Source organism: Equus asinus, chromosome 21, assembly GCF_041296235.1.
Source record: "Equus asinus isolate D_3611 breed Donkey chromosome 21, EquAss-T2T_v2, whole genome shotgun sequence".
NCBI lineage: Eukaryota > Metazoa > Chordata > Mammalia > Perissodactyla > Equidae > Equus > Equus asinus.
In genome coordinates, this window is record NC_091810.1 from 47,321,501 (window position 1) to 47,391,601 (window position 70,101).

At 44.3% G+C, this 70,101-nt stretch overlaps 4 protein-coding genes across 9 annotated transcripts; 3 read left to right on the top strand and 1 right to left on the bottom strand.

The window, feature by feature from the left end:
• Positions 1–345: 345 nt before the first annotated feature.
• PARP3 (poly(ADP-ribose) polymerase family member 3) lies at positions 346–9,127 on the bottom strand. Of its 5 annotated transcripts, none has more exons than XM_014840559.3 (11): positions 8,695–9,127; positions 7,860–8,092; positions 7,077–7,202; positions 6,647–6,835; positions 6,383–6,515; positions 6,067–6,293; positions 5,661–5,807; positions 5,404–5,490; positions 4,973–5,150; positions 3,305–3,460; positions 346–2,893 (listed from the first exon to the last, which is right to left on the bottom strand). In XM_014840559.3, the coding sequence occupies exons 2-11, from the start codon at positions 8,037–8,039 to the stop codon at positions 2,724–2,726; spliced, it is 1,593 nt and encodes a 530-aa protein (XP_014696045.1). In that variant the 5' UTR covers positions 8,040–8,092; positions 8,695–9,127; the 3' UTR covers positions 346–2,723. The 5 variants fall into 5 exon arrangements, with proteins under 5 accessions (XP_014696045.1, XP_014696044.1, XP_070349830.1 ...); XM_014840558.3 differs by having other exon boundaries at positions 7,860–8,096; positions 8,695–9,124; XM_070493729.1 differs by lacking the exon at positions 8,695–9,127 and adding an exon at positions 8,299–8,363.
• A 339-nt stretch (positions 9,128–9,466) lies between these two features.
• RRP9 (ribosomal RNA processing 9, U3 small nucleolar RNA binding protein) lies at positions 9,467–17,662 on the top strand. Its single transcript, XM_014840557.3, has 15 exons — positions 9,467–9,625; positions 9,904–9,986; positions 12,516–12,625; positions 13,020–13,087; positions 13,171–13,212; positions 13,478–13,604; positions 14,124–14,248; positions 14,331–14,423; positions 14,839–14,939; positions 15,023–15,157; positions 15,238–15,300; positions 15,533–15,678; positions 15,761–15,840; positions 16,498–16,571; positions 16,712–17,662. The coding sequence occupies exons 1-15, from the start codon at positions 9,533–9,535 to the stop codon at positions 16,803–16,805; spliced, it is 1,434 nt and encodes a 477-aa protein (XP_014696043.1). The 5' UTR covers positions 9,467–9,532; the 3' UTR covers positions 16,806–17,662.
• A 24,086-nt stretch (positions 17,663–41,748) lies between these two features.
• LOC106830751 (IQ domain-containing protein F1-like) lies at positions 41,749–43,577 on the top strand. Of its 2 annotated transcripts, XM_014840555.3 has the most exons (4): positions 41,749–41,886; positions 42,076–42,186; positions 42,322–42,384; positions 43,125–43,577. In XM_014840555.3, the coding sequence occupies exons 2-4, from the start codon at positions 42,181–42,183 to the stop codon at positions 43,569–43,571; spliced, it is 516 nt and encodes a 171-aa protein (XP_014696041.1). In that variant the 5' UTR covers positions 41,749–41,886; positions 42,076–42,180; the 3' UTR covers positions 43,572–43,577. The 2 variants fall into 2 exon arrangements, with proteins under 2 accessions (XP_014696041.1, XP_014696042.1); XM_014840556.3 differs by lacking the exon at positions 42,322–42,384.
• An 18,584-nt stretch (positions 43,578–62,161) lies between these two features.
• Positions 62,162–64,148, top strand: LOC106830764 (IQ domain-containing protein F5-like). Its single transcript, XM_014840574.3, has 2 exons — positions 62,162–62,255; positions 63,676–64,148. Exons 1-2 carry the CDS (start codon positions 62,162–62,164, stop codon positions 64,146–64,148), a joined length of 567 nt encoding a protein of 188 aa, XP_014696060.3.
• Positions 64,149–70,101: the final 5,953 nt, after the last annotated feature.

Genomic DNA, 70,101 nt, shown 5'->3' on the forward strand with positions numbered 1-70,101 from the left:
TGAGTTGTACCTGGAACCGAGGTCACCTGCTTCCTAGGGTCTGTCCACACAGGCACCACTTCCTGTACTTGGCCACACCTTGGACGTGGGCATTTGCCTCTAGGAGGTGAAGCTGGATTTTTGAGGTCTTGGTTCAGAGGAAGGAGTAGGTGTTGGCCTTCTCCCTGTCCAGTTAGGCCTGCAGGCCTGCGCCAGCCCCTGAGCCACCAGGGCCTGGGGAGGGCTCACCAGGGCCAGGTGGGGATAGCAAAGGAGAAAAGTGGACTGGGGGAGGCAACAGGAAGGGATGGGGGCTATGGTGGGTTGGAGAGTGCACGCTCCCGTCAAAATCAACTAAATAAAAAGTTAAAACATTTTGTAGTTTATTTTTTTAATTTTCAAAAAGAAATGCAGGAAGGATAAACCAGAAATTACAGCAAGTGGGTGGGAATGGGGTGAAAGGGCTAGGAGAAGAACATTCTTCTGAGCACACATTTTTGTATAGATTGGACTTTTTGGAACTATGTTAATGGTCTAATTATTGGAAAAAATAAATCAATGGAGATGAGGAAAAGCCCCTAAAAGTGAATATAAACAGAAATAAATAAACCTACCTGTATTTCAAATGAATAACGTAACTGCACTGAAGTGAAATAACCAACTCAAGTAACATTTGAACCTGTGTTCACACCTTTGACCACTGATCCTCAGTCTACAGATAAAAAGATAATCTTGAATAAGATTCAATAAATCTTGAGTTCTGCTTAGAACGTTTGTTTTTTATAATGGTATGGATGTAGCAATTCTGAAATTCCTTTTTGTGTGGGATTGAACGAATAAGTAAATACATTGATGTTGATGAAAACCAAGCTCCCATTAGAGAAGGGAGGTATAAATATGGATCTGAGGTAGAATGGAAGAACCCTGTGGTATTGGACTGGAGTTGGAGAAATGGATATAGATTATTTATTTACATACACGTATTTCCTAGCTCTTTTTGCTACAAAGACTTAAATGCAGTGACACCCCACTACCAAGGAGCATATCTACCGCCCAGATCTTAGATTCTAAATACTATTTCCTGCTCTAGGGAACCAGAGCCCTTGGAGAAATGGCTGATTCCAGGTTTGTGTGAGATGTGCCTGGAACATCTTGTGATGTCAGAAAGTAAGGAAGTGCTCAAAAAATTATGTAGACACAGGGGTCAGCTTGAAGAGCCTTCTGCTGGCCATATCTGGGACAGTTTGAGTATCAAAATAATGGCAGTAATGGATTATAACCCATTGCATAAAATAAGAATCCACAAATCCATACTGATATAGAAGAATAATTAATAAATATAAAAGAAACGAGGGAATTAGATAACTATCATTTGCAACCATCTTAGCAAAAATCGATTCAAGTCAACGATTTCAGGTAAAAATCATCAATGGATGTTAAAGCCAGTGGGTGAAAGTCAATGAGGAATGAGACATTTACACCTCCAAGTATTTTTCCCACAGATTGCTGATTAATTACAAACGGGAGAAAAAGTAACGTTCCAGTGGCAAAACCTGGTGGACACCACCTTAAGCAATCAAAGTTAACATCACCAAGAGTGGGATATGTCCCTCCTGACAATGCACTGAGGACACATCATTTATATATGTTCCTGCCAAAACTGCATACCTGAATCTATTCATGACAAAACATCAGACAAACCCAAATTGAGAGAGATTCTAGGAAACAACTGGCCTGTCCTCTTCAGGAGTGTCAAGAATGTCAAAGTTAGGAATGAAAAAAAATGGCTGAGGAATGGTTTTAGATTAAAGGAGACTAAAGAGACGTGACGAGTACATGCAGCATGTGACCCTGGACTGGGTCCTGGCCCTCTCTCTAGTGCCTGCACCCCTTGTTCGTGGGTGGGGTGACCTGGGGTGATAACTGGCATTCCTTTCCTGATTGCAGAACTGTGGCCCTCAGATACACGCTCAACCTGTCTATAATCCTCAGATATAAGACACATATGGATGTCTGGCGCCAAGACGTAAGCAATACTTGCGTAGCCTGGCCATGTCTGGGCTAAAGGACAGAATCACCAGGTGGATCCCCAAATGACCAACAGTTCTGAGTCGATGGTGAGGGTCCCCTCTGCAGGCCCAGTGTTCAGAGGAGGCCAGTTGTTTTAGTGATGGATGTAGATCGGCCAGGGTGGGTGGGGGGTGTGGGTGACCCACATCAACCTTGCGAGTGCTCGCTCCTTGGAGTGGGGCTGGAGCTGCCGTGTGGTGTGGTGGGTCACCGTTGGGAGAAAGGAGGCCCAGGCCTGGTGCAGCTGCAGCACAGATAAGCAGAGGCTGGGAGGTGAGTGAATATAATGTTTAATAAACTTGTCTGTGCATGCCTGAAGTTCAGCCTACCTTGGTGATCACATCTCTCGGATGGACGGTGTGGACGGCCTGGGTGGATGGGGGATGCCGCCCACCCTCAGCCTGTGTCCCTCTAACTACACAGCCTTGAATAGGCTTTTGTATCTGTATCCCAGTAATAACGCCAGTTGATTGTGCCCATCAGCTTAGGAGGGGAGCGAGACTGGGAGTTAGCCATGCCAGGGCTAACAAGGATTGGAGGGAGGGGGGATCCCTGTCTGGGAAAGAGGGAGATCTGGGAGCAGGAAGGAGTGATATGGGGGCACCAGGGATGGGCAGGAAGATTGAGGATGACGGTCCAGCCCCCAGCAGAGCCCCAGGAGGCGGGCGGACAGCTTAGAGGCGAACTTCCAGCAGGTAGCGCAGGCGGCACTGGCTCTCCTGGTAGATGAGATACTCGCTCTGCAAGAAGCTGGAGCTGCTGAACTCCGGGCAGGGCATGGGCGGGCCCTGGGGTACCACAACTTTCTGGCCATCCAGCTCCAGCTCAGTGTCCTGGGTCGGATCTGCAGGGCACAACAAGGGCCATGGTTATCCAAGGGTCACTGGTCCCTGGCTTTACCAGCTCTCCACTTCTGCTACAGGGAATGCTTGCTCATTCCTACCTTGCCAACCTCTAAACTACTTCACAGGCTGGGCCTTCTGCCTGGAATATCCTCCCCCAGTGCTCTGCCTGGGAAATGCCTACTCATCTTTCAATGCTCAATGAGACCTCTTCTTTGAAGCCCACCCGGATGCCCAGGAATGATCTGTTAAACCAGTGAGTGTTTGTTGAATGACAAAGTGAATGACTGACTGCAGTGATGAACCTGCTTCTTTTCGTCCCTCTCCACAGCCCCTTCTCTGCTCACCTCCTCCCTGAAAGCATCTGGTCCCCCATCTCACTCCCACCTTTTGTCCAGTTTCTTGGAGCTCACCAGGTTCTGTGTGGCCTCGGGCGATGACACTGTCGAAGCCAGGGGGTGGCTGCTTTAAGCTAGGCTCATCAATGGTGATGTGGTGTTCTCTGCCCAGTGCCACCTCACTCAGGAACATGTAGCCGATGTGGTGGGCCCCACAGCACATGCCAGTAACTGGGGGACACAGGGAGGCTCAGGGTGGGCAGTTTGGCCCTCCTGGCTGACTCCCTGGGCCCTTCTCTCTTACATCATTATCTCCTCTGGCTTTGCTGCCCCAGGCCAGAAAAGTGCCCATTCTTCCTCCATCCTTAAAAACACCTCCTTGGGGCTGGCCCTGTGGCTGAGTGGTTAAGTTCATGTGCTCTGCTTCGGTGGCCCAGGGTTTAGTTGGTTTGGATCCTGGGCACGGCCATAACACTGCTCATCAGGCCATGCTGAGGCAGTGTCCCACATGCAACAGCTAGAAGGACCCACAACTAAAATATACAACTATGTGCTGGGGGGACTTGGGGAGAAAAAGCACAAGGAAAAAAAAGAAGATTGGCAACAGTTGTTAGCTCAGGTGCCAATCTTAAAAAAACAAACAGACAACAAAAACACCCCCTTGTTCTGGCCGTGCTCCCTCCTTCCTCTCTCCTCCACTCCTCGGCTCTCTGAAGCCAGGCCTCTACACTCCCTGCCGCCCTCACCAAGGTCAGGAATGGCCTCCCAGTGACCAAATACGGAGCAAGGGGCTTTTCTCCCTGGCCTGTTCTGCTGATTTTGCCACTGGCATCCTTCACCCCTTATCCTGGGACGTCCTTGCACTGGCTCTACTAAGGCTGCCCTCCATGCCTTCTTAGGCTCTTCTGCCCTCCCAGTGGACCCCTCGGCCTTGGGCAGCCTCAGATATCCTAGAACTTCAGCACCATCCGCCCTCGGATGAATCCTTAGAACTTGCTCTCTTAGATGGGTGGGTGGTGGTGGTCTCCAATGATGGGGTCAGCCTGGGCTGAGGAGCCAGTCTGGGGAGGTCACCTCAGTGAGGACACCTCGGGAAACACACTTGGGGGTCATTAGAGAAACTTTCAACCCTTTCCCATACGCTGCCCCTCCTACCTCCCACATGTCCCTCTCATGGACTCTCTCCTCCCCCACCTCTATTGCTCTGGGCTGGGCACCCATCACATCTGGCCTGGATGAGAGCCTCCCTCCCTGCAGCCTCTGGCCTCTGCCACCCTCCCATAGCTGCAGCCACTGAGATCCTGTTACACGCAAATCTAACTGGGCTCCCCATTGCTCCCTGGATGAGGCTCCCTTGACCCTCCAGGGCCCCAGCCCCTGCCCACCCCAGGCACGTGCTCTAAGCTTTAGGATCAGGTTATGCTCAGAGGTCCTGACCTGCTGCAGCCTCCCAGCCTTTGTGCCACCCTGGGCTGCTTTACCTCGAAGTCTCCTCTTTCACCCCCTCCCAGGTCTGGTTGGCACACTCATCCTATCTGCATTGCCTTCTCCAGGAAGCCATCCCTGACCACTGGGTGCCTCCCTTGAGTCCCCCCAAGCCCTAGGATGCCCCATTGAGCACTCTGGGCAGTAACCATTCAAGGGTTCCTCTCCCGGATCCACCACAAGTTGGGCAAGCACTGGGCTGAGTCCTCCTTAGTGTCTCCATACCCGCCCAGGGCTTGGCCCTGAGCAGCATCTCACCATAGCCAGCTGACTTGCTGTTTTCTGAGGCGAAGTAGATGCCCTTGCCAACACGGCCACCAGAATGTGGCATGATGCGGAGCCCGCTGGTGAGGATGGCGGCCACCACAGCCACGTTGGTGCCATGCCACAGTAGCCTCCGATTACCCAGCTTGGAGTGGGCCTGGAACCTATCTCCCTGGAGGAAAGAAGGTGGGAACCGGGAAAGTCATGCAATCCAAGCTCAGGTGCTTCTCCCTGCTGTTCAGAGGGTACAACCAAGGCTGAGGGCCCCTCTGGCCATTCACGCACACTCACGCACACACACACAAGACCTAGGCCTCGCAAAACTGATCAGAGTGGCTAGGCTGAGTACTAAGGGGCAGATAGGCCAAGGTCATCTCCATGAGGGATAAGGTAGTGATGGAATGGGTGAGGGGACTCTCCCTCACCTCTCCTTCTCGGTTCACTTTCCAAACATGTTGAAGAGCAGGGCACCTGTAGTTGTTGCCCGTATGTTTTAAGTAGGTATGAATCACCTGTGGGAAGAGCAGAAGCGGTGTGCCAAGGGTGAGAGACGTGTTCTTAGGCCCTAGAGACACAGGGAGGGAAGGCTGAAGGCAAGGGACTCCTCTGGGCACCTGGAGGGCAGATGCGCAGAGGGACGGTGCCCATTGTTAGCCCAGCTCCTCTGTGGGGCCCTGCCCACCTTGTAATCAGGTGCCTCTGGGTCTAGCAGCTGGAGCTGGCACTTGAGGAGCTGGTAATCTCGGTCCAGTGGGTGTGGCACCTCCTCCACCTTCTTCTCCTCAGGAGCTGCCTGTAGGGTCTGGGCCAGCTCGATGTCTGCCAGCACCTAAGATGATGGGCGCTAGCAGCTTGTCTGTCTACTTGACTCCTGGCCTCCCTTCTCCCTCCCACAGCACTAGGACCATGGCTACCCCACCTGTCTGTCCACTTGTTCATCCCCACCACATCTATCTGTCTGGCCTTCTCCTCCTTCGGCTTGCCTGTGGCAGTCCACCTATCTGGGGCTTCTTGGCCATCTGTCCTCCCTCCCCTGCCCAGTCTATCTGTTTGATACCCCCACTGTCTGCCCACCCGCCAACCCTCACCAGCAGCATGTCCTTCTTGGCCTGCAGAAGCTCAGGGGAGTTGATGGGCGGGGGCCGGCTGCGGCCAAAGTTGTGGGGAATGACAGTGTAGAAGCGGGAAGACAGCTCCTCCAGGTTGAGGCCACCATCTGTGGGGGTTTTCAGGGCCACCTCCAGTGCCTCTAAAGCCTCGAAGCCCCGTGCAATCTGCTGCTTGCTCAATTTTCCCAGGGGCATCTTCTTCACATCTAAGGGGATGGGGAGAGTGGGGAGACTCAGCCCCAGAGCCCTGCTACCCCTGGGCCCCTGCAACCCTACCTGGCTCCTCTCCCCTCACCCAGGTTCATGAGGGCCATAGCATTATTGAACATGTCCTTGCTGAAGATATTGGTGATGAGCTTCTGTGTGGCTGTATCCAGGGAGCAGGGCTGCACCTGCTGGACCACGGTCCTCAGTGGGCCTCCGTCCACCTAGGGATAGAGGGTGCACGTGGGTAGGCGCAGCTGGGCAGGGCACCTGCGCCTGGAGCAGGGCCCAGCATAATGCAGAGTTTGGCCAGACTGAGGCCCATGCACCCTCCCTGGCCACTCCGCCTCTCCACCTTCACCATGGCTTCCTGGGTTTCCTCCTCTCCTTGTACTTCGATAAGTGTGTACTTGCCGGGATGGGCCACAAAGCGGTCCCTCTCCGCCCAGCTGTTCTTGGTCTTGTCTCGAAATTTCTTCTCAAAGTCCTTCTTTGCATCCTCCAGTAACACGAAGTAGTTGAGCTTTGACTGGCCCACCTCTCCCTGCAACCAACAGCCTTCAGGGGCATGCCCTCCACTGTGCCCACCGCAAACATCTGCTAGCTTCTGCTGTGCCAGGCCCTGTGCTGAGTGCCCCTGGACAGTTGGAGGTGGGGAGGTGACACAGTCAGCAGCCGTGGGCTTTCGGCCTGAGAAACCTGTGGGGACCCTGGGGAGCAGGGGGCATGTGTTGAGCAGGGAGAGGTGGGGAGGAGGCAGGCACAGGTGGGCAGGTGGTACTCACCACACGGCCCCAGCGGTTCCAGCAGACAAAGCGGTCACCCGCTTCCAGCAGCTGGATGATGTAGAACTTGTTGTTGTTGTTCCCGACGTTGGTCTGGTTCAGGGTGCAGTTGTAGTCTTCATGCACCTGGGGCCAGAGGGGGCACGGGGAGGGCAGGCTGGCTTGGGCTGCCCTTGGGTGGGACGGGGCAGCCAGCCACACACTGATAGAGATCTGACAGGGACAGGAGTCAGACTGCATTGGGGTGTCAGAGGAGGCCCCGCTTGTGAAGGCTAGAGGGGGTCATGGTTCTGGCCTGTGGGACACAGTCTGAGGGGACATGGCTAAACTTGGGCAATGGAGAGAGGTTCTGGGGGGACATGACTGTGCCCTGGGTCTGGGGATCTGAGGGACACATGGTTCTGCCTTGGGGGTTCTGACAGGGACACAACCCTGCCCTGTGGGTGATCTTAGGTGTCAAGGCCCTACCCTGTGTGGCTGGTTTGAGGGGACATAGGTGAGTCCTGAGGAGACTGAGGGGGTCAGAACCCTGCCTTAAGTGTGGTGGTGGGAGGCCTGAGAAGCTCAGGGGCCTGTGCTGGGGTCTGAAGAGCAGACATGACCTGCCCAGATTTGATAGGATATAGCCCTGCCAGACCTTTGGGGTCTTGGGAGAACATAGCTTACTTGGGAGCCTTGAGCTATGTGGCCAGAGCCTAGCCCCAGTGGAGAGGGGAGTGGGTCTTGAATGTATTTGTATCTAGGAGACTCTGGGCCTCTGGAGACCCAGGGACTACAGCTTACCTGGGTCCCCGGGCTGCCACTGAGTGGGCATGCAGGGTCCACTCGGACTATGCACTTCTCTGTGGGTGCAGCCCTGAGGGCCTCTGCAGTGGAGCGGAAGTTGTCATCCTCTGTCCCCTGGCGCCCCTTCTTCTTCTCAGGGCCCTCATGCTGTGCAGGGGGTTTGCGCTTTGGAGTCATGGCTGTTCTGGGCCACCGAGGAGGACCTCAGGCCTCATAACTTCCGCACCCACCTGGCTGGCAAAGCACAAATTGCTGTACCCTGGGTTTGCCCTTTGGTGACCTCCCACTGCCTCCACCTGCCTCCACTTCCCCATTCCCAGGCCCAGACCAAAACTGGCTCTCTGCACCCCAGATACACCCCTTTCCCCACTCACAGGGGCCAGGCCATGACCCTGTCCAGTCTGCCCACGTCGGTCAAGGAAGAGTGGTTCCCTACCTTCTCTAGCTCTCCAGTGTGTTTCTGACATGATAGGGAAAGTGAAAGGAAACTCTCCCCCATCACTTCTGGGCTCCTCCTCCCTCCAGAACACTCGCTGGGTACTGCCTGCTCCTGCCCCCTCTCAGCTAACTTGGACCTGGCATAGTTGCTAGGCTGAGTCACCCCAGCTATGGAGGAGAGTGGGCAGCTGTCCTGGGGGCAGCACTCCTGGACCAGACCTGTCCCTCCAGAGCTTGGGACTCAGTAGCGTAAAAACCCTTCCCAAAGGGCTCAAGAGTTCCGGGGTGCCAGCCAGGGTTGTAGACCACTGGCCCTGTACAGCCAGAGGGCAAGGGCCAGTCCCACCCCGCCCTGCCCTGTGGAAGGCTGTGGGCAGGTCCATAGGACACTCACCTAAGAGAAGTAGAGACCTGGGAGAGGGCACGGCTACTATCAGCAATTCCTGGCAGTCCTAGTTCCAGGGCCCTCTCTAGCAACCCTCTGTAAGCCTTAGGCTTCCCGGCAATCGCCAGAGGGGTGGAGCTGAGGTTGGAGCGTAGGATTTCAGTTATGTGGCCACCAGTTGGGTGAGTCAGAGGCTGGGCAGGCCGAGGGCGGGGAGCCTCTCCCACGGATGGGTGGACCCTTGATCAGGACATAGCCAAAGCCCAGGGGATTGACGCCGCCCTTAGCGCTGCTCATCTCGCCTGAGGCATGCAATACGTGTCCACCGGTTGCCCAACGACCTCGGGCCCGGGTACTGGCATTGCCTCCCTCTCCCCGGGGCTGCCTGGATCCCCCCCGTTATCTAGTGTCAGGCTGGTTCACCCTTGTCCCCGCCCCCGACGGGGAGGAGGCACGCTCCAGCACAGGGAACCCTGTATCTCTGGCGCCCCCAAGCGTACAAGACGCGCAATCACACAGAAGGCCCTCCTGGTCGGACTCCTCCTTTAGACGTCAGCTAAGTAGTAGAGCGCACGCGCCGCAGCCTTGGGCCGGAAGCGCAGAGAAGAGGCTTGCTTCCTATTGGAGATTGGCGAGGGAGCCGGAGCTCAAGGAGGCGTGGCCACAGGCGTTTATCCTATGGGCGCTTGGGGGCGTGACAGAGCCTACTGAAGGACCCAATGGAGCTTGAGAGGCGGGGCGTGCCGGGCTGTGGGAGCCTATCAGGGCGCGGAGTCTTGCCAGACCGCGCGGGTTTAGTCGCCACGTGAGCTCACCAGCGGCTGCGGCAACACACACGTCCGGCAGCATGTCAGCGACAGCGGCGGCTCGAAAGCGGGGAAAGCCGGCCTCGGGGGCGGGGGCCGGGGCCGGTGCGGGGGCCGGCAAGCGGCGGCGGAAGGTGAGCGTGGCGCTTCTGTTGGTCGGGGTCAGTACTACTAGGACCACTATCCCATCCGCGGGCCCCGGGCCCTGGTCACCTCCCCGGCCCTTCTCACGGGACCCCAGCTGGAGTCAGCTTCGTTCCTCTCTCCGCGAGCTGAATTCTGGAAGGCTTTGCACTTGAGCCGGGGCCACCGCCTTTCCCAGTCCCGGGGTTCGCGAGAGACCGGAAGGGGCCCTTGATCAGTGCCGGGGTGGTGGGGACCCTTGATCAAAGATCATATAATTAATTCCCAGGCCGACTCTGCTGGGGACAGGGGCAAGTCCAAGGGTGGCGGCAAGATGAATGAGGAGATCTCTAGCGACTCAGAGAGTGAGAGGTGAGCTCTTTTTTCCTACCTAGTGGAAGGGAACACTGAGGCCCATGGAGTGTGGAGGACTCTGAGTCGGGGCAAAGCTGGGCCTAGAACCCAGAGCTCTGGTCCTTGGCTCTCAGATCTTGGCCCTTTCCTCCAGTTTCTAACCCTGAGAAGTCTCATGTCCTTCCCTGCAGGGTCTCTCTGTTGGGGGGACTGCCAGCCCCAGTGGGAGACCACTGAGACCTCCCTGGCTTATGGCAGGGAGCTGAACACAGGCTGGACTGACTGGCAATGGGAGAGGGATGCAAGCGTTGCTCGCTAGTTCATCATTATGTTTTCCCACGGTTTCATAATTGCTTTCCCCCTTGACTCTCAACATATGCCAGGCACTGGCTTCACTGTTGAAAGTACAGAGATGAGCAGGCAGGTGAAAGCCAAATGTGTTGTAATGGGATGCATATCTTACAGCTTGTGTTCTGGGAACAGAGGAGGCTACATTTAAATAGAGAGATGAGGAGGATTCCTTCATGGAGAGGGAGGGAAGGCATTCAGGGATCAGAGAAAAGTCTGGGGTGTAAGTGTACCAGAAGGGGAGATGGAGAGGTGGTGGATGCATCCAGATTGTGGAGGGCTTTGAATACCTGTCTCATTCTGCAGGTGATGGGGATGGGGTATGTTGCAGGGTTTCAAAGGGGGCTAGCTGGGTGTCAGGCCTGACCCTGTGGAATGGCAACCCTCATACCAGGGAATCCTGGTGCCTTCTTTAAGAGTTGGCTTTGGAAATTCTGCTTCTGAAATACGTGTTGGCCTTAATCTGCTCACAGGAAGACTTCTATACTTTTCTTAGTCCTAAGGTTGCTGTGAGTGGGCGTGTGCCAGGCCCTGGGCTAAACACTTTCAAGTGTGTTTAAAATGTGTTGTGAAATGTATTAGAAATGGAAGAGTTCATGAAATGTATTTGCACTAGAAAGAGTAATGATGAATGATGAACCTCTGGGCGCCCAACACTGAGGTTAAGAGGTAGACCATTTGCAGAAACTTAGAAGCCCCAACTGCCATTCCTTTCTTTGGGTTCTTTCCTTCCTTCCTTTTTCTTCTTTTTTAAAATTTTCTCATTCAACTATAATTTACATACAGTAACGTTCACCTTTTTTAGTATACAGTTCGATGAGTTTTGACAGACGCATATTTCTGTAGCTACCACCACTATGAGGCTACAGAAGGGTTTCATCACCCTCCAGAATTCCCCCCTGGTCTTTTGTGGTCAGTTCCTCTCCCTTCCCCCAGTCCCTGGTAACTTCTGTCCCTATAGTTTTGCTTTTTCTGGAATGTCATATGAGGGGACTCATACAATGACCACTTCTCCTGGTTGTCTATAGAGTTCTGTCTCCTATGTGTGAAGCCCTAAACAAGAGATTGATTAGTTTGGGTAAACTGAGTAGAAGTTCTGACTTTGGCTCTGTAAGGGAAGGGCAGCACCAACCCTGTTGGCTGAAGCCTTGCTGGGCACTGGGTACTAAATGGTCCCTGGGGCATGGTCTGGCCTTGGCTTCCTTGAATTTCCAAGGTCCCTTCTGGGGAAGTTGTGGGCAAGGTCATGTATGAGTCCTAGGAACCAGTTGGAGCACCTGTCAGGGACTAGAGATCTGCAGGCACATGATTGAGGGAACAGGCTGCCCTGGGTTTTCTGCTTCTTAGTTCCCATGATCTACTTCCAGTGACCAGGAGTAAGTCAAAGTAGGACTTTAGTGAATTGAGTGCTCTCAGCTGGTCCAGGGCCTGGGGCACGGAAGGGAAGGCGGGGACTTCACCAGCACGAGGTCAAGCCAAGACTAGTTAAACTTCATCTGGAATCTTGTCCTCAGGGTAGAGGATGGTGCTGTGGCAGTGAGGATGAAGCAATGACACTCTCAACCTGTCTCGGGTCCTTGGGTAGGATCTGGGCTGGCAGCTCTCCCATGTCTGGGGGCGGGGGTTCTGGGATCTACCTTTTTGCTCTTCATGTTGTATCTCCTGTTTCCTGTCTTGTATGCTTATCTCATTCTTAGTTCACCCTCTTGTTCAGGAGCACATCCTCCATCCTTAGAAGAAGGAGCAAGGACCAACTCTGTGACACCTTATATATCTGACACTCTCTTCACTTGTTGGTTTAACTGGCACGGCATTCCAGGGGTTAGCATTTTCTTTGGGAATTTCATGTGCGCAGCTCCTTTGTCTTGCTGCTCTCAGTGTTGCTGTTGAGACGTCTGAAGTCATTTTGATTGCTGACCTTTGTACACAACCTGATTTTTCTTGGGAGGCTATAGAACCTTCTCTTTCCTTCCAGAGTTGAGAGATTTCGCAGCGATCCCTTTGGGTTTGGGGTCTATTTTCACCCTTATGACAGGCACTGGGTGGGCCCTTTCAGTTTTCTGCATGTGTAATCATTGGCCATGACGGCTGGTAGGGATGGAGGCAGTTGAGTGGCACGGGGAGCAGCCAGGAGGTATGGTCCTAGTGGCCAGAGCAGCAGGGTTAGTCCTCCTCAAACCCGGCCCCTCCTGCCCATAGCCTAGCTCCCAGGAGGACTGAGGAGGAGGAGGAGGAGGAGCTGGAGGAGACCGCCCAGGAAAAGAAGCTGCGTTTGGCCAAGCTCTACCTTGAGCAGCTCAAGCAGCAAGGTAAGCCCATGGGCTGGGCAGGTGAGGGGTGGGACCTGTGCCTAAGCCTGCGTGATGCAGTCCCAGCCACGTGATGGGTGATTGATGCATGTACATGCTGGGGTGCCAGGGCGCCCAGTACTGGCCACCCTGTGGGAGGGTGGCCAGGAGCTCTAATGGACCTCCTGGGGCAAGCCAGACCTTCAGGTGTCTTTAGACTGGTCTGATAAGTAAAGACAGGGAGTGGGCAGGAGGAGACCATCCAGCCTTCCCTCCCCTTTGCCTGAAGCAGGCTGACTTCCCTTGGGACACAGCCTAAGTGTTCAGGGCCCAGAACTGAGGTGGTGGGGTGGGGTTGGGAAGGAAAAAGTGGGGTTTTGGCCTGGGTTTACTTGGTCTGCTCTGTCCTACACAGAGGAGGAGAAGGCTGAGGCCCGCGAATTTGAGGAGGACCAGGTGGCGGGACGCCTGAAGGAGGATGTGGTGAGTGTGGAGGGAGGGTGATGGGAGGGAAGTGATGGGGCTGGTCCTGCTCCTGGGATCTCACCTCTTTCCTCTCCATGCAGCTCGAGCAGAGGGGCAGGCTGCAGAAGTCGGTGGCAAAGGAGGTGAGCGGGCAGGGCACTTTGATGTGCCTTGGAGGGAATTCGGGGTCCCACCTGGGTTGGTGGGCAGATGGCCCAACTGAGGACTCAGGCTGTGGGGTCTTTGGTCTGGAACATGTGGGCATTTTCGCAGAGTCAGGTAAGGATCTGGTCCTTGTGGCCCTGGGTCCGGCTTTCCTTCTGGGCGGGGTGGTGGGAAAGGATGGTGTGTGCGTGGAGGGGTGCCTTCCTGCCCCCAGTTGCAGTGACCCAGCCCCTACCTGACCAGATCCAGGCACCAGCGCCAACCGACATTCGAATGTTACGGGGCCACCAGCTCTCCATCACGTGTTTGGTTATCACCCCAGATGACTCGGCCATCTTTTCCGCTGCCAAAGACTGCACCATTATCAAATGTGAGTGAATGCCTGGGTCAGGGTATGGCTCCCGGGGGTCATCCAGGAGGGCTGGTCTGGGGAGGAGGCCGTAATTAAGGCAAACTGAAGCCTGATGAGGGAAGCTTCTAGAAGCAGGTTTGCTCCCAAAGAGGTGTTTTCTGTGTGACAGCAGAAGCTTCTGCTCAGGAGTGGGGCTTGTGAGCTCCCTGACACTGTCATTGGATTGAGTTCCTGGTCCTCCTGGGTTCCCAACCTTCGACAACTGAGTTCTGTCCTCATCCATCCTGTTCATCAGCAGGAAGAACTTGCACCATCTGTGTCAAAGCACTTTGCTGTCCCTTCTCTTCTGGGCTTCATGGCTGCCCTTTGGGATTATTGTCACCACTTAACAGATGAGGAAACTGAGGTGACTTGTCCAGGGGCTGAGCCAGATCTGACGTGAGGCTAGGACTTCATTACCACATGCTGCCCTTGAGGGGGGGTTGCCAGCCAGTCCTGTCTGCCATCCTAGTAGCCTCTTTCTTCCTTCGGTGTCAGGGAGCGTGGAGAGTGGACGGAAGCTTCATGTGATCCCACGAGCCAAGAAGGGTGCTGAGGGGCAGCCCCCTGGCCACAGCAGCCACATCCTTTGCATGGCCATCTCCTCTGACGGCAAGTACCTTGTAAGGCACGGTTGGCCCTGGGGGTGAGTGAGAGGTCTGGGCACACAGTGGGTACCTGTGGCCATCGTCCTCATCCCCACAGGCCTCAGGCGACCGCAGCAAACTCATTCTCATTTGGGAGGCCCAGAGCTGCCGGCACCTGTACACCTTCACGGGACACCGGGATGCTGTGTCGGTGAGCTGGGCCTCCTTTTGTGGACACTTAGCCTAAATGGGCCAGACTTGGTGCTGGGCCCTGTGGAATGGGGAGAATGGGGCAGAGGGTCCCCATCCTCGGAACCTGCTCTTGGTGTAGTGAGTGGCTCTGTAAAGGACATAAACAGAGTGAAGGGCCAGGAAGGGGTTGGGGAGACTGACTTGAACTTGCCTAGGGAGCAGGGAGGCCTCTGAGAAGTCTCCAGCTGCTCGAGGGCAGGCGAGCGTGCCCCTGGCTCCAGATAGAGCTGTACAGAAGTGCCCACAGAGCTGTTACGGGGAGCTGGCTCCTTGTGCCCTGTAACTTGTTTTTCAGGAAGTCCTCCCTGGGCCTGACCTATGTCTCACCTGCCATAGTCCAGGTCCCCTTTTGCCTTCTCTCCTTGCACCCATAGGGACTGGCGTTCCGCAGAGGCACGTACCAGCTCTATAGCACGTCCCATGACCGCTCTGTGAAGGTGTGGAACGTGGCGGAGAACTCCTACGTGGAGACACTGTGAGTTTATGTGGGGAGAGGGTGTGTGGATGTGTGTGTGCGAGTTCACATGTGACCCCATTCTCCCTCTGTCCCCACTTCAGTTTCGGACACCAGGATGCCGTGGCTGCATTGGATGCCTTGAGCAGAGAGTGCTGTGTGACAGCTGGGGGCCGGGATGGGACTGTGCGTGTATGGAAGATCCCTGAGGAGTCCCAGCTTGTCTTCTATGGCCATCAGTAAGGCAGCCTGCTGCACTAGGTGGGGGCCGGGGGCTAGGGGTGGGGGTGGGCACGCCCCTCACTGCTCCTTTCTCCAGGGGCTCCATCGACAGCATCCAGCTCATCAATGAGGAGCACATGGTGTCGGGCGCAGATGATGGGTAAGAGCTGCCTTTTGGATGTCTCCCACCAGTGCCATTGCTCCTGGACCTGCCTCATAGGATCCCCCTGCTTTGTAGCTGTGATAACCGCTTTTCATAGATGAGTATCCTGAGGCAGAGAGCTGAGGTGACCTTGTCTGCCTCCCATGGTGGTATGCACTTGGTCCCTTCGCTCCTGTGGCCTTTCTGCCCTGTCTCTGGCCTCCTCACTGACTCTCCTACCTGTTCACAGCTCCGTGGCTTTGTGGGGACTCTCCAAGAAGCGGCCACTTGCCCTGCAACGTGAGGCCCATGGGCTGCGGGGGGAGCCGGGCTTGGAGCAGCCCTTCTGGGTGTCATCGGTGGCAGCCCTGCTCAACACAGACCTCGTGGCCACAGGTGGGTACCCTCCACGGCAGAGAGGAGGGGGTCACAGGGTGGGCTGGTGCAGGAGGTGCTCACTGTCTCCTTGTCCCCCCAGGCTCCCACAGCTCCTCCGTGCGGCTCTGGCAGTGTGGGGAGGGCTTCCGGCGGCTTGACCTTCTCTGCGACATCCCCCTGGTGAGTGGGGCTTGAATGCCCAGCCTTCTATGCCACACTCCCGGGCTCCTTAGCCTCCCCAGAGCAGGCCAGCTATGACTTCTCTTCATAGTCCCAGCTCCTTGCACAGGGCCTGGCAGGAAGCCTCCCTTCTTCCTCTCCCCAGTCCCCTACCTGTCCTAGACCATCCTGGGTACTGGGGTACAAGGCCGGGAACAGGGTGGCCAAAGGTCTGGAGGGCCTGGCACTGTGATCGCATGGCTGGTGCCAGATTAATGCCAGGCTAAGGCGTGGGGACCTGGGGTAACCTAGGAGAGAATGGCAGACTCTGTCAGTGACGTCTGGTGACAGTGCAGGGCTTGGGTCAATGGTGACGGTCATGGGTTCTCCAGGGCCCCACAGCCGGAAGCCAAGCGCTGGGCCCTGGCTAGGCTGACATACTTGGTGTACGCTGTTTCTTTAATCCTCGCAAACTCACTGTGAGGCTGGTGCTCCACTTCCCCCCTCTCACAGATGGGGAGGCTGAGGCCCTGAGGGGAAAGGGCTGGCCCAAGTGGCAGGAGGCAGCGCAGGGATTTAACCCAGGCCTGGTACGGCCAAGCCCTTGACTGTGATGCTGGGGCTATGGTGGGGGGATCTGTACTCATCTTCTACTGCATTGTCCCTCCCTCTTCTCAGGTGGGCTTTATCAATAGCCTCAAGTTCTCCAGCACTGGGGACTTCCTGGTGGCTGGGGTGGGGCAGGAGCACAGGTATGAGGCACCCCTTCAAGGGTGAGGGTGGGCTCAGGTGGCGCTGGCTGGGTGGCTGGGCAGTTGGGCAGCCGTGGGAATGGGGTGGAGACTGGGTGAGAGCTGAGCCTGTCCTCAGCTGCTCCTCTTGTCCCCTGTAGGCTTGGCCGATGGTGGCGGATCAAAGAGGCTCGAAACTCTGTCTGCATCGTCCCACTTCGCAGGGCCCCCAGACCCCCAGCTGCTGGCTCCTGACAATCTCATCCCCTTTATTTAAGTCCTTCCTAGACTATACCCACCCTCTTTGTATTAAAAGCCTCCTCTTTTGGGCCTTGTCTCCTGCTGCTTCTTGGGTAGGGAGGACCGGGGGATGGCGGGGATTGTGGGTTGGAAAAGGCCTGGGGAGGGCAGGTTTCCAGTGGTCTCAGTTCTGTTCCTCTGCTGCCCTGAGGGCTTTTTATCCTTTTCCAGGGAACCTGGGATGGAGCCCTCAGCTGGCTTCTGGCTCCTGGTTCCTGAATATCCTCTATGATCTCATTGGGCCAACTCCCCAACCACTGCTTTGGGCAGGTGAGGGTGAGAAGCTGCTGACCCCTCAGCTACGAAGCCATGCTGTTCAGTTATGTGTAAGGGCTGGCTGTGGAGTCTGAGAACTGAAATGAAGACAGCTAGGTCTACAAGTCAGGCTGACCCGCCCCACCCAGGCCAGATCAGGAAGCCGAAGGGGACAGAATGCCCCTGGGATTTGGGGTCTGCCTGTGGTTCTCAAGGGGCAGCATGGTCCCCTTGGGAGGAAGCCACGGGGCTTACCTCCTGCTCCCATGCTCATGAGGCCTCCTCAGACAGACCTGCTCTTACTTTCATTCTCCTGGGGCCAGAAGGGTCAGGTTCAGATCGAACCCCTGAAAATCCTGTTATGGATCAGAAGATGTTGATAGAATTCACTCTCTATGTCCTGCCTCAAACTGAGCTTAACAGCAGCATAAACATACCTCCTGAATAACATTGCAAGCAACACTGAAATGCCCCTTAATAGATGAATGCGTTTCCTGTTAGCACATTCCCAGGGAGAAATTAAGGTTTGAAAATAAATGCCCTTGGAACTGAAACTGAAAATAATTTCTCTTATGGCTTCTATTCTCAGTCTTGGTCAACTGAGACTTCCTTGCTGTAGCTGGTCTCTTACTTATTTATTTTAGCTACAGTTCAAAAACACAAAATATACCATCTTGACCATTTTTTTGTTTTATTTTATTTTATTTTTTTCCTTTTTCTACCCAAAGCCCCCCGGTACATAGTTGTCTATTTTTTTTTAGTTGTGGGTCCTTCTAGTGGCGTGTGGGATGCCGCCTCAGCATGGCTTGAACGGTGCCATGTCTGTGCCCAGGATTTGAAGCGGTGAAAGCTGGGGCTGCCACAGCAGAGCGTGCAAAGTTAACCACTCAGCCACGGAGCCGGCCCCCAGATCTTGACCATTTTTAAGTGTACAGTACAGTAGTGTTAAGTATACTCACACTGTTGTGTAACAAATCTCCAGAACTTTTTCATCTTGTGAAACTGAAACTCGACAACCATTAAAACAACTCCACACTTCTCTCTCCTCCAGCCTCTGTTAACAACCATTCCATGTTCTGTTTCTATGAATTTAACTACTTTAGAGATATCATGAACTGAATCATAGTATTTGTCTTTTTGTGTCTATTTTATTTCACTTAGCATGATGTCCTCAAGGTTCATCCATGTAGTGTGTGACAGGATTTCCTTTTTGAGGCTGAGTAGTATTCCAGTATATGGACATACCGCATTTTGTCTGTTCATTCGTCAGTCAATGGGCATTTCGGTGGTTTCCACCTCTTGGCTGTTGTGAATAACTGCCATGAAAATGAATGTGCAAATATCTCAAGAACTTACTTTCAATTCTTTTGGATATATACCCACAAGTGGGATTGCTGGATTATATGGTAGTTTTATTTTTAATTTTTTGAAGAACTGCCGTACTATTTTCCATACAGGTTGCACCATTATGTAATTCTACCTACAGTGCACAAGAGTTCCAAATTCTCCACATCTTTTACCAATACTTATTATTTATTTATTTTTATAGTAGCCATCCTAATGGGTGTAAAGTGGCCTATCTCATTGTGGTTTTGATTTGCATTTCTCTAATGATTAGTAATGTTGAGTGTTTCTGCACACTTTTGAATCATGTTTTCTTCGTGAGGAAGATTGGCCCTGAGCCAGCATCTGTGCCCATCTTCCTCTATTTTATATGTGGGTCGCCTCCCACAGCATGGCTTGATCAACGTTGCGTAGCTCTGCACATGGGATCTGAACTGGCAAACTCCGGGCTGCTGAAGTGGAGCGTGCAAACTTAACCACTACGCCACCAGGCTGGCCCCTCGTGTTTGTTTTTTTGTTGTGAGTTTTGGGAGTTCTCTATATTTTCTGGATATTAATCCTTTCTCAGATACATGATTTGCAAATAGTTTCTCCCATTCTGTGGGTTGCCTTCTTTTTGTTGATACTGTCTTTTGATTTATAAAATTTTAAAATTTTCATGAAGTCCAATTTGCCTATTTTTTTCTTTTGTTGCCTGTGCTTTTGGGGTCACGTTCGAGAAATCATTGCCAAATGCAGTGTTGTGAAGGTTTTACTGTGTGTTTTCTTCTGAGTCTTACAGTTTTAGGTCTTACATTTAAGTCTTTGATCCATTTTGAGTTAATTTTTGTGAGTCTTGTAAGATAGGGGTCCAGTTTCACCCTTCTGTGTGTGGATGTCCAGTTTTGCTGACACCGTTTGGTGAAGAGACTGTCCTTCCCCATTGAGTGGTCTTAGCACCCTTGTCAAAGATCATCTGACTACATGTGAATGGGTTTATTTCTGGGCTCTCTATTCCATGTGGTTGAGTTCTTGAGCAGCATCTGCCATTAGCAAACCTTGTGCCTTTAGCATCTTCTGGGATCCTTCCCTTCACCTTCTGCTTTGCCCAAAATCTGGCTGTTTCATGAGGATGTGCCTCCCACCTAGCTCTTGGAGGTAGAATGGATGTTCTCCACGTCTCTTGTATTAGTTAGCTATTACTGACTAGCAAACCACCCTAAAACTCAGTGGCTTAGAACAGTTACTGGTCTAGTGGTCAACTGAGTGTTTCTTCCAGTCTCAACAAAGCTTACTCATGCTTTTGCAGTCAGCCTTGTGTTGTGGGCTCTGCTGATCTTGAGTGATCTTTTCTATGTTTAGGGGTTGGCTGGCAGTAGGTCAGTCTAAGGCCTCAGCTGGGAAACCTGGACTCCTCCACATGGCATCTTATTCTCCAATAGGATAGCTCAGACTTTTTCACATGTCTGCACAGGGTTCCAGAAAAGTGAGCAAAAGTGTACAAGTCATCTAGAGGTCCAGGCTTGGACCTGGCACTTATATCACATTCTCTTGGCTGAAGTAGATCACAGGCCAGCCCAGATTTAAGGAAAAGAGGCTCCACCTCTTGATGGGAGGAACTGCAAAGTTGTGTTGCAAAGGGTACAGAAACTGGGGACGTTTCTGTAATCAATCTACCACATACCTTACTGCTCAGTCCAGAGCATCTCTCCCCTTCCCTCTTTCCAGAGCTGTGGTCTTCTACTCCTCAGTAGGCAGAAGATGTTGCTAGAGGGCAATATCAGACTCTGATGGTCCAGGAGGAGTCAAGGCTGGAATGACCAGACCCAAGACTACTGGCCACTATAGGAGGGTGGCACATCAGATGAGCAGCCAGTTTCCACTTTTCCCTCCCCCTGCCTGAGAATGGGCCTAGGAGTAAGGACTGAACCTCTGACCCACCTCCACCCCCTATTCTCACATGTATTATTCTCAGGGCAGCTCCCACCAACCCAGACTCCGAAAGGGGAATCAGAGAGAATGAGAGAGAGAACGGCAATGGGGCTGGTAACCCACCTTCTTCCCAGGATGTGCCCTGGGTTTCCTCTTTCTGCAGCCCTGGGATGTAGCCTCTGGTGGCAGTGGCAAGGGTGAAGCCACTTCCCGGGTATGGTGACAATATTACCTGTCCTGGGTACCTGTGGTTTTGTCTGCCAGGTACTCATTTCCTTTGCTTCTGGGAAGAGAACTTGAATTTCTTATGGAAAACTATCCCTGCTCTGCATAGCATGTTCATCCATTCTTCTGTTCAACAAAACTATTGAGTTCCAATAATACCCTGGATCCTGTTCTAGGCCATGGGGATGCAGAAATGAACAAGAAAAATCTCCTGCATTGAAGCAGCTTACACTCTGGAGGACATAAATACTTAAACAAGCAGATATATAAAGCAAGTGCTGTGGTGTTATGAAGAGAGAAAGCAGGGTAACAGAACAGAGCCTGGGACAGGTGGTCTCTAAGGTCTCTCTGGAGAAGTGCTGTTGAGCAAGACCTGAATGACAGGAAGATCTGGGGGCGGAGCATCCCCACACTTGGGATAACCTGTGCAAAGGCTCCAAGGCAAGAAGAGCAGGTGGCCACTGTGGCTGGAGTGGACGATGGGAAGGTGGAGAGAGTGAGCTGCAGATGTCAGCCGTGCCAGTTCAGGTGGGGCCTCAGGGTCGTGGGAAAGTCCTGGGATTTTTTCCAAAAGCAGTGGGAAACCATGAGAGGATTGAGAGCAGAAAAGTAATATGATCTACTTCAAAATAAAAAGTAAAAACAACCCTCTGGCTGCTGTGTGGAGAATTGACTAGGGGTAGAGTTTAGGGGGAAGAAAGGAAGTGAGTTAGGAAGCTATAGTGATAGCAGGTAAAAGATGATGGTGATGTGAGAGGGAGAGGAGGAGGAGAAGTGCAGAGATGTGTTTGGGGGCAAAACCAACAGAACTTGCTGGTGGGTTGATTGTAGGATGAGATAAAGGGGGAAACATAGTGGACGGTGGTGACGTTTACCCAGATGAGGAAGACTGGGCGGGGAAGGACGAGGAGGAGGAGGATCAGGAGTTTAGTTGAGGACTCATTACATTTGCAAAGTCTAGTACATGTAGGGAAATTGAGTAGACAATGAGCTCACTGCTGTATGTTTTATAACATATGAAGCCCTGTGATTCCAGGGAGCAGAATCTTACCCCCCATCTGGGGGAGTGCATGTGGGGTCCTTTCCCAGCCAATTGAAGTATCAAATTTCTATAGCCATGGTGATTGTTTTGAGGACGAGCACATGAATCTAGTTAGTCCGGTTGGACTCAAATTTGGAACTTTCTTTGGGAACTATTGGGAAAAGTAGCTTTGTGAGGATGAGATAGGAACTACCCGCAGCCATTTTGCTGCCATAGTAGGGGAAATCTGCTGGGAAGCAGAAACTGATGGAGACAGTTGGGAATGAGAATGAGGCAGGGCAATATTGTTTGAACTCTGGATTTAGCTGTGTCTCAGCTGGCCAGTCCCTCCTTTTGAGCCAGTTTGAATTTCTCTCAAATGGTTCTTGACTAATAATAGTGTGATATTGTGATTTATAATAAGAAATATATATATGGTCTTTGTCCCATTCCATATACAAAGCTCCCCAAACCCTTGGAATTTCCCAAGCGATGAGAGCAATAAAGCTGTCTTTTGTTATGTTAATGAGGTGACTTTTGGATAGCCCCTAGGTCACCTCAGGGTGGGGGCTGGTTGCCAGGGAACCAGCCCTGTGATTAGAGGATTGGAACTTTCAATCCCACCCCTAGACCTCCGGAAAGGGGAAGGGGAATGGAGATTGAGTTCAATTGCCAATGGCCAATGATTTAATCAATTATGCCTATGTAATGAAGCCTGCATAAAAACCCAAATGGACAAGGTTTGGAGAGCTTTCAGGTTGGTGAGCATGTGTACGTGCTGGGAGAGTGGCAGCATGCCCCTTCCCACATACCTTGTCTTGTGCATCTCTTCCATCTGACTGTTGAGTTGCATCGTTTTATACTAACCCATGACCTAGTAAGTAGAATGTTTCTCTGAGTTCTGTGAGCCACTCTAGCAAATTAATCAAACCTGAGTAGTGGGTTATTGGAACTTCTTATCTATGGCTGGTCGGTAAGGAGCACGCATGTTCTTACTGAGAACTGACTGAGCCCTTAACCTGTGGGAACTGATGCTATCTCCAGGTAGATAGTGTCAGAAGTGAGTTGAATTGTAGGACACCAAGTTGGCGTTGAGAATTTCTTGGTGGTGTGGAAAAAACACACACGTTGGAATTGGTGTTAGAATCATAAATGGACTGACAAATATGGGCACATAGTTTGAAGGTTAGGTGAGGATAGGGAAAGGAGGGAGAGTGGAACTGACATGGACACATATTTGAGGCATCCCCAGACCCTAAATAAGCCACATGATATGCTGATGAAAGAGACTCTAAAAGTCACTCCATCTATTGATCACACATAAAACCTACAGCTTTGAGATCCAGTGACAACGCCAACATGTCACTGAGGCAGACCTCTTACTGCCTAGGTCAAACTTGAGTTCTCCACCTGCCTTGGGTCCCAGTTACCCAGGGGTGGGGGCACCACAAGCAAGGAGTGAGGGTGGATGCTCTTGGGGGCCACCACCGCACTCACGGTCATGAGTGTGCTGGGGCTCAACTGGGTCATGCAGGGGTCCTAGAATCTTCCTCAAAGATCCACCTCCCAGTGCCTCCTGACTGGAGAAGGGTATGGACAGAAAGCCTGGGCAGGGCTGAGGAAGACAGAGTGACAGCTAGTACAGGGAGAGGTTGGCTGCCAGATCTTCTCCAGGTGCTTGCTCTCCTGCCCCTCCCCTCCTAATCCACCATGTTGGGCTCATTTCTCTCTTTCCCAGGCTCTCCCCCTTCTTTCCTACCCAGCTTTACCTTTTCCTGGCTCCCCAGTCTGGTTGCTGTCCAGTTCTCAGTGCTGAACCCCACCTTCCTCAGTGCAGAGCTTCCTCAACCCCAGCCCAGTCGCTTCCTGTATACCTCCACCCCTACTGGGGGTATTGCGCACAGGGAAGAGCAGCGGTGGGACCTGTCCCTGGGAATGGAGGGAAGGGTCTCAGGACCTGAGGGCTTTGGATCTCCTTAGAGAAGCAGTCTGGTCCTATTTTGCTCTATCTCATTCATTCATTCAATGAGTATTTATTTAGTACCTACTAGGTGTCAGCACTGTTTAGCATCTGAGGATACAGATGAGGAAAATGCTGACTCTGTTTCTCAGAAGCTAGAGGAGGAAAGAGACAGGCTGGCAAAAAGGTGACTGTATAGGATCAGATGAGGACCAAAATGGAGAGCTATAAAAGGGCCCATGGGGTTTCCCAGGGTGCAGATCCACCAAGTGAACCCCCAGGGTCCTGCTGGGAGGGCAGCTGTGCCAGAGTCTGCATGCAAGGATCACTTATTTGGGGTTAAGGGTGGAGCTGCTGCAGAAGAAATGACCAAGGCAGGGGCTCATGCGCACGGCCATCTTATCATGGGCCACTCCCAGCTGAGCTGCCTTCCTTCCCCTGCAGGCTCTGGAGCTGGAGCACATTCAGAGGGCTGATCCCACCAAGACCTTCACTTACCCTTCCCTTCTTCTCTCTTTCCCACACCTCCCTGAAGGGGTTTACTGAGAACCTCTGGGGGGGGGAACTTTGATAGCGGTAGTGGAGAATGGTGGGGATGGGGTGGGACAATGGGGAGAGACCCCCAAATGCTGGTACTTCTGTGCCTGGGGATCACCCCCAATAGTCCTGAGAGGAACTTGTATATTGTCCTTACTGCAGCTCCAGGAAGTTCACCCCCATCATGCTTGCCCCAGGCCCCTTGCTCAGCACACCCTCAAAACCTCCCCTTGGATGCTGTCACCCCTCTGCTCCTTAGTCTCTGGGGTGGCTTCTCCCTGCCCTTGATTTGAGTCTGAGCAGGTCCTGGTGGCACTCAAGGCCCCAGTACCCTTCCTGTTCTGTGGGTCACCCCTGGCATCTTCTCTGTTTGAGTCCCCCTTCATCCTGGGCCTCAGCCTCCTTGTTTCCACGTGCTGCATATGTGGGATCTTTCCTGTGCCCTTGAGTGCAGGGACTTTAATCTCTCCCTTCACACCTCAAATGCGCATGGAGCCAAGTATGAGCAGCATGATGCCTCTGAGTTATTTTTAAAATTTACATGCAATAAACTTGTTTGATGTGACACAAGAGGTTTAACAAATTTAAAAAATTATTGTACAGTAAAGTTGACTTTTTTGGGGGGCATACAGTTTTATAAATTATAAATAACACATGTGTAGATTTGTGTACCTGCCTTCATAATCAAGATACAGAACAGTTATGTAACCCTAAGAAAACTCCCTGTGCTGTCCCTTTGTAGTCAAATTCTCCATCTCTAACGCCTGGCAGCCACGGAACTGTCTTTTTGACAAGGTCACATAAATGGGATCATACAGTGTGTTACATTTCGAGACTGGCTTCTTTGATTCAGCATAATGTCTTGAAGTTCATTCATATCGTTGTGTCCTTTTTATTACTGAGCAGTACTCCATTGTATGAATGCACTCCCGTTTGTTTATCCATTCACACTGTGATGGACATTTGGGTTGTTTCTAATTTTTGATGATTATTAATATAGCTGCTGTGAACATTTGTGTACAATTTTTTTTGTGGACACAAGTTTTCATTTCTCTGGGGTAAATACCAAGGAGCTATGTACCTGGGTTTAACTTTATAAGTATATGTTTATAAGAAACTGCCAAACTACTTTCCATAGTAGCTGTACCATTTTACATTGTCATTAGCCATTTATGAGAGTTCCAGTTGCTCCACACTTGTTATCAGTATCTTAAGTTTCAGCTATTTTAATAAGTACATAATGGTATCTCATTTTAGTGTTAACTTGCATTTCCTAGTGGCTAATGATGTTGCATATCTTTTCACGTGATTATTTTCCATCGATATACCTTCTTTGGTGAAGTATCTGTTGAAATCTTTTGCCCGTTTTAAAATTAGGTTATTGTTTTCTTACTGTTGAGTTAAAAATAATTTTATTAAAAATTATCATAGAGTGAAATTTACTTTTTAAAATGTTTGTAGATAGTTCTATGAATTTTACGCCTGTATAGATTTGTATAACCACCACCAGTGATCTACGTAACAGTTCCGTCACCCCCTGAAACTCTCTTGTGCTACGTCTTTACATTCAAACCCTTACCCTACCCTTAACCCCTGGAAACTACTGATCTGTTTTCTAGCACTAGTTTTGCTTTTAAAAGAATGTCAAATAAATGCAATCATACAGTATATAATCTTTTGAGACTGACATAATGTCTGTCAGCATAAGTTCTTTGAGATTCATACAAGTTGTTGTCTGTATCAATAGCTTGTTTCTTTTTACTGCCAAATTATATTCCATTGTATGGATGTACCAATCCATTCACCCTTTGAAGGGCATTTGGGTTATTTCCAGTTTTTGGCTATTACAATTGAAGCTGCTATAAACATTTGTGTACATACTTTTGTGTGAACATAAGTTTTAATTTCACTAGGGCAAATGCCCAGGAGCAGTTTTGCTGGGTCATATGGTAAATATATATGGTGTGGTAAATATATATTTCTTACTTTGTAAGAAAGTACCACACCATTTTCCAGAGTGACTGTATTTTTCTCATTCTAACTAATATGTGTGAGGGTTCCAGTTACTCATCATTCTTGCCAGTGCTTGGGGTGTCAGGATTTTTAATTTTAGTAATTCTCATAGGGGTTCAGTGGCATCTCATTGTGGTTTTAATTTGCCTTTCCTTAATTGCTAATGATGTTGAACATCTTTTCATGCATTTACTGGCCATCCTCAAATCCTCTTTGGTGAGATGTTTGTTCAAGTCCTTTGCCCATTTTTTATTGGGTTGTTTGTTTACTTATTATTAATTACTCCTTTTACTTTTAACCTGCTTAAATCATTATATTTAACATGAGTTTCTTGTAGAAAGCCTATAATTTGTCTTTAAAATAATCCAATCTGATAATACTTGTCTTTTATTTGGCATATTTAGACTGTTTACACTTAATGTAATTATTGATATAATTTGATTTCAGTCTACATTATATCATTTGTTTTCTGTTGCTCCTTCTGTTATTTCCCCACTCTGTCCCTCCACTCCTGATTTCTTTTGGGTTATTTAAATATATTTTAGTGTTCCATTTTAATTTATCTCTTGGCTTTTTGGATATGTTTCTTTGTATTTTTTTTAGTGTTTGCTCCAGGGATTACAATATACATACTGAACTTTTCATAATATGCTTAAAATTAATATTTTACCACTTGAAGTAAAATGTGGAAACTCCACAACCACATCAATCTCTTTATCTTCACCCTTCTGTGTAATTGTTGCCGTGTCTATTACGCTTAGATCCTTTGAGAGTCCCACCAGACAATGCTATAACGGTAGTCAAACATATTTTAAAGAACTTAAGAAAAAGAGTCTATTATATTTACCCAGATATTTACCATTTCTGTTGTACTGTCTTCATTACTGAAGTTCCAAGTTTCCCTCCGGTATGATTTCCCTTCTTCCTGAAGAATTTCCTTTAGCGTTTCTTTAAGAGCAGATCTGTTAAGCAGCCAATTCTCTTATTTCCTTCATCTGAGAACGTCTTTATATAACTCTTATTCTTGAAGGGTATTTTTGCTGGATACAGAATTCTGGGTGACAGTTTTTCTTCTTAAGCACTTTAAGAATGTTGTTCCGCTGTTTCTTGGTCTCTGGTCTCTACGATTTCTGATGAGAAATCCACAGTCATTTGAATCATTGTTCCTCTATAAGTAATGCATCATTTTTCCTTGGTTGCTTTTATGATTTTTTTCTTTATCTTTGGTTTTCAACAGTTTAATTATGATGTATCTGGGCATGGTTTTCTCGAGTATATCTTTTTCTAAAATCATGTTAAAATACACATAATGTGAAATTTACTTTCTTAAACATTTTTAAATGTACAGTTTGGTGGTATTAAATACATTCACATTGTTGTGTAGCTATCACCATCATCCATTCCCATCACTCTTGTAAATCTGAAACTGATTGGTTCTGGGACCCCCATGGATAGCAAAATCCGCAATGCTCAAGTACTTTAGTTGGCCCTCCAGCAGCCTCGGGTTCACAGCCAGGGTCTAACCAACTGCAGATCATAAACATAGTCTGTGGTCCATGGTTGGTTGAATGGATGCAGAACCTGTGGATACGGAGGGTCAACTGTACCTATTAACCAATAAGTCCTGCTTCTTCCCTTCCCGCTCTTTTGCAACCAACTTTTTACTTTCTGTCTTTATGATTTTGACTACTCTTAAGTACCTCATATGAGTCGAGTTATACAGTATTTGTCTTTTTGTGACTGGCTTAGTTCACTTAGCATAGTATCCTCAAGATTCATCCATGTGTAGTATATTGTAGAATTTCCTTCCGTTTTAAAGCTGAATAATATTCCTTTGTATGTATATACCACATTTATCTTATGCATTTGTTCGTCAATGGACGCTTGGCTTGCTTACACATTTTAGCTATTGTGAACAATGCTGCTATGAACATAGGTGTACAAATATCTCTTCGAGACCCTGCTTTCATTTCTTTTGAGTATATACCTAGAAGTGGAATTGTTGGGTCATATAGTCATTCTATTTTTGATTTTTTGAGGAACCTCCATACTATTTTTCAGAGTGTACCATTTTACATTCCCACCAACAGTGCACAAAAGTTCCAGTTTCTCCACACTCTTGCCAACACTTATTTTATGGTTTTTTGATAGTAGTCATCCTAATGAGTGTGAGGTGGTATCTCATTTTAATTTTGATTTGCATTTACCTAATGATTAATGATGTTGAGCATTGTCTCATGTGCTTATTGGCCATTCGTATATCTCCTTTGGGGAAATGTCTATTCAAGTCCTTTGCCCATTTTTGAATCAGGTTGTTTGTTTTGCTGTTGTTGATGGAATATATCCTTTTTGGTGTTTGCTGAGATTCTTAAATCTGTAAATTTATGTCTTTCACAAAATTTGGGAAGTTTTTAGCCTTTATTTTCTTCAAAAACTCTTTCTACACCAATTTCCTTCTCCTTTCTTCCTGGGACTCCAATAACATGAATGTTAGATCTTTTGATATTGTTCCACAGATTGCTGAGGCTCTTTTTATTTTTTTTCAATACTTTTTCTCTCCGTTCAGCTTATCGAATTTCTATTACTCAGTAGTCAAGCTCAGTTACTGATTTCTCTGTCATCTCCATTCTGCTAATGAGCCTGTCAGTGAATTCTTTATTTCAGATATTGTAATTACCGTTATAAAATTTCCATTTGGCTCCTTTTTTGTTTTGTTTTATTTTAGCTTTTATGTCCCTTCTGAGAACTCCTATCTTTCCATTCATTTAGAAAGGGTTCACCTTTACCTCATGGATGATGTTTATAACTGCTTAAAAGTCTTTGTCTGATACTTCAAACATTTAATTGTCCTTGATAATTAATCAGATTTTCCTGGCTCTTCGTATGTTGAGTAATTTTGGATTGTATCCTAGACATTTCCACTAGCCAAGGAGATGGTTTTTCAGGAGCTCATAGCACCACCACTGTGGCAGTGCAGCTCTGTGGCTCAACCTTGGGGTAGGGCAATGGGAGGAAAAAGGAAAACAGAAACAAAAAGGGATGCTGGCCATAGTCTCTGGCTTGAGGAAGTGTCTTTTTCTGATTCTCTTGTAAAAAGAGGGGCTTTGTCTTGGATTATTTGCTGTCCGTACTTGTGCAGTTCTGCGTTTCGGGCTGCCTTCAACTTTGACCTGGAAACTGGAACTAATTGTTCTTCAAGTTTTGACTCTTCCCCATTCTGCCTGCTATTGTTTCTTTTTCTATTTGCTTTTTGTATTCTATCCAGGGTTTTTTTTTGTAGTCATTGGGAAAGATTGGCTGTAGTACCCTTACTCCATCTTGACAGCACTGGACTCAACAGTATTTTAAAGAAATTTTAAAAGATGATCTTTTTTGTTTACTCACACATTTACCACTTCTGAGCCTTTCATTCCTACCTGCTGATCTGGGCTTCCATTTGGGATCTTCCTTTAGCAATTCTTGTTGTATGAATCTGCTGGTGATAAGCTTTCTCAACTCTTGTTTTTCTGAAAATGTCTTTATTTCAACTTCATAAAAAAATCAAGGTATATGGGGCCGGCCCGGTGGCGCAGTGGTAAAGTTCGCACGTTCTGCTTCTCTGCGGCCCAGGGTTCGCTGGTTCGGATCCTGGGTGCAGATATGGCACCGCTTGGCAGAAGCCATGCTGTGGCTGGCGTCCCACGTATAAAGTAGAGGAAGATGGGCACAGATGTTAGCTCAGGGCCAGTCTTCCTCAGCAAAAAGAGGAGGATTGGCAGTAGTTAGCTCAGGGCTAATCTTCCTAAAAAAAAAAAACACACCACAGTAGGATACCACTGTGTATCCATTAAGATGGCTAAAATGAAAGAAAAAAAAAAACAGAACCAAGTGTTGGCAAGATGGAACAAGCCATTTGGAAATTAGTTTGGCTGTTTCTGATAAAATTAAGCATACACCTACAACTATTCTATGACTCAGCAATTGCACTCCTAGGTATTTACTCAAACGAATAAAAACATTTGTGTTCACAAAAAGACCTGTACAGGAATGCTTGCAGCATTATATTCATAATAGCCAAATACTGGAAACAAGTCAAATGTCTATAAACAGGAGAATGGTAAATAAATTTTATGAGTATACTCATAAAATGTAATACTATTAAACAATAAAAAGCAAAGTATTAATGATACATGCAATAACATGGATAAATCTTACAGACATGATGTTGAGAGAAAAAAGCCAAACACAAAATACGATATATTGGGGCCTGCCCGGTAGCCAAGTGGTCAAGTTCGCACACTCTGCTTTGGTGGCCCAGGATTTCCCCGGTTCAGATCTTGGGCGCAGACCTAGCACCGTTCATCAAGCCGTGTTGAGGCGACATCCCATATAGCAGAACTAGAAGGACCTACCACTACGACATATACAACTATACACTGGGGGCCGTTAGGGAGAAGAAGAAAAAAAATAAAAGATTGGCAACAGATGTTAGGTCAGGGCCAATCTTACAGAAAAAGAAACAGAACATATCGTATAATTCCATTTATATGAACTTTTAAAACATGCAAAACTAATAAATAGCGAAAGGAATCAGAACAGTGTTTGCCTCTGGTAGTTGAGGTTGATTAGAAAGAGGCACAAAGAAACTTTCTGGGGTGATAGAAATGTTCTATATCTTGATGAGGTCTAGATTATGGGATATATGCATTTGCCAAAACTCAGTTAACTGCACATTTAAGATTTCCTTATTTCACTATACATAAATTATACCTTGATTTTTTTTTTTTGAGGAAGATTAGCCCTGAGCTAACTACTGCCAATCCTCCTCTTTTTGCTGAGGAAGACTGGCCCTGAGCTAACATCTGTGCCCATCTTCCTCTACTTTATACGTGGGACGCCAGCCACAGCATGACTTTTGCCAAGCGGTGCCATGTCCGCACCCGGGATCCGGACCGCGAACCCCCGGCCTCCGAGAAGCCAGACATGCAAACTTAACTGCTGCACCCCTGGGCTGGCCCCTGCCATTGTGGTTTAAACCATACCTTTCCCTAATGAGTAATGTTGAGCAACTTTTCATGTGTTTAGTGGTCATTTGTATATTTCTTTTGTGAAGTATTGGTTTAAGCCTTTTGTCCATTTTCTTTTTGGTTGCCAGTCTTTATTATTGAGTTGTAGAAGTTTTTATATTCTAGATATGAGTCCTTTGTCAGATATACATATTGTTAATGTTCTTTTCCCCAGCCTGTGACTTTTAAAAAATGCTGTCTTTCAATAAGCAGACAGTTTTAATTTGGTTGAAGTCCGATCTGTCAATATTTTATACTTAGTACTTGCTTTGTCCTAAGAAATCTTTGTCAACTCTAAGGTCACAAAATAATTGTCCTGGATTTTTTTCTAGAAACTTTACAGTTTTAGCTTTAGTTTTTGTTTAGGTCTATGATCCATCTTGAATTAATTTTTTTTTATCTATGATGTTAGATAGGGATCAAAATTCTTTCTTTTCCATTGAAAAATGCACTTCCTTTTTGCATTGAATTATCTTGGTACATTAAAAAAAATCAATAGACTGTGTAAATGTGAGTCTATTTCTAGCTTCTCTTTTCTGTTTTGTTGATCTGTTTCTCTTCTTACACTAAAACCACACTGTCTTGATTACAGTAACTTTATTGTTTTTCAAGACAGTAGTCTTGAAATCAGATAATATAAATTCTTCAACTTTGCACTTCTATATCAAGAATTTCCCAAATGATCATTGATGTATAGAAATATAGTTGATTTTTGCATGTTGCTCTTGTATCTTCCAATTTTGGGGGTGCTTTTTATTTTTAAACTTTATTGAGTTTTACTGAGATATAATTCACATGCCATACAATTCACTCATTTAAAGTATACAGTTCAATGGTTTTTAGTATATTCACAAATATGTGCAAAGAACACCCTGGGTGTCTTCCTTGCTTACTAAATTCCCTTAACAGTTCTAGTAGTTTCTGGGGTATATTTCTTTGGGAATTTTCATGTACATAATCATGCTGTCTGCAAATAACACAGACACAATTCTTTAAAATATCTTTTTAGGCATTGCGTTTCACTTTCTTACCTTATTGCACTGGCTAGGACCTTTAGTACATTGTTAAATAGAAGTGGTAAGAGCAGACTTTTTTGTTTTATTTCCATATCTTTATTTTTGAAGGTTATTTTTCTGAGTATAGAATTCTATGTTGGCTTTTTCCCCATTTCTTTAGCACTTCACAATGTCATTCCATTTTCTTCTGGCTTCTGTTTCTTTATGATGGCAAGTCATCTATCATTTTAATTTTTCTTCCCCTAAATGTAATGCAACCTTTTCCCCTGATTTCTTTCTAAAGATTTTCTTTTTATCTGTTTTGGCAATTTCACTATGTTGTGCCTACATGTGGTTTCATTTGTATTTATCACGTTTTTGTACTTTTTTGACCTGTCTTTGAGCTTAATAATCTTTTCTTTTTTTTGAGGAAGATTAGCCCTGAGCTAACATCTGCTGCCAATCCTCCTCTTTTTGCTGAGGAAGACTGGCCCTGAGCTAACATCCATGCCCATCTTCCTCTACCTTATCTGTGGGACGCCTACTACAGCATGGCTTGCCAAGTGGTGCCATGTCTGCACCCGGGATCCAAACCAGCGAACCCTGGGCGCCCGAAGCGGAATGTGCAAACTCAACCTCTGCGCCACCAGGCCAGCCCAACAATCTTTTCTTTTGTTACCCTATCCAGTGAAGTATATATTTTGGATATTGTATTTTTCAGTTTTAGAATTTATACTTAGTTCTTTTATTTGTTTTTTAGAGTTTCTACTTGTCTGCTGAAATCCTCCATCTTTTCACTCATTTTGTCTACCTTTTACTCTAAATTCTTTATCCATTATATCTACATTTATATCATATTAGTTATTTTAGAGTCCTTGTCTGCTAATTCTGACATATGAGTCATCTATGGATCTGCTTCTATTGATTTTTTCCTTTTGATCACAGGTCATATTTTCCTACTTCTTCATGTGTCTTGTTTTTAAATTGTGTGCCAAGCACTGTGGATAAAGGCAGTGGAGATGAAGGCAGGCCATTTGTCAAATAATCAGGAGTTCTGTTGGATTGGGACTGGCTTGCCACTTTAGTTAATTGTCATCCACCTCAGTTTCAAGTGTCTTGTGGGTGGGATAAGACCCCTTTCTTCCTAAGAACTGTGGAATCTTAGCACTGTGAGACTCGAGATCACTCTCTGCCGTCCAGCTCAGTCACCGGCTCTCTGATCCAGCAGAAGCCCGATGAGAAGAGTGGTGATTGCAGAGGACTCTGCGTGTGGGGCTTTTCCAGGGAGCCATTAGTCTAATAGCTCACATGCATCAGTTGAAAGTTCAGCTGGTTTCTCCTCTACTTATCAACATGTCTCTGCATATGGCAGACTCACCCCTCCATGTCGCTGTATCCAGAAATTTAGTAAGGATTCACAGGCATGAAAGCAGCCACCAACTTCTGTTTAAATTTGGTTCACTTGGACTTTTTTCCCTCCAGCTTTTTTTGAGGTAAAATTGACAAATATATTTAAAGCATACAATAGGATGATTTGATATAAGTATACTTAGTGAAATTGTTACCACAATCAGGTTGATTAACACATCCATCACCTCACATAGTTACCTTTTTCTTTTTTTGGTGAGAACACTTGATATCCTTTTAGAAAATTTCAAATATGCATATAGTGTTATTAACTATAGTCACTATGCTGTACATTAGATTCCCAGAACTTATTCATCTGATAGCTGAAGACCTGTATCCTTTGACCAGCTTCTCCCCATCTTACTAACCCCTGAGCCTCTGGTAACCACTAGAAATCACTCTTGTTTTTATGAATTCGATTTTTTTTCAGACTCCACGTAGAAATGAGATGGTAAAGTATTTGTCTTTCTCTGACTGAGTTATTTTACTTAGTATAATTCCTCTAGGTTCATGTCATTGCAAATGGAAGGATTTCCTTCTTTCTCATGGCTGAATAATATTCCAATATATATCTGTATCTGTCTATATCATCTATCTATCTATAGATATAAACACATTCATCTATATATCACATTTTTAAAATCCATTCATCTGTTGATGGCCATGTAGGTTGTTTCCATGTCTTGGCTAATGTGGATTCAGTGAACAGGGGAGTACAGGTTTCTCTTTGAGATAGTTATTTAATTTCCTTTGGATATATATCCAGAAGTGGGATTGCTGATCATATCCTAGTTATATTTTTAATTTGGGGGGAAACTCCATACTACTTTTGTAGTGGCTGTACCAATTTACATTCCACAAACCGTGCACAAAGTTTCCCTTTTCTCTACAGCCTCACCAGGTCTTGTTATCTCTTGTCTTTTTTTTTTCCTGAGGAAGATTTGCTCTAAGCTAATGTCTGTTGCCAATCTTCCTCTTTTTTTTATTTGAGGAGAATTAGCCCTGAGCTAACATCTGTGTCAGTCTTCATCTACTTTGTATGTGGGTCACCACCACAGCATGGCTGACAAGTGGTGTAGGGCTGTGCCCAGGATCTGAACCCATGAACCTGGGCCTCAGAAGTGGAGTGTGCTGAACTTAACCACTACACCATGGGGCTGGCCTTTCTCATCCTTTTTTTTTTAAAATTGCGGTAACATTGGTTTATAACATTAAACAATAAATTTCAGGTGTACATCATAATATATTTTGAATTCTGTGTAGATTGCATCATGTTCACCACCCAAAGATTAATTACAATCCATCACCACACATTTGTGTCTAATCACTCCTTTCTCCCTCCTCCCTCCCCACTTCCCCACTGATAACCACCAATCCAATCTCCATTGCTATGTATTTGTTTGTTGTTGTTTTTATCTTCTGAGTGAGATCATACAGTATTTAGCTTTCTCCCTCTGACTTATTTCACTCAGCATAATACGCTCAGGGTCCATCCATGTTGTCACAAATGGCCGGATTTCATCATTTCTTATGGCTGAGTAGTATTCCATTGTGTATATATACCATATCTTCTTTATCCGTTCATCCCTTGATGGGCACCTAGGTTGCTCCAAGTCTTGGCTATTGTGAATGATGCTGTGATGAGCATAGGGGTGCATGGATCTTTATGCATTTGTGTTTTCAAGTTCTTTGGATAAATACCCAGCAGTGGAATACCTGGATTGTATGATAGATCTATTCTTAATTTTCTGAGGATACTCCATACTGTTTTCCATAGTGGCTGCACCAGTTTGCACTCCCACCAGCAGTGTATGAGGGTTCCCTTCTTTCTACATCCTCTCTAATGCTTATTAGTAAATAAATTTCCTGTCTTATTAATTATAGCCATTCTGGTGGGAGTGAGGTGCTATCTCATTGTAGTTTTATTTTTTTAAAGATTGGCACCTGAGCTAACAACAGTTGCTAATCTTTTTTTTTTTTTTTTTGCATTTTCTACCCAAATCCCCCCAGTACATAGCTGTATATTTTAGTTGTGGGTCCTTCTACTTGTGGCATGTGGGATGCTGCCTCAGTGTGGCCTGATGAGTGGTGCCATGTCTGCATGCAGGATCCGAACCAGTGAAACACTGGGCCGCCAAAGCAGACCGCGCAAACTTAACCACTTGGCCATGGGGCCGGCCCCCATTGTAGTTTTGATTTGCATTTCCCTGATAGTTAATGATGTTGAGCATCTTTTCGTGTGCCTGTTGGCCATCTGTATATCTTCTTTGGAGAAATCTCTGTTCGGATCTTTTGCCCATTTTTAAATTGGGTTGTTAGTTTTTTTGTTGTTGAGATGTATGAATTCTTTGTATATTTTGTATATTAATCCCTTATCTGATATATGATTTGCAAATATCTTCTCCCAATTGTTAGGTTGTCTTTCGTTTTGTTGATGGTTGCTTTTGCTGTGCAAAAACTTTCTAGTTTGATATAGTCCCATTTGTTTATTTTTTCTATTGTTTCCTTTGCCTGGTCAGACATGGTATTGGAAAAAAATGCTGCTAAGACTGAAGTTGAAGAGTGTGCTGCCTGTGTTTTCTTCTAGAAGTTTCATGGTTTCAGATCTTACATTCAAGTCTTTAATCCATTTTGAGTTTATTTTTGTATATGGTGTAAGATAATGGTCTACTTTCATTCTTTTACATGTGGCTGTCCAACACCATTTATTGAAGAGACTCTCCTTTCTCCATTATATATTCTTGGCTCCCTTGTTGAAAATTAGCTGTCCATAGATGTGTGGGTTTATTTCTGGGCTCTCGAATCTGTTCCATTGATCTGTCTGTCTGTTTTTGTGCCAGCACCATGCTGTTTTGGTTACTATGTCTTTGTAGTATATTTTGAAATCAGGGAGTGTGATACCTCCAGCTTTGTTCTTTTTTTTCAGGATTCCTTTGGCTACTTGGAGTCTTTTGTTGTTCCATATAAATGTTAGGATTCTTTGTTCCATTTCTGTGAAAAATGTTGTTGGAACTTTGACAGAGATTGCATTGAATCCACAGATTGCTTTAGGAAGTATGGACATTTTAACTAATTCTCCCAATCTAAGAGCACGGAATATCTTTCCGTTTCTTTGTGTCCTCTTCAATTTCTTTCAACAATGTTTTATAATTTTCAGTGTAAAAATCTTTCACCTTTTGGTTAAGTTTATTCCTGAGTATTTTCTTTTTGTTGCAATTGTAAATGACATTGTATTCTTAATTTCTCTTTCTGCTACTTTGTTGTTAGTGTATAGAAACACAACTGATTTTTGTATGTTGATTTTGGATCCTGCAACTTGACTGTATTCATTTCTTATTTCTAAAAGTTTTTTTGAGGCTGTTTAGGGTTTTCTAGATATAAAATCATGTCATCTGCAAACAGTGACAGTTTCACTTCTTCCTTTCCAATTTGGATCCATTTTATTTCTTTTTCTTGCCTGATTGCTCTGGCTAGGACTTCCAATGCTATGTTAAATAAGAAAGGTGAAAGTGAGCATCCTTGTCTGGTTCCTCTTCTTAAAGGGATAGCTTTCAGTTTTTCTCCACTGAGAATGATATTAGCAGTGGGTTTGTCATATACAGTCTTTATCATGTTGAGGTATTTTCTTTCTATACCCATTTTATTTAGAGTTTTTATCATAAATGGATGCTGTATTTTGTCAAATGCTTTCTCTGTATCTAATGAGATGATCATGTGATTTTTATTCTTCATTTTGTTAATGTGGGGTATCACATTGATTGATTTTCAGATGTTGAACCATCCCTGCATCCCGAGAATAAATCCCACTTGATCATGGTGTATGATCCTTTTAACGTATTGTTGTATTTGATTTGCTAGTATTTTGCTGAGGATTTTTGCATCTATGTTCATCAGTGATATTGGCCTGTAATTCTCTTTTTTTTGTGTTGTCCTTGTCTGGTTTTGGTATCAGGATAATGTTGGCTTCGTAGAATGAGTTAGGAAGCTTCCCCTCCTCTTCAATTTTTTGGAAAAATTTGAGAAGGATAGTTATTAAGTCTTTGAATATTTGGTAGAATTCACCAGGGAAGCCATCTGGTCCTAGACTTTTATTTTTTGGGAGATTTTTAATTACTGTTTCAATCTCCTTACTGGTGATTGGTCTATTCAAATTTTTTATTTCTTCTTCATTCAGTTTTGGAAGGTTGTATGATTCTCAGAATTTATCCATTTCTTCTAGATTATCCAATTTGTTGGTGTATAGCTTTTCATAGTATTCTCTTATAATCTTTTGTATTTCTGAAGTGTCTGTTGTAATTTCTCCTCTTTCATTTTTGATTTTATTTATTTGAGGCTTCTCTCTTTTTTCCTTCGCGAGTCTAGCTAAAGGTTTTTCAATTTTGTTTATCTTTTCAAAGAACCAGCTCTTGGTTTCATTCACTTTTCCTATTTTTTTTTAAGTCTCTATTTCATTTATTTCCACTCTGATTTTTATTATTTCCTTCCTTCTGCTAATTTGGAAGCAGTTTGTTCTTCTTTTTCCAGTTCCTTTAGGTGCAATGTTAGACTGCTTATTTTATTTGGGATTTTTCTTATTCATTGAGGTAGGCCTGAATTGCTATAAACTTCCCTCTTAGAACCACTTTTGCTGTATCCCATAGATTTTGGCATGTCATATTTTCATTTTCATTTGTCTCCAGGTATCTTTTGCTCTTGTTAGTGTATAATAACACAACTGATTTTTGTCTTGACTTTGTATCCAGAAACCTTACCGAATTCGTTTATTAGTTCTAACAATTTATTGGTGGAGAATTTAGGGCTTTTAATATTTGGGATCATGTTTCTGCAATTAGAGATCATTTTAATTTTTCTTTTCCAATTTGGATGCCTTTTATTACTTTTCTCACCTAATAGCTGTGGCTAGGACTTCCACTACTATGTTGAATAAGAGTGGTGAGAGTGGGCACCCTTACTTATCTTGTTCCTAATCTTAGAGGAAAAGTTTTCAGCTTTTCCCTGTTGAGTGTGATGTTAGCTGTGGGCTTGTCATATAAGGCATTTATTATATTGAGGTACGTTTCGTCTCTATCAAATTTGTTGACAGTCTTTATCATGAAAGGATTTTGAATTTTTCAAATGCTTTTTCTATATCTATTGGGATGATCATATGATTTTTATCCTTCATTCTGTTAATGTGGTATATCACATTTATTAATTTGCATATGTTGAACCATCCTTGCATCCCAGGGATAAATCCCACTTGATTGTGATGTATGATCCTTTTAAAGTGCTGTTGAATTTGGTTTGCTATTACTTTGTTGAGAATGTTTGTATCTATGTTCTTCAGGGATATTGGCCTGTAGTTTTCTTTTCTTGTAGCATCCTTGTCTGGCTTTGGTATCAGGATAATGCTGTCTTCATAAAACGAGTTTGGAAGTGTTCCCACCTCTTAAATTTTTTGAGAGAGTTTGAGAAGGATTGGTATTAATTCCTCTTTAAATGTTTGGTAGAATTCACCAGTAAAGCCATCAGGTTCTGGTCTTATCTTTGTTGGGAGGCTTTTGATTACTGCTTCAATCTTCTTACTCACTATTGGTCTGTTCAGATTTTCTATCTCTTCATGATTCAGTCTTGGTAGATTGTATATTTCTAGGAGTTTATCCATTTCTTCTAGGTTATCCTACTTGTTGGCATACAGTTGTTCATAGTAGTCTCTTATGATCTTTTGTGTTTCTGTGGTATCAGTTGTAAGGTCTCTTCTTTCATTTCTGATTTTATTTATTTGAGTCTTCTCTTTTTTTTCTTAGTCTAACTAAAGTTTGTCAATTTTTTTGTCTTTTAAAAAAATAGCTTAGTTTTTTTGCTTTCTTATATTGTTTTTTTTCTGGTCTCCATTTCCTTTATTTCTGCTCTGGTCTTTGTTATTTCCTTCCTTACGCTAACTTCGGGCTAATTTTTTTTGTAGTTCCTTGAAGTGTAAAGTTAGGTTTTTATTTGAGATCTTTCTTTTTCCTTAATGTAGGCATTTACTGTTACAAAATTCCCTCTTAGAACTACTTTTGCTGCATTCCATAAGTTTTGGTATGTTGTGTTTCCATTTTTGTTTGTTTCATGATTTTTTTTGATTTTTTTCTTTGATCCATTTGTTGTTCAGGAGTGTGTTGTTTAATTTCCACATATTTGTGAGTCTTCCAGTTTTCCTTCTGTTATTGATTTCTAGTTTCATATCATTATGATCAGAAAAGATACTTGGTATGATTCAATCTTCTTAAATTTGTTAAGACTTGTTTTGTGACCTTACATATGATCTATTCTGGAGAATGTTCTGTGTGCACTTGAGAAGAATGTGTATTCTTGTGCTGTTGGAATATTCTGTATATATCTGTATATGTCTATTAGGTCCATTTGGTTAAAGTATAGCTCAAGTCCAATTTTCCCTTATTGATTTTCAGCCAGCCCCCAGGGCCCAACTGCAGCACACAGGGGTTCAAGTTGGTGAAGGTGTCAATGTCCATGGAGACATTTTTCTATCCATTGTAGAAAGTAGGGTGTTGAAGTCCCCTGCTGTTATTATATTGTTGTTTTCTTCTCCTTTCAGATCTGTTAGTAGTTGCTTAATATATTTAGATTCTCCAGTGTTCTTTTAAATTGTTACAACTTCTTGATGAATTGATCCCTTTATCATTATAAAATGACTTTCTTTGTCTCTTATTATAGTTTGACTTAAAGTCTATTTTGTCTGATATGAGTGTGGTTGTCCCTGCTTTCTTTTGGGTTCCATTTACATGGAATATCTTTTTCCATCCCTTCACTTTTAGCCTTTGTTTATCCTTAAAACTGAAGTGAGTCTTTGTTAGGCAGCATATAGTTGGGCTTTTTTTTTTTTAAATCCATTTAGCCACTCTCTATCTTTTGATTGGAGAACTTAATTCATTTATATTTAAAGTACTTATTGATAATGAAGACTTATTAATGCCATCTTATTGCTTATTTTCTGGCAGCTTTGTAGTTCCTTTGTTCCTTTCTCCCTCTCATGCTCTCTTCCTTTGTGAATTGGTGTTTTTCCATAGCGATATGCTTTGATTCCCTTCTTTTATCTTTTGTGTATGTTTATAGGTTTTTACTCTGTGGCTACTTTGAGGCTTACATAAAATATCTTATAGTTATAATAGTCTATTTTAAGTTGATAACAACTTCAATTGCATACATCTACCCCACCCTGTTACTCCTCCCCTAATTTTGTTTTTGATGTCACAATTTACATCTTTTTATATTGTGTATTTATAACAAATTATTGTAGCTATAGCTATTTTTAATACTCTTATCCTGTAACCTTTATACTAGAGTTGAGTAATTAACACATCACCAAATTACAGTATTAGAGTATTCTGAATTTGACTATATACTTAGTTTTACCAGTGTGTTTTATTTTTTCATATGTTTTCTTTTCCTAATTAGTGTCCTTTTTCATTTCAGCTTGAAGAACTCCTTTCAGCATTTCTTGTAAGGCAGGTCTAGTGGTGATGAACCCCCTCACCTTTTGTCTGGGAAAGTCTTTATCTTGCCTTCCTTTCTACAGGACAGCTTTGCTGGGTAAAGTATTCTTGGTTGGCAGATTTTTCTTTCAGCACTTGAATATATCATCCCACTTTCTCATGGCCTGCAAGGTTTCTGCTGAGAAATCCACTGATAGCCTTGTGGGAGTTTCCTTATATGTGAGAAATTTTTATTCTCTTGCTGCTTTTAAAATTCTTTCTTTGTCTTTGATTTTAGACAGTTTTGCAATACTATGTCTTTGATAAGATCCCTTTGGATTGAATCTGGGGACCTATGAGTGTCATGAACTGGAAGTCCAAATCTTTTCCTGGATTTGGACATTCTCAGCTATTATTTCTTTAGCTGAGCTTTCTTCCCCTTTCTGTCTGTCAGCCCTGCTAAGGATTCTGATGCTTTCTCAGAGCTTTTCTATGCATTTGCCTGCTCCACACTTCTTGTTCCCACTTGAGGGGAGGGACTCTTAAGATTATATGCTTTCTCTCAACCCTCAAAGTCAGGCTGTATTCTGATAGCCTCCCGTTTGTTTTCCCTAGGGTGGTGCTGAATGCTCAAGTTTGTGCACTTTTTCCCAATCCTGCAGAGTCAACTTGCTTTCTATGCATGCTCACTAGTCATTTTTTCCTTGGAGAGGGCTAAACTACTGGGAGCCATCTTGGTGCCTGAGTCATAGCTGCCATTATGACATCATAGGTCTCTCCCCTCCACTTTTTCTACCCACACCATGGCTAGAGGAACATAGACCTGAGGGGATTTGAACCATCTGCACCCAATCCATGTGGGACCAGTGGTGAGTAAGAGAGAGACAGACAAACCATGCTTTTTAGAGATGTCCCTATAGATCTCTCTGGGTGAGGGAACCCTCTGACATTTGAATAATACTCTGGGAAACCCTGGAAGCTGGGAATATGTGGGATACTGGATGAAGTACGAGAGAGAGCAGCCTTACTCTTGCCTTTCCCTTAACCGCTGATTTCAGGAGAAGGACCAGCCTAAAAAAATTAATGAACACACTAAAGATGAGCCTCAGGAGAAAGGGGAACTGAATGGTTTATCTTCAGCACCACTGACCTCAGAGAAGAATATGGAGGTAGGAGGAGCCCTGACTTGGATGTCTCTGGTCCTTGTGTCTTAGTGCTTATGGCTAGTGTCTTTTGCATGGTCCAGAGCTAAGAGCAGGAATTAACTCATTCTTATCTGTCCTCTTTCATCATTTTGTTTTCAGGCTAACCCTATGAATATGGTTGAGACAAAGAGAGTGGATGATGCTAATAAGACCCCCAGAGAAGTATCACCTCCTCTCCACATACCATACAGGGCTGGGGCTGGGAATATGGGGGCTGTGTTTGCAGAATGGAATGGCCAACATTTGGGAAGCTTGGCTTAATCAATATTGTGTGTGTGTGTGTGTATGTGTGTGTTTGAGCTTGTACATCTATGTTTGCTTGTTAAGATTTAAAGTGTGAAAGTCAAGAGAAGTGAAGATGGGGAAGAGATAAGAGAGGTAGAATGTTTTGGGATGGGGGAAACTTTCAATACTATGACATGACAGAGGAAGAGAGTAGGTTGTGAATTGGAGCTGGAGTCAAGGATGAAAGGGCAGGATTAGCAAAGGATGCCACTTCTCCAGCAGATGGGTGGGATCTGAAGGGAAGGGTTATAGATCTTGGTTGGGAGTGCAGGCTCACGTGGAACATGGTAACCCTTTGACTCATAGATCATAGCGTTTGCCTTAGTCTGGCCAACTTGATCTGTGTAAAACTGGTGGCCAGGGCAGATGTACTCCCATTTTACAGTTGGGGACTCTGAGATTCAGAAGTCAACGTGATGTGTCCACGTCCATTAACCAGAGAGGGCTAGCGAAGACAACTTTTGGTCTTCTGGTTCCAGTCAGTGCCTTGCCCAGTGCTTCTGAGGTTCAGAAGAAGGGATGATTATTGATAGGGAATCAGAGTCTGTTCCTGGCATACCCTAGGGCTGAAGTAGGTGGGAAATATTTTCTGAATGTCTCCTCTTTTTTCTTGCTAGATCACAGGAAACCAAAATAAACCCCCTACCAGTGATCCGGAAGTCGTAAAGATCCAGGCCTGGTGGCGTGGTACACTGGTGCGCCGGACGCTGCTGCATGCGGCCCTCAGAGCTTTGATCATTCAGAACTGGTGGAGGCAGAAGCTAGTGAAGCTGCTGGAGGATAAGCGGCGGATGGCACTGGAGACCTTTATACAGAGGGAGTGGGCAGCAGTCAGGCTGCAGTCCTGGGTCCGCATGTGGCGCATCCATCGGCGGTATTGCTGTTTGCTCAACGCTGCCCGCATCATCCAGGCCTACTGGAGGTGCCACTCCTGTGCTACCCAGGGTTTCATCAAGGGCCACTACAGAGTCACGGCCAACCAGCTGCATCTCGAGCTAGAGATCTTGCTGGGTTCAGAGCCTTGCATTGTGACGGAGTGTATTCCCCTCCCAATAAAAGAGTGAAGTGGTTTTTCCCCAGCCTCTCTCTGTTTGACAGGCTCCAAGACATCAGGGTAAATGATGGCAGATACTTAGACTCTCATATGTTAGTTCTGAGGAATCAGCAATGGCTGTCTGAGACCCTGAGTTTGTCTCAGGAGAAGGATTCTGAGCCTTTGACTAGACTGAGCAGAGACTGACTGATTAGCAATGTCTGCCATAAATAGGAAGGTTGGAGGTACATATCTGCCATGTTGGCCAACTCAGGGAACATCATTCATGTTTAGTCTATGTAAATGGTGTCTCTCTCCCAGACTGTGTATAATGCAAGCCTAGGGGAGTGGGGTTGGTAATGACAATGGCAGCGTATTTGCCAGGAATTTACCCACCTAGGTCTAGTTGCTCAAGGCTTGTTCTCCCACCCCCATGATTGAGAAGAGCCCACCCACCCCAAGCTCTGATTCTGGCTCCTGTTGGGCTGGCTCCCATACATGGAGGGCAAGGAGAGACCCAAGAAAGAGGTACTCCAGATTGGTAGGTAGCAATTTAATAAGCAAGGGAACTTACATATGAGGCTTGTCTTGGGCAGCTGCAAGACGAGTAGATCTCTGCACCTGCCCACCAGAATCTTAAAGGTATATGTAGAGGCCTTAACTGAATTCAGTCAAATATGCCACCCAGATGGTCTCAACAATACATTGCTCTCTCAAGGCTGCATCCTTGAAAATGGCTCCCACTGTGGGAACAGTGGGCACAACATACATTCCAAGAACAAGGGAGGGGTGAGGAGCCTCTGATTGCCCGGGTCCAGCTTATAGGTCAACTGGCAGTCACATCCTCTCAATGACCTCCTCTAACAGCTCCCTGCCCAAATGGGGGCTATATCCTAATACTTGTCCTCCAAGTTAGAATTGAGACCCAAATTGGAAATTGTTAGAGTGCGTAGCCCCAGTCCTCATTCTGACCTCAAACTCTGTCTGTCCCTTACCCTCCTGCTCCAAATGGAGACTAGAACTCATTCTCCTCCAGACTTGGTGGGAATGGGAGGTACCATAGGTGTGGGGATGAGGAAGGAAGGCATTCTGCTGCTAGCCAACCCTTGTGAATGTCAGGCCCTAGGCTAGCACAGACCCAGAGCTGAGAAGGCATCGGCCGTGTCTCCTTCACCCTCTGCCCAGGGCCAGTCTCTGCAAGGGCTGGTCAAGGTGGAGCTGGGACTTCTTACAGTCCCTTTCTGTGAAAAGCTGCCACTTGGGGTGGGATTGGAGTCTAGGTGATGATTAAGAGATCAAGGTTCGTCTGTCCCTCTGCCCATATGGACACTGTTGTCCCATGGGTTCCTGCAGAGAGAGAGGGGTCTGAGGTCTTGGGTTATTCCCCATCAAAGCTGCAAGCTCAGAAGCCCTATGTCCAGCCCTGCTCCACCTACTCTACCCTGGAGAGCTGGTCCCTCAGCTCATAGAGGTTCTGAGATGCTGCCCGGAGGTCTCAGGCTCCACCTGTCTATCTTGCACTGGGGCATGACCTCTGTACTTCCTGCTCTTTTCCTCCGTGTCCTGCCCCCTGTGTCTCACTCAGGTCCTGGTCTCTCACTCTTGCTCTGAAGGATTTTTGTGTCTTCTCTCTTTGCCTCCTTTTCTCTTTTTTATTCAGTGCCTTTGAGTAAAGAGCAAGGACTTTGGAGCCAGACCAACCTTGGTCAGATCCCTGGCTCCCCCACTCACTACCGTGTGGCGGTGAACACATCATTTTCCCTCTCTGAGCCCCAGTTTCCTGAGCTGTGAAGTTGGGTTAATGATCCTCATCTTTCAGTGTGAATGTCAAGGACCATAAAAATTCAGCATCAGCAATAAAATGAGGAAAAAGGTCACATCCACAAACCTTAAAAACTGGCAGCCAGGGAAAAACAGCAATTTATAGGATGGAGTGGAGCGGACCCCCAAAACATATCAAAGTGTGCTCATCATTATTGGGATGCCACTGGTCCCAGGCCTCTCAGTGGACAGAGCTAGGGAATATATGTTTATGCATGTACACACATTTATATCCATGTATCTCTCTATCATCTATCTACTTTTCTATCATCTATCTAATCCGTCATCTATCACCTATGTTGAAGTGTATGAGTTCACACTGATACCTCAAATCCCAATCTAAAATCAAAGAATTCACACATAGATACAGAGATCAGATAGGTGGTTACCAGAGGGAGAGGGAGCAGAAGGAGGGCAAAAGGAGTAAAGAGGCACATGTGTAGGTGATGGATGGCAACTAGACTTTTGGTAGTGAACATGATGCAGTCTATACAGAAGTCGAAGTATAGTGACATACTTCTGAAATTTATATAATGTTATAAACCAATGTGACTTCAATTAAAATAAAATAAAAGCATTCATGCTAGTTTCTCCTCTACCTTCCGTTTCCAAGATTAAGACATCTGGCTCCCATTGTCCTTAATAAATTATTTTCTTATTTGATCTTCCCTGTGTGTAACTAATCTTCTATAGCGGTTGCTGGCCTCTTTCCCATGCAGACACTATCCTCAATCTGCTTGAGCTCTGACACCCCACTGGGCCATTACCCTCTCCATGTAGCTCAGAATCTGGCTTCCCACATTGGTTGCTGTCCTATGTGAATATCTCACCCAACCTGGGATGACATGAAATGTCATGGTGCCCTCTGCACAGATACCATCCTTGCTGTGCTCAAGTTCTGGTTTCCTACACCACTAAGGATGCCCTCCTCATCCTGCACAAGGTACCCATTACTGCCTTGACCTTGGACCCCCATGTTTGGACTCCCTCTTCACCCTGCCTGGGTTCTGACACTGTGAAAGCAGGCCCCTGTGTGGATTCCTCCTTGCCCTGCCTGGGTTCCATGCTAGGCAGCCCTCCTATGCCAACACTTTCCTCACCCTCTTGGGATTCACAGTCCTCTCTGAGCTTGGTGGCTCTCTTCCCCCCGAGGTGCACCTACATTGCACTGCCCAGCTTAATGACTTTCAGACTGAATTGTTCAGGAAGGGAAGGGAAGAAAATGAAGGAAAGTACAAGAGGAAACTAAATTTGTAATTAAAAAGGGTAGAGACAAACCATCTGCAGAAGAAAATTGTCAGTCACTAGATAAATCTGCTTCAACATTTTCATCCCAAACCTCAAGGAAACATGACCATAAAGAAACCTCAGGGGCCGGCCCCATGGCAGAGTGGTTAAGTTCGCGTGCTCTGCTTTGGCGGCCCAGGGTTTCACTGGTTTGGATCCTGGGTGTCGACCTAGCACCACCCTTCAGGCCACGCTGAGGCAGCATCCCACATAGCAGATCCAGAAAGACCTACAACTAGAACATACAGTTATGTACTGGGGTGCTTCGGGGAGAAGAAGAAGAAAAAAAGAAGATTAACAACAGATGTTAGCTCAGGTGCCAATCTTTAAAAAAAAAAAAGAAACCTCAGAAAATGTCCTTGAGAAAACGAGTCAAAATATCTGAGCACAGGCTCAGGTCTTCCTCTCTTGGTATAAATTCATAGGAATAACAGTGAAAGAATATATTTATTTAAAAAATCTCTAATAGTACCTAAAAAATTTAGGGAGAAGACTTCAGTGAACAGAAATTATGCAGACTCTTTAAAGGACAGAAGGCAGATGTGAAAAGACTGAAAGAAAAGAAATCAAAACTCTAAAAAAGTCTCATGCAAAAGTAAACAGTGGCCATGAAGTCCCTCCAAGCTTGGAGGCAGCTGGTCCAGGGGCAGCAGGGTCTGTGGGCTACTGCGGGGGCTAGTTGGAGAATTCCTATAGGAGGAGCAGCAGACTCTCCAGTTGAATCATGCAGTTGGCAAGAGAGGGCCTGTCTCCAGGGAGGGACTGTGACTGGCCTGGGGATGTGCTGCAGGGTCTGGTGCCATGTGACACCCTTGCACAGGAAGACCCCCGCCCAGGAGACCGCCCACCTCTGACAGCCAACATCTCCCCTGCAGTCTGTGGAATCAGGCACATGGCACTCATCAACAGACAAAGAAGAAATCTCGAAACAAAGATGAGCACCCACCTGAGAATCACCAAGCTTTGGAGGAAACCAACAACATGCTAAAGCATCCCTAAACTCAACAGTCGGAAACATGATGGCCAAGGGGAAGACTAAAAGGCAATTTAAAGAAGTGAAATTAATATTCTCAGTGAGTGGGAGGAGATATCTCGGCCATGAAAGAACAAACCATTATTAAAAAGAGCCATTTATGGATCTTAGGAACAATGTTAAAATTAAAACCTGATAGATGGGATGAATAGCAGAATGGACGTAAAGTACAGATTAGTGAGTGGAAAGTTTGACATGAGGAATCCTGGAATGTAGCACAAAAAAGCAGAGAAAGGAAAAGGTTAAAAAAAAGTAAATAAAAGAATGAAGCATCAATCCTGAGGTTCTGAATTACTGTTTCTGAGAAAGGAAAGACAGAGATGGAGAGCAAGAACATTCAAAGCATTAATGAGTTTCCCAGAGTTTAAAGATTGCCTTAAAAAGGTGAAGGAGAACAGATGGAGCTCCAAACAGGTCATGGCACAGTCTCATAACTGATAGAGATAAAATGCTTACATATTTAAAAAGAAAAAAACCCAACAAACTACCCACTAAGGAATGTTTCAGACTGACACCAGCCTTCTCAGCAGGAACACTGGGTGCAAGGAGAAAGTGGAGCGACATCCTCAATGCTGAAAAAAAGAAATGTAAGCACTGAATGATGTACCACCTAAAATGTCATTCTAAGTGTAAGGGCAAAATGAAAGACATTTTTATTAATTCAAAGACATTTTTATTAATTCAAAGTTTACATCAAAAGTCTCTCAAAATATTTCTGGGACGTGAACTCTATGACAAAGAAAAATGAACTCAGGAGAATGACACAAAAAGTAGTGCTGAGTACAGATGCCAGTAAAATTTATTGTTACAAACAAGATTTTCCACAAAAAATTATTTATACCCACATGTGAGGTTGCTGGAGGCAGTGGGTGAAGAAAAGAAAATTAGGCTGAAGTTCTTGACTGATTTGGGGCAGAAGTGATAGATACTGATTTGCTCCAAATACTCCACATCCTGAACACTACACTCCATCTCAGAGTCTCCTTTCCTGGGGAACCCAAACTGCAATGGTTGATCCCAGAGGTTTTCTGAGACAACAGAAAATAAGATGGGGTTTCGAAGCAGGATCATTCACTTCATCATTGCCTGGTTGGTTGTGAGGACCCTAATATTAGTGGTAAGGGCAGCACAGGTAGCCCTGGGCATAAAGTGGTGGTTTAAATGTTAACTCTTTCACAGGTGGTGAACTGGGATCATATATAGGATGTAGGGAATGCACTAGCTGGTGTGACATGGCAGATATTTGAAAAGCATGGGGGAATCAACTACAGAGGATTGGATGGCTATTTCTAAGCTCTATTGAAGCTCTAGAAAAAGACAACAAAAGGCTGAGAACAAGTAATAGGAAATTAAAAGTCAAGAGTAAAAGCCAGAAGTCCTCCTTGGTAGCATATAAAGAAGCTCTCATCTACATTGGAAGGGCAGAGAAAGCTGAAGGGCAGGCCCAGGACTTAATCATCAGAGTGACAAAACTATTAAGAAGGTTGAACTCTCTACTAAGATAGGGTGTTTTGCCAAGATCAGGGCAGGTGAAAGAATGGAACCCTTACACATGAGATGGGATCATTTGGGTTGATGCCCCCCCGCCCCCAAACTTGAATTCCCAGATCTTCCTGAGACCTTTGAGTCTGAAGAAGTGTGACATAATAGCAATGGGGACAGACAATGGGAAATTCAAGAAGTAAGCTACTTGGGCAAGCAGCCTAGACTCTCGAGTAACTCACCACTGTTGTACCATCATCTCCTCTCAGCTCATTCCTGTGGGATTATGGGGAACCCCTTAGGACCAGATGACATAAGCAGAAAATGCCTGAGCCTGCTCTACAGATTTTTATGCTTAGTATGTACATGCTATCCCAAAATAGATAGCAGCTGAACTACAGCCTCACTCAAGAGTAGCCTTGAAAGGCAGTGGTAAGGGAAAGTCCTCTCAATAGGCAGAGTTTCAGGCTACGTGTCCACTTTGTATAGAAAGAGAAGTGGCCTGAGATAGAACATATATGGACTTTTCAGCATTAGTGAATGGCTTACTGGTTGGTTTCCTGGAAACTCAAAAGATTGGAAAACTGGGGACAAGGAAGTCTGGGCTAGAAGCAGATAGATGAACCCATGGGAGTGTGCACAAAGAGTAAAAATCTGTGTCTCACATGTTAACTCCCACTACCAGGGAGCATTCATCACAGAACAGGCACTAAGCAGTGAAGCAGATAAAATTCCTTGACTGATTGATGTCAGGCAGCCTCTGTCACTCACTCTAGTGCTGGCACAATGGGTCCTGGTGATCATGGAGGCAGAGATAGAGGCCACGTATGAACCCAACAGCATAGGCTCTGATTTAGCAAGGCTTATGTAGCTACTGCCACTGCTGTGTTCAAGTTGTCAGCTGCAGAGACCAACAATGAATTCCTAATATGACATCTTTCCTTGAAGTGACCCAATGGCCAGATGGTGGTGGCAAGTTGACTACATTGGGCTCTTCCAATTTGGGAAGGGCCAATGATTTGTTCTGACAATGATAGACACATATTATGACTATGAGTTTACCTTTACTTCCCCCAACAATCTAAGGGTTTACACAGTGATCCGCCTGCATGGGATCTTACATTGCCTCAGATCAATACAATTGATAAAACTATCCAGATTGGCCAAGAAAAAGAAGAGAAGACACAAATTATCAATATCAGAATGAAAGAGGAGCTATCGCTGCAGACTCCATAGGTATTAAAAGGATAATAAGGGAATACTACAAACAACTATACACACATTAATTCAACAACGTTGATGAAATGGATCAATTCCTAGAAAACCAAAAACTACCGAAACTTGTCCAAAATGAAATAAGTAACCTGAATCATCCTATAGCTACTTTAAAATTTGAATTTGTAGTTAAAACCTTCCAGATGGTTTTACTGTCAAATTCTACCAAACATTTTATAAATAAATAACACCAATTCTACACAATCTCTTCTACAAAATAGAAGAGGAGGGGGATGCTTCCCAATTCATTTTATGAGGCTAACATTACCCTGATAGCAAAAACAAAGGGAGTATAATAGACAGCTGCAGACCAATATACCATATGAACATAGGAGAAAAGTCATTACCAAATACAAATTAGCAGCATATATTATATATAAAGTATATAATTATACACCACACCCCTCCCCCACATGACCAAGTAGGCTCTATTTCAGAAATGCACAACTTCAATATTTCAGGAATGCAATTTCAATATTTGAAAACTAATCACTATAACCCACCATATTATCAATTTAAAGATGAAAAACTGCATAGTCGTGTCAGTTGATGCACAAAAACTTTTGATAAAATTCAACATTCATCCATAATAAATGCTGTCTGCAAATTAGGACCAGCAGAGCATTTCTTCAACCTGACAAAGGCCATCAACAAAAATCCTGTAGCTAATATCCTACTTAATGGCAAAAAGCTGAGTGCTCTCCATCAAGATTGGGAACAAGGCCAGGATGTTCTCTCTCACCAATCCGATATACTGGAAGTCTTAGCCAGAGCAATAAGGGAGGAAAAAGAAATAAGGATATAAAGATTGGATATAAGGAAATAAAACTATCTCTATTTGTGGGCAACGTGATTGTCTATGTACAAAATCCCAAGGAATCTACGAAACAAAACCCAAAGTTCTCCTAGAACTGACAAGAGGATTGAGTAAGGTTGTGAGAAACAAGGTCAACACACAGAAGTCAACTGTATTTTTGTACACAAGCAATGAACAATTGGAGACTAAAATATAAAATACAATACCATCTACACTAGCTCCATAAAATGAAATTCTTAGGTATAAATCTAAAAAAATGCATACAGGATCTGTATGTGGAAAACTACAAAATGATGATGAAAGAAACTAAAGAAGATCCAGCTAATGGAGAAACACACCATATTCACGGATTGGAAGACTCAACACTGTAAAGATGTCAATTATCCTCAAAGTTACCTATATATTTAGTGAGATTCCAATCAAAATCCAAGAGGATTTTTATAGGTATAGACAAGCTGATTCTAAAATTTTTTTGCATGGAAAATCAAAAGAGCTAGAATAACCAAAACAATTTTGAAAAACAATAAAGTTGGATAAATCATACTATCTGATTTTAAGACTTATTGTAAAGCTATACTAATAATTAAGACTGTGGTATTGGTGAAGGGATAAAGAATACAGATAAATGAACAGAATAGAGAGTTCAGAAATAGACTCACACGAACAAGTCCAATCAATTTTTCACAGGATACAAAAGGATTTCAAAGGAAGAAGGATAGTCTTTCCAACAAATGGTGTTGGAACAATTGGAAATCCATATGCATAAGGATTAATCTCAACCTAATCCTTATACCTTATGCAAAAATTAATTCAAATGGATCAGAGATATAAAATGTAAAGTAAACTATAGAATTTTAGCAGATAACATAGGAGAAAATCTTTATTACCTGGGGTTAGGCAAAGAGTTCTTAGACATGATAACAAAAGTGGGATTCATAAAAGAAAAAAATTGATAAATTGGGCTTACTAAAAGTCATTAATTTTGATTACTAACTTTTCTTCTATGAAAGATAGTGTTACGAGAATGAAAAAATATAGTGGGAGAAAATATTTGTAAATCACATATTTGACGAAGAACTTGTATTCATAATATATAAAGAATTCTAAAAACTAATCAGGAATAAAATAAACAGCTCAATTAAAAAATGATGAAAGATTTGGACAGAAACTTCACTAAAAAGGATATATAGATGGCAAATAAGTGCATGAAAAGATATTCAACATCAGTAGCCATTAGAGAAATGGAGTTGGTAAACTTTTCCTATAAAGGGGCAGTTAGTAAATATTTTAGGCTTCATAGGCTAAGAAGAAAAATAGATATTATTATGTGTAGATAGTTACATAACAAGAGAAAAAACAAATTATTGATTACATTCAAAATACAGTAATAATTGAGTATATTTTTGTAGTACAGTTCTACTAATAAGAATAATGCATCTTTTTTTTTTTTTGGTGGGAGGGGAATAGCATTTAGTTTAGTTGGGGCTGAAAGCTAGTGTTCCCTCTCACCAGAATCAATTGCAAATGTTTACCTGTTAATGCTTGTCTGTGATGAAGTTTTACGTATGTTATCTTTGAAAATGTCTTTTTACGCACATAGGTGCTGTCTGAAATATGTGGTACTGCCAAATACTGATGTAAATCCATGAGCATAGGATTTTAATTGAGACTATTCCTCACTTGGAAGACATTTGTAGACTTCTATTAGAGTCTTCTCTTGATATTTGCTTTTCAGCATGTCATTACATTGCAGATTAATTACTTCCAATTGAAGTTCAGGCCGTTGCTCCTTAATTGCTTAGATAAATAAATTTAGAAATATGGAAACTCCTCTCACACTTGAATGGATGTCTGAAAAATTCTCACTACTGGAACTGTAGTTTGAGCTCAGAAAATATATCCGCTGCAAACTTGTGTGGGAATGGTTATTTCCCATCTTGTTTTAACCTTTGATGGCTCAGGAAACACATAAAGCAGGTTGACATTGCTTATGATTTAAAATTACTTGTTCTCAAAACGACTTTACCACAGTATAAATTTCACATAAAAGCATTGTTTTGCCAGTCATCTTAAGGTTTAATTCATTAAAAAACATGAAGACGACAACGAAAGCTTATTTCTAATGCCATTCAGTGTTTGATCATAGTAGTTGAAGGCAGTTTTTCTCATTCAGAAAAATTTCAATCTTGACCCTGAACCTACAAGTCCCCCAATAAAACTAACACTGCTGAGACATGGAACTCCTGTGTGGTTGGGTAAGTTAGAATATTCAGCTTTAATTTCTGACAAAAATTTGTGGAACTAATGATAGTTGAGTCAATATTGGCAAGTGAAGCTTACCATTGACATTACTGGTTCAAATATTTTCCACGAGGTACCTACTGATGAATAATATAGTGAGTAATCATAAGCCTTAGCACTTTATATTTTTCATAAACTTTGTAAATTTGTCCAACTAAGCCTTTTTTCTGTTCCACACACATTTTCAGTTTTATCACATCTTAATGGATTCCACTTCAGGTTGTACTGAATTAGTGTTTTCTTGACTATGTAACAAATATTTTTAGCTGTATTTGTTTCATGTAGACTATTCAGAGAGCCTAATTCTTTAGTCACCTCAAACTTGGTATTTACCCATTCAATGAGTGACAGCTGAGCCATATTGGTAACATCTGTAACATCTGTCAACTCATCTAGAGCCAAGGAAAGCCAGTTGAAATCATTTGCCTTGTTTTTAACTGGCTATCATTTTGTTCTCAATGTCTTGAACTCTTGGAGAAGCTTTTCTCATTGAAAGTCTAATAGGATCAGGTTTATTTTCTCTGGACACATTTTTTTCAGAGGCTGCAATTAAATATGATTTAATTAACTTACCAGTAGTAAACATCTTTTCTTTCTTGGCCAACAAATGAGCAGTGTGGAAACTTAATTTGCTTGCAGCCTCATTTTTATTTTTTATTTTAGTGAAGAAATTCTACTGTGATGACATACTACAATTTAAATTTCTAAATTTTATGATCATTGCTTTCTTGTGATTTAGGAATACTGTGGATTGCTTAGTCTGGTAATGTAGACGTATACTATTGTATTCTTTTAGCACAGCTATAGTGTCATTGCATAATGAACACAACGCTTTGCCATTGTCTTAAAAGTGAGACATTTAAAGTCCTCTTTTTGAGGAAGAGTTTGGAAGATGGTGGTATAGGAGGACCCTGAACTTACCTCCTCCCATGGACACAACAGATCTACAACTACCTGTGGAACGATTTCCTCTGAGAGAGATCTGGAAACTGGATTTAAAAAAAACCTTCAAAACAAGGGACAACACTGACAGGGTGGAAGAGGCAGGAATACAGTCCTGCTGAGGAAAAAACCACACCCTAGCTTATGAGGATTTTTAGGCTGCTTAATTTTAAAACGGTTTATGATGAGGATTTTTAGGCTGGTTAATTTTAAAACTACAGATGAGAAGCAGACTCCGAGGAGTGGAATTTGCTTGCCCCTTTGTTGGGAAACATTTACATTTCTAAGGGAAACCTCTATCTGTAAAGATGCCTCCCTCTCTGTGCCAGGAAGAAGGGGGATGGCCTCATCTCTGGAAACTCTTAAAGGGGAAGGCAAGAACTTAAGTTGTTTACTGTCTGGCAACCTCATGTAACTGACCCCCAACCCCCCAATCCTCCTTTGTCTTTAGCTGAGGATAATATTCAAGCAGTGACTTCTGCCATTTACTCAATCCGGTTTGATTCTTACCTAAAAGTTGTGGGACCGCCAAATGGCCCATTTTAACTTTTTTTATATATTCTTTGTCTTGTAAAGAGATAACTCACATACCTATGCCTTAAATTTAGCCTTACTCTCCACCCAACTTTGCAGCAGCAGCGGCTCCTCCTGCCCATGGGTCCTGTCCCCACGCAGCAGCTCTGACTGCCCAGGGGTCCTGTCCCCATGCCGGCAGCAGCAGCAACTCCCCATGCCAGGGGAAGCAGAAGCGGCAGCAGCAACATGCCGGCAGCAGCTCTGCCTGCCCATGGGTCCTGTTCTCATGCCAGCGGCGGCAGCAGTAGCTCCCCATGCCAGCAGCATCTCTGACTGCCTATGGGTCCTGTCCCCATGGCAGCAGCAGGAGCTCTGACTGCCCATGGGTCCTGTCCCCATGCTATTCTATACTATTCTCTAAATAAAAGAGCACTACTGCCAGATCTTAAGAGTCTAAGAAATCTTTCTTTCGACTCCTCGGCTCACCGACCCCGCATCACTAGCCATGGCACTTTATGGCTGAGAGTGATCTCAAAGGTACAGAGCTTTTCCCAGAGGAGCAGGGGAACTGAGCTCCACCTTAGGTATCCCAGTCCTTAAATTCAGCACGGCCAAGACAAGATCCCATAATACCTGGCTTTGAAAACCAATGGGGAATATTTCCAGGAAAACTATAGGACTTCAGAGAAAGAAAAACCTGCTCTTAAAGGGCCCATGCATGGATTCACTCAATCCAGAAACCAGCACAAAAATACCGGTAGAAAAGTGCATAGTCTATTGGTAAAAGAGACTCACTTACTAAGCTTGAGTACATCTTAGAGAGGCAGGAGGTGGCTGGGTCCACCCTCCCAGGGACTGAAACACATTATTGTGACCTAGTTCAGTTGTGCTAACACAGATGCTGGCAGCTACCATCAGATTCCTTCCTAGCCTGTTAGTGCAGGGGTCTGCCCTGCTCACTAGAGCACCTGAGGCAATCGAGCACAGCCAAGGCAGGTAATCCACTGCAGGGACTGGCTCTGCCCACCAGGAACCCCATAGCAAACTTGTGGGCCCAGGTAGCTGGGGCATGTAGGACCTTGGTCGTGAGGCATGTGGGTCTGCAGCAGGCTTGTGCTGCTGGCCATTTCAGACAGCCACATAGGGGATCTGCCCTGCCTCCCAATGCCTGAAACAATTGTGTGTTGCAGTGCCTGGGGCTGGCTCCACCCATCTGTGCTCCTGAGGCAGCTGTGTACTGCAGGGCAGCATAACCAGATCTTGCCAGAGGCCCACCTTTCCTGAAAGAGAGCCAACAACAACTGCACACTACAGGGAGATGCACTGGTGGCCTGCAGCAGTTGTGAGCCCCTATGCCTAGCAACCAGTCACACTGGGGGCCTGACTCGCTTAACAGCAAACTAGAAGTAGTTGTATGCTGTTAGACCTCACAGCCAGCTGTGTCAGGGCTTGCCCCACCCAATAAAGTGACCATAGCAGCTATATGTGGCTGACCCTTACAACCAGCTGGCCTGGAGGCCAGCCTAACCTACCCATGTGCCAACAGCAATAGCAAACCTGCCATGATAGAAGGGCAAGTGCAGCCTACAAACAGGACACTCCTGGAGCATTTGGCACAAGTGATGAGAGGGGAGCATGCTGCTGGGCCCCATAAGGCATCTCTTACATAAGGCCACGTTTCCAAGATTGGGAGACATAGCTGATCTACCTAATACATAGATATAAGCACAGAGAAGTAGGCAAAATGAGGAGACAAAGAAGTATATTCCAAATAAGGGAACAGGACAGATCCTCAGGAAAAAAAAGAAAACTAAATGAAACAGAGATAACCTACCTGATAAAGAGTAGAAACTAATAGTCATAAGGAAGCTCACTAATCTTGGGAGAAGAATAGAACACAGTGAGAACTTCAACAAAGAATTGGAAAATATAAAAACCATTCAGAACTGAAGAATACAATAATGGAAATGAAAAATTCACTAGAGGGATCCAAGGCAGAATAGATGACACAGAAGACTGGATTAGTGATCTGGATGAAAGAATAGAGGAAATCACCCAAGCTGAACAGAAAAAAGGAAAAAGAATTAAAAAGAACAAGGACAATTTAAGGGACCTCTGAGATAACAACATGCATACTAACATCCATATGATAGGTGGCCCAGAAAGAGAAGAGAGAGGAAAAGGGGGAGAGAATCTATTTGAAGAAATAGCCGAAAACTTCCCTAACTTGGGCAAGGAAACACATATCCAGATACAGGAAACACAGAGAGTACCAAACAAGATAAATCCAACGAGGCCCATGCCAAGACATATTGTAATTAAAATGTCAAGAATTAAAGATAAAGAGAGAATCCTAAAAGCTGCAAGAGAAAAGCAACAAGTTACATACAAAGGAAACCCCATAAGGCTATCAGTTGACTTTTCAGCAGGAACCTTACAGGCTAGAAGGGAGTAGCATGATATATTCAAAATGCTGGAAGGAAAAAAACATACAGCTAAGAATACTCTGCCTGGCAAGTTTATCATTCAGAATGGAAGGAGAGATAAAGAATTTTCCATACAACCAAAAACTAAAGGAGTTCATCATCACTAAACAAGGCTTACAAAAAATGTTAAAGGGACTTACTTAGGTGGAAAAGAGAAGACCACAAATAGGAATAACAAAATTATCAAAGAAAAAATATTACTGATAAAGGTAAATATACAGTAAAGGTAATGGATCAACCACCTATAAAGCTAGTATGAAGGTCAAAAGACAAAAGTACCAAAATTATCTATTTCCATGATAAGAGGCTAAGTGATACATAAAAATTAAAAAGGTAAAATATGATATCAAAAACATGGAAGGTGGGGAGTAAAAGTGTAGAGCTTTTAGTAAGAGGTCAAACTTAAGAGACAATCCACTTACTATAAATTGCTATTTACATAGGTTATTACACATGAACCTCATGGTAATCGCAAACCAAAAGCTTATCATAAATATGCAAAAAATAAAGAGAAAGGAACCAAAACATAACACTAAAGAAAGCCATCAAATCACAAGAGAAGAGAGCAAGAGAAGAAGAAATGAACAGAGAACTATTAAAACATCTAGAAAAAATAACAAAATGTCAATAACTACATCCCTACCAATAGTTATATTAATTAAAACAGCATGGTACTGGCAGAAAAACGGACACACAGATCAACAGAATGGAATTGAGGACCAAGAAATAAACCCACACATCTATGGACAGCTAATTTTTGACAAAGGAGCTAAGAACATACAATGGAGAAAGGAATGTCTCTTCAATAATGGTGTTTGACAGCCACATGAAAAAGAATGAAAGTAGACCATTATCTTACACCATACCCCAAAATTAACTGAAAATAGATTAAAGACTTGAATGTAAGACCTGAAACCATAAAACTCCTAGAAGAAAACACATTGGTCTTAGCAGAGATGTGCACAGAAGGAAGACATAGGGAGAATGTCCCTTGAAGAAAGAGGATTGGAGTGATGTATCTATAAACCAAGGAGCTCCAAAGATTGCCATCAAACCACCATAAGCTGGAAGGAAGCAAGGAAAGATCCTCCCCCTACAGGTTTCACAGAGAACATGGCCCTGCCAACACATTGATTTTGGACATCTAGTCTCCAGAACTGTGAGACAACAAATTTCTTTGTTCTAAGCCACACAGTTCGTGGTACTTTGTTATGTCAGCCCTAGCAAACTAAACAGTTGGATACAAAGGCCAAGTGCCCGGGCCTGAATTTGGAAAAATTCTGAAGGGCCATCCCAACTGCCAAGCTCTCTGTAGGATGGGCTGAGATCAGTTGTAAATATATTGTAGGGCAGCTTCTCCCTTCTGCCCAATATTGTGTTCCTCACTTCCTTGGAAGTGTATCTCCCAAGAGCACTCTCCAATTAAACATCCACACGCAACTTTCCATCTTGGAGTCTGTGTTAGAGAACCCAGTATAAGGCAGGTCGGGCCAAAGAACACCCCGGTCTGCCATATTGTCATGGCAGTCAGCTGCCAAGGACTACGCAGTCCTGAGCTTCCTGACCCCACAATACCTTAAATAAGCAAGACGGAGACTCTACAGGACTGTCAAGTCTGGGGCCTAGTGTTAAAGAAAATGTGTCTCTTGGGCCAGGGCCTTATTCCAAGTGAGGTAAATTCATGGGGTCTGTGGTGGTTCCAGGACTTGATGACCCATGGTAGGCTCGGGCTTGGGCTGGGGAACATGAGGAAGGATAGAGGAAGAGTCTTCAGTGGGCAACTGCCCCACCCACAGCCCTAGAGCAAGGATCTCATTTGGGCTACTAAGGAGTCTTGGACTCATTCTCAAAATCCACCTGCCAGGACTTCCCGGCAGGGGCAGTGGGCATTCAGTGGATAGAAGAGAGCAGCAACAAGACTCTTCAGTGGGGAGAGCTTGAGGTTTCAGGGCTTCCACTGGGTGTAGGCTGGAAAAGTCACCTTCTGTTTCATTCTTCCTCCATTCTTTCCACCTTTCTCTCAGACCCCAAGTCTCCACATTTCTCCTCTTTCTTCTCCCTCCCGGGGTTCTTCCTCTCTCCATCCCCTGCTTTCCCAGTGTCACCCTTCTCTCCCACTTCCAAAGTCCTCATCTCACCTGGGGATATTCAGCACCAGCCCATGCCCACTCCCATCCCTACCAGGGCAGAGGGGAGAAGGGAGGGCATGACAGATTCTATCTAGGAATGGAGAGAAGGGTTATAGGCCCTGAGGGCTTTGGGTCTCCTCAGAGAAGTGGGCTAGGGGTGGATAGTCCATTCATTCATCCATTCAATACTCATTCAGTGAACAATTATTTTTCACCTACTATGTCCTTATACTGTGTAGACTCTGGGGTCATGAATGTGACAAATGCTCAGGCTCTGCTCTCCAGGCACCAGAGAGGGAAGAGGCTGGTCAGCAAACAGTGACTACATGATAGGGTGGCTCTCTCCACCAACTGGCTTGAATCTGGACCTGGTGGCACTCAAGGGCCCAGCACTCTCCCTGCCCTTAGGGTCACCACATCTACACACACCCCAGCTCCTGGCCTCTTCCTTGTGTGAGTCTTCCTCTATCCTGGGCCCCAGCCTCCTTGTTGCCCTGGGCTCCATATCTGGGATCTATCCTGTGCTGTTGGAGTGCAGGACTTGAATCCCTCCCCCACCACTTCAAACATACTCAGATCCTAGCACGAGGCCCTCTGCATTATAGTCAACATAGACGAAGGTACTTAAATCAACTCTTATTGAGGTATAATTTGCACATATATGATAACATGTGTCCATTTTAGGAGTACATTTCAGTGGTATTTTTGACAAGTCTATAAACATGTGTGACTGCCATGACAATAAAAATATAGAACATTCCATTATCCACAAAGTTCCCATACGGTTCCCACTCCCAAGTCAGGGCAACCATTGCTCTGTCCCCATTGATGACAGTTGTCCTTCCTGTAGCACACATACATGGATTCACACAGTGTGCCCTCTTCAGAGTCTGGCTTCTTTCACTTAGCTAATTTTTAAAGATTCAGGATGGTAGTTTCTTAGATTTTTTTCTAGAAAAATGAGGATCAGAAGCATCAGAAAAGCATGCTGGTGCTGGAGTTCACAAGGTGTAGCAGTTCAGAGCAGGGTCTCAGAGTGGAGCAGAGCTGGGATAATGCTGGCTCCATGACTAACCAGCTGTGAAACCAGGGTAAGCCATGTACGTCTCTGCACCTCAGTTTGCTCATCTGTGAAGTGGGGTAAATGTCATCACTCCATTGCTATTACTGTGGACAGTGGAATGTGGTGATTAGGGGTTAGACTCTGGAGCCAGACAAATGGAGGCATTAAACTGATGTGGGTTTGCTGGGGGCCTGGCCCACACCTTTATCTTCAAACAGATGCTTCCTGCACCTCCGCACACCATACCTGATTATTTCCCCTATTCTCCAATTTACTCCTGTCTTCTTCACCTCTCTCATCCCATTAACTTTACACTGATGCCCTCCAGCTTTAAATGCACCCCCCTTCCTTTTTTTTTTTTTTTTTAAAGATTTTCTTTTTCTTTTTCTCCCTAAAGCCCCCGGGTACATAGTTGTGTATTTTCAGTTGTGGGTCCTTTTGTTGTGGCATGTGGGATGCCGCCTCAGCATGGCTTGATGAGCAGTGCCATCTCCACGCCCAGGATCCGAACCAGCGAAATCCTGGACCACCGAAGCGGAGTGCATGAACTTAACCACTCGGCCACGGGGCCAGCCCCGCAACCCCCTTCTTTACATCTCCCTCATAGCTCCACCCTGGCCTCTCCCATACTTAATCTACACATTGCAAATACACTTCTCAGTGACCCCTGGGACTGTGATCCCAAGAGGGAAACAGGGCCTCATGATGACCAGGAGGGTCTTCAGAGGCCAGGAATGGGCAAAGGTGGGCCCCTTTCTGTGCAGAGGCTGACCCTCACCCATCTCCTGACTGTACCCTTGAGCCCCTCAGGGGAAGAGGAAGACAGAAGGGTACGTGAGGCCACATGAGCCTGAGATAGGGGCCCTGGCTGGTCCTGGGGGCTTCATGAGTTGGCCTGCATGGGTCCTGCTCTCCCAGGGGCCTGATAACTAGGTGATCTATAGATAGGCCAGACACAGGAGCTCTAGCCATGGTGAGGGAGTTTACTTTGTTCCCTCAACTCTTCTACCCTCATCAGAGATAATCACTGCTAATTTTTGTGTATATCTTCATAATCCTCACCCCCTTTTAAAATAACACCTTTATAATACATGTATATAAATATTTACTTGTATTGAATTTGTCTTGATTTGATGAACTTGCTAATCTTGTTAAATCTTGTACACTCCTCTATATCCATCCATAGAGAGCACATTCATTCTTTTTCATTGTTATTTGGTATACCATTGTTTAAATGAAATTGTATATACTATTCTTGAAATCCATTTGATGAATACCAGCCAGGCTTTAATGAGTATCATTATATACTTTTGCGTCACTGGGTCAGTTTTTGAGGTGTTCTTGTTTGTAGCCAGAACTCTAGCCATTCTGGTAGGAAAGAAAGGATGGGTCTTCCAGGTTCTCCTTAGAGGGGGCTCACCTGTTGGGAGACATCCTGGTGTCCAAGTCATAGGCGCCCTTATGACATCATGGCTCTCTCCCCTCCTCCACTCTTCCTGCCAGAGCTGTGGCTGAAGGAGAACAGACCGGAGAGGGATGTGACCATCAAGCCCCTAACCATGGGTAATTTAGTAGAGTGCATATCTGAGGGGATTTGGCTATACACTCCAAGTCAAGGGCATTTAATGTTTTGTAAGAGACAGTCAGATCTACCCAGGCTTTCTGGTAGGGCAGTACATTTCCCACAGTTACCTCAGGATGGGGTCCTTCCTCCATGTCTAAGGTCCCAGGAAAGGCCTGGAAGCTGAGTGTGTGGTTGACTTGGTGCCTAGTGGTGGTGAGAGCACCCTTACTTTCTCTCACGTATTTCTCTTCAAATTCTGATTACAGAAGGTCAGCAAACCTTTCAAATTATAATCAAAGATAATGATGAAATCATGTTGATAGAACAGAGCTTGAAGGAGCAAAGGAGAGAAGAGGAAGCGACTCTACCCCTGATACCCCCACTTATACCACTGCCACTGCCCTCCCCACCCCTCCAATGGGTAGATGGATCCAGGCTCTGCTGTGTTGGGGAGCCTTGAGTTGTGCCATTTCTTACCCTTGTGGTCCAGTGGAATGACCCAAAGGTCTCTGACCACGTGACTTATCGTCCAAAGAGAGATACTTCAGTGAGTGAAAGGAGCACTTATCAACATTACACCAGGACAACAGGTGTAAACCCAGTATGTACCAGGTAAACTGGGATGAATAGTCACACACATAGAGCTGGAATGAACAGTGGTTGACTCTTCCTGGGCTGTCCTTTCCCTCCATTTTCTCCTTGGGCTGAGAGTTGTGGGTCTGGCCAAGGAGTTCCAAGGAGGGGGGCAAAGAATATGAACCCAGATCACATAGAGTTGGGAGCTACAAGGTGGGGACTGTGTTTGGGGAATGCAAAGGTCAAGGTATAGGGAGACTAGGTCTAGAAGTGTGTGTTCATGTGTATCTTTGTGCTGATATATGTGTTAACTGGTGTTTAGGCTCTTAACAAAGTGTGTGAGGTGGAGGAGTCTTTTAATACTCTGGAAAGGCAGAGAAGAGACAGCATGTTGTGGGTTTAACCTGAAGTCAGAAGTGAGAGGGCAGGGGGAGCAAAGGATGTCACTTCTTCAGCAGATGGGAGGGACCTGAAGAGAAGAGACATGGATCTCAGCTAGGTGGTCAGGTCCGGTGAAACTTGTATCTCTTTCATCTTTAGATCATGGTGTTCTTGCTCTAGACTGGCCAACCAGATCCACGTAAAACTGGGTTTGGTTGCAAGTGCAGGTGTACCTCCATTTTACAGATGGAGACCCTGAGACCCTGAGGGAAAGATGATGTGTCCACATCCATTAATCAGAGAGTGGCAGAAGCAGGACGCCTGCTTGTTTCCTAGGACTAGCTGTTAGCCACAACAGCTCTCTTGAACGTCGGAGAAAGGGCCGATTGTTGACAGAGGATAAGGCCCCTTCCTTAGTGCTGAAATGTATGTTTCCTAAGTGTCTCTGTTTTGTCTTATAAGGGCCCAAAAAAGTGAAGGTTGTGACGACGACGACGACGACGACGACGACGACGACGGAAAATGAACGAGTTGTGTTCATCCAGGCCTGGTGGCGGGGCACCCTGGTGCGTCGGACGCTGCTGCACCTGGCGCTTAGAGTACGGGTCATTCAGTGCTGGTGGAAGCAGCAGCTGGCCATACTGTTGGAGAGGAAGCGGCGGGTGGCCCTGGTGTTATATGCGCAGGAGGAATGGGCAGTGGTCAAGCTGCAGTCCTGGGTCCGCATGTGGCGCATCCGCCTTCGTTTCTGCCGTTTGCTCCATGCTGTCCACATCATCCAGGCCTATTGGCGCTGGCATAGTTGCCACACTCGTGGCTTGATTCAGGGCCATTACGACCTCAAAGAAAACCAACTGAATCTTCAACTTGAAATCACTTTGGGCTCACAGGCTTGTAAAGTGCAACAATGCATACCCTTTCCAATAAAGGAATGATCAGGTCTGTTATATCTTTGTCCCCAGCTCTCTTTGTCAGACATATTTCAAGGAGGTCATTGAGATAATGATGGCAAATACTTGGCATCTCATAAATCAGCTCTGAAGGACCAGGGGTTGTCTGAATCCCGTGTGGAGAAGGAATCTGAGAGCCCAGTGCTGGATGAGCAGGGCCTGTGATTGATTAATGATGTCTGCCATGGGTAGGAGAGTTGGGGATTCAGGGCTGCCAAGCCAGATAACTCCAGAGAGATGCCTTCACAGTGTGGTCTACGTAAATGGTGCCCTCTGTAGTTGTGCAACATGGAGTTCTGTGTCATCTTTTGCTCTTCCCGACCCCCACCCCCAAATCTTTTAAAAATACTATCTTAAAAGTTGTGGTAAAATATACATAACACAAAACTTACCATTTTAACCATACAGCTCAGTGGCATTAAGTATATTCAGATTGTTGTGCAACCATCACCACCATCCATCTCCAGAACTTTATTCAGCAAAATTGAAACTCCCTACCCATTAAATAATAGCTTTCCATTCTCCCTTCACCTAGTGCCTGACAAACTCCACTCTACTTTCTGTCCCTATGAATTTTATTACTCTCAATACCTCATATGAGTGGAATCATAAAGTATTTGTCATTTTGTGACTGATGTTTCACTTAGCATAATGTCTTCAAGCTTCATTAACTTAGCATGTATCAGAATTTTCTTCCTTTCTGAGGCTGAATAATAAATTCCATTCAATGAATATACCATATTTTGTTTATCTGTTCATCTGTGGATGGACACTTGGATTGCTTCCACCTTTCCACTCCTGTGAACAATGCTGCTGTGAATTTGGATGTACAAATATCTCTTTGAGACTCTGCATTTGATTCTTTGGACACATACTTAGAAATGGAATGGCTGGATCATATGGTAATTCTATTTTTAATTTTTTTAGGAACTGTTATGCTGCTTTCCATAGCATTTATACCATTTTATGTTCGCATTAGCATGCACAAGGGTTCCAATTTCTCCACATCAGTAGTTAATCTCTTTTTTTTTTTTGATAGTAGCCATCCTATGGGTGTGAGGTGGTATCTCATTGTAGTTTTGATTTGCATTTCCCTAATGGTTAGTGAGTTGAGCATCCTCTCATATGCTTGTTGGCCATTTGTATATGTTCTTTGGAGAAATATCTATTTAAATCCTTTGCCCATTTTTGAATCAGTTTTTTTGTTGTTGAGTTGTAGATATTCTTTATATATTCTGGATTTTAAAACCTTATCAGATATATGATTTGCAAAGATTTTCTCTTATTCTATGGGTTACTTTTTCACTCCGTAGTTTTTGTCCTTGGGTACACAAAAATTTTTAATTTAATCCAATTTATCTATTTTTTCTTTTGTTGCCTGTGCTTTTGGTGTCATATATGAGAAATGACTGCCAAGTCCAATGTCATGAAAATTTTCGTGATGTTTTCTTCCAAGGGTTTTATAGTTTCAGTTCTTAAGTTTAGGTCTTTGGTGCATTTTGAGTCATTTTTTTTTTTTTGTATAGTGTAAAGTAAGGGTCCATCTTCTGGATCCTTTCATACGTATATATCCAGTTTTCCCAGCTCCATTAGTTGAAGAGACTCCTTTTCGTATTGAATAGTCTTGGCACTTTTGTTGAAGATCATCTGATTGTACACGTGAATGTTTATTTCTGGCCTCTCTATTCTATTTCATTGATCTATCTATCTGTTTTTATGCTGGTACTACATATTTTGATTACTGTAGCTTTGTAATAAGTTTTAAAATCAGGAAGTGCAAGACATCCAACTTTGTTCTTCCTTTTCAATATTGTTTTGGCTATTGTTATGTGAAGTTCCACGTAAATTTTCGGACAGATTTTTGTCTTTCTTCAAAAAATGACATATGGTTTAATAGGGATTGCATTGAATCTGTAGATTACTTTGGGTAGCATTGGCATCTTAACAATATTAAGTCTTCTTATCCGTGTACATGGGATGTCTCTCTGTTTATTTGTGTTTTTATTTCTTTCAGTAATGTTTTGTAGTTTTCAAAGTACAAGTGTTTCACCTCCTTGGTTAAGTTTGTTCCTAAGTATTTTATAGTTTTTGATTCTATTGTAAATTAGGTTATTTTTTTAAATTCCTTTTTGTTTGGTTCATCGTCAGTGTATAGAAATGCAACTGATTTTTATGTGTTGACTTTGTATCCTGTTACTTTGCCAAATTTATTTATTTGTTCTAACAGGTTTCTGGTGTGTGTGTGGAATCTTTAGCGTTTTCTACATACAAAATCATGTTATCTTAAAACAGTGATAATTTTATGTCTTCCTTTCCAACTCGGATGCCTTTTATTTCTTTTTCTTGCCTATTGCTCTGGCTAGGATTTCCAATACTATGCTGAATCAAAATGGGAAAGTGGGTATCCTTGTCTTCTTCCTAATCGTAGAGGAAAAGCTTTCAGTCTTGCTCATTGAGTATGATATTACTGTTACCGAACCTCAAGTGAGTTAGCTCACCCGTTGCGCAGCAAGCCAATCTCTGACACCGGGTGTGGTGGAAGAAAGTAGGAATTTTATTTTTGCACAGCGCTGAGCAAGGAGAGAGGGCAGCTAACGCTGAAATCCCAAACTCGCCGAAAAGCTAAAAGGAAGGGTTTTTATTTGGGGCTTTAGGTAGGGGAGGGGGAGCATATGGCCTTGCTGGTTGGAGCTTTCCCACCAGCCTGTCTTTGGCCTTGAGACTACCTGCAGAGAGGAGGGAGCCCGTGACCTTGCTGGTCAGCAGCTTTCCCACCAGACCGTATCTCTTTGTGGGGAGGACATGGTCCAGGTGCTTGTCCTTGACGGTGTCTGTCTCTATGGAGGATAGAGGATTCTGGAGCCAGGAAGCCAGAGAGTAAGCAGGGAATGAGTGTTTTGATTTTAACCTCATATATGCTGGGTTTAATGTGAGGAAACTGATATCAGGGTCGGTATCATTACCTGTGGATTTTTTATATGTGAGCTTTATTATGTTGAGTTGGTTTCTTTCCATTCCTTGTTTTTGGAGTATTTTTATCATGAAAGTGGGTTGAATTTTTCAAAAGATTTTTCTACATCAATTGAGATGCTCGTGTTTTTCCCCTTTCTGTTAATGTGACATCTTAACGTTGACTGATTTTTGTTTGTTGAACAATCCTTGCATTCCAAGAATATTTCCCGCTTGGTTGCGGTGCATAATCCTTTTAATATGCTGTAGAATTCTATTTGCTAGTATTTTGTTGAGGACTTTTGCATCAATATTCATCAGGGATATTGGTCTGAAGTTTCATTTTCTTGTAGTTTCTTTGTCTTGCTTTGGTATCAGGGTAATGCTGAATTTATAAAATTAGTTAGGAAATATTCCCTTTTCAATATTTTGGAAGAGTTTGAGCAGGGTTAGTATTAGTTCTTTAAGTGTTTGGTAGAATTCAGCAATTAAGCCATTAGGTCCAGGGCTTTCCTTTGCTAGGAGGTTTTTGATTACTGATTCAATCTCTTTACTAGAGTGAGTCTATTAAGATTTTGTATTTTTTCTTTTTAAAGATTGGCACCTGAGCTAACAACTGTTGCCAATCTTCTTTCTTTCTTTTTTCCTCCCAAATCCCCCCAGTACATAGTTGTATATTTCAGTTGTAGGTCCTTCTACTTGTGGCATGTGGGATGCCGCTCAGTGTGGCCTGATGAGCGGTGCCGTGTCTGCGCCCAGGATCCGAACCAGTGAAACCCTGGGCCGCCAAAGCGGAGCACTCTAACATAACCACTCAGCCACGGGGCCAGCCCCAAGGTTTTCTGTTTCTTTGTGATTCAGTCTTGGTAGATTTGTGTTTCCAGGAATTTGTCCATTTCATCTAGGTTATCCAATTCATTGACATATAGTTATTCATAGTACTCTCTTATATCCTTTTATTTCTATAATATTGGTAGTATTGTCTCCGCTTTCATTTCTGATTGTCTTTTTTTCTTAATCCACCTAGCTAAAGGTCTGTCAATTTAGTTGATCTTTTCACGGAACCAACTTTTGGTTTCATTGATTTTCTCTAATGTTTTTCTGGTCTCTATTTTGTCTCTGCTGTAATCTCATCATTTCCTTCTGCTAGCTTTTGGTTTAGCTTACTCTTTTTCTAGTTCTTTAAGTTATAAATGTAGGTCATTGATTTGAGATTACTTTTCTTTTTTAATGTAGGTACTTTATACAACTATGAATTTCCCTCTTAGCAGTGCTTGCACTGCATCCCATAAGTTTTGGTATGTAGTATTTTCCAATTTACCTTGTGATTTCTTTTTGGATCCATTGGTTGTTTAAGAATGGGTTTATTTTCCACCAATTTCTGAATTTTCCAGTTTTTCTTATATTATTGACTTCTAACTTTATTCTGCTGAGGTCAGAGATGATGCTTTGCGTGATATCATTTTAAATCTATTGAGACTAAATCTGTGGACTATTATATGGTCTAACCTGGAGAATGTCCCATGTGCACTTGAGAAGAATGTGTATGCTATTGTGGTTGGGTAGAGAGTTCTGTGCATGTTTGTTAGATCTAGTTAGCTTATTGTGTTGTTGAAGTCCGTTCCTTACTTCTGTCTTGTTGCTATATCCATTATTGAGAATGGGGTACTGAATTCTCCAACTATTATTGTAGAATTCTATTTCTCCCTTTAGTCTGTCAATTTTTGCTCCATATATTTGGTAGTTTGTTATTAGGTATACAAATATTTATTAGTATTGTATCTTCTTGCTATATTGAATCTTTTATTAATATACATTAATATTTAATGTATTAAATATTTACATATTACATATGTATTTATGTATGTATGTACACAAATAATAAATATTTATATATGTACATAATACATACACATATTAATATGTTCTTTTATGTTTCTTGTCAACTTTTTTGGTTTAAAGTCTATTTTGTCTGATATTAGTACAGTTGTCCCTACTCTCTTTTGGCTACTATTTGCATGGAATATCTTTTTCCATCCTTTCACTTTCAACTTTTTTGTATCTTTTGATCTAAAGTGAGTCTCTGGTAAACAACATATAGTTGGGTCATATTTTTTCCCTGCTTTATTGAGATATAATTAACACATAATGGCTCATACTTTTAAAAATCCATTCTGCTAAGTTCTGTCTTTTGATTGGGGAGTTTAATCTGTCTACATTTAAAGTAACTATAGATAAGGAGGGACTTCTGTCATTTTGTTACTCATTTTCTATGTGCCTTAAATATCCCTTGTCCCTCATTTTTCTCATTACTGCCTTTTTTGTGTTTAATTGATTTTTTGGTAGTGAAACATTTACACTTCTTTCTTTTTTTTTGGTGTGTATTCCAGAGTGATTTTGTTTGTGGTTACCATGAGGATTACATTTAATATTCTAAAGTTATAATACTCTAATTTGAATTTATACCGGGTTAAATTCAGAAACATACAAAATTTGCTCCTATATAGTTTTGCCCCACACCTTTCTGTTAGTGATGTCACAAAATACACCTTTATGCATTATGTGTCTAAAATCATAGACTAATAATTATTTTTATGCATTAGTCTCTTCTATCATGTAGAAAACAAAAAGTAGAGTTATAAACCAAAGTTATAATAACTTTTAAAATTGCTTAAATAAAGATTATTTAAAATAATTGTTAGAATAATAGCTTTAAAAATTATCAATGTATTTTCCTTTATCGGACATCTTTATTTCTTTATGTAACTGAGTTACATCTAATGTCATTTCATTTCAACCTGAAGGACTCCCTTTAGCATTAATCAGGGGAGGTCTAGTGGTAACAAACTTCCTCAGCTTTTGTTTGTCTGGAAATTTCTTAATTTCACCCTAATTTTTGAATGATAGTTCAGCTGGATATTGGATTCTTGGTGGACAGTTTTTTTCCTTCAGCACTTTGAATATATCTACTAACAGCCTTCTAGCCTCC

What these genes read in the sequence shown, in the direction of transcription:
- RRP9 (XM_014840557.3), top strand. Translation starts at nt 9,533, where the DNA reads ATGTCAGCGACAGCGGCGGCTCGAAAGCGGGGAAAGCCGGCCTCGGGG. An exon ending in AGACTGCACCATTATCAAAT is followed by an intron (nt 13,605 to 14,123) that starts GTGAGTGAATGC and finishes CTTCGGTGTCAG; the next exon opens with GGAGCGTGGAGAGTGGACGG. An exon ending in TTCTCTGCGACATCCCCCTG is followed by an intron (nt 15,841 to 16,497) that starts GTGAGTGGGGCT and finishes CCCTCTTCTCAG; the next exon opens with GTGGGCTTTATCAATAGCCT.
- LOC106830764 (XM_014840574.3), top strand. Translation starts at nt 62,162, where the DNA reads ATGGCTCTCTCCCCTCCTCCACTCTTCCTGCCAGAGCTGTGGCTGAAG. An exon ending in CATCAAGCCCCTAACCATGG is followed by an intron (nt 62,256 to 63,675) that starts GTAATTTAGTAG and finishes TTGTCTTATAAG; the next exon opens with GGCCCAAAAAAGTGAAGGTT.
- PARP3 (XM_014840559.3), bottom strand. Translation starts at nt 8,039, where the DNA reads ATGACTCCAAAGCGCAAACCCCCTGCACAGCATGAGGGCCCTGAGAAG. An exon ending in CCAAGAAGGACATGCTGCTG is followed by an intron (nt 5,808 to 6,066) that starts GTGAGGGTTGGC and finishes CCATCATCTTAG; the next exon opens with GTGCTGGCAGACATCGAGCT. An exon ending in CAGCAAGTCAGCTGGCTATG is followed by an intron (nt 3,461 to 4,972) that starts GTGAGATGCTGC and finishes TGTGTCCCCCAG; the next exon opens with TTACTGGCATGTGCTGTGGG.
- LOC106830751 (XM_014840555.3), top strand. An exon ending in CTAATAAGACCCCCAGAGAA is followed by an intron (nt 42,385 to 43,124) that starts GTATCACCTCCT and finishes TTTTCTTGCTAG; the next exon opens with ATCACAGGAAACCAAAATAA.